The sequence below is a fragment of the Neltuma alba genome, unplaced genomic scaffold (assembly GCF_004799145.2).
Source record: "Neltuma alba isolate B1F8T4 unplaced genomic scaffold, ASM479914v2 tig00006209_pilon, whole genome shotgun sequence".
Classification (NCBI taxonomy): Eukaryota; Viridiplantae; Streptophyta; class Magnoliopsida; order Fabales; family Fabaceae; genus Neltuma; species Neltuma alba.
This window is the reverse complement of record NW_021634390.1, coordinates 1-72,089: the sequence shown is the minus strand read 5'-3', so window position 1 is coordinate 72,089 and position 72,089 is coordinate 1. Positions and strand designations below refer to the sequence as shown.

Sequence of the window (72,089 nt, the reverse complement as noted above, 5' to 3'; positions counted from 1 at the left end):
TCTCTTTTCTTCTATTCCAGCTAGCATAACACAAACTAAACATTTATAATCAAACAAACAAACAAATAAATAAATATCGACTTATCATTACAAATTGTTATGAATAGTAATTTCGGTAAGAATTAGTAAAATTGGTATTTAAAAAAATCACCGTTAATTGAATTTTAAGTTATTTTTTATACCGCGGCAGTGAACAAGATTCTTTAGTTTGGATAATTAATAATGGAAAGTCCTTCTCGTTCATCCATGAAAATAGAAATAGACATGTAATTGATGTTAATTTAATCATTAATTAATTATCAATAAAAATATAGAAAAGCCAATAAAATTAGTTCAATTAATAATAGAAAAATGGGGATTTAAATCCAGCTATTGATTTAAGAATCTTCTTTAGAGACAAATATTTTATTTTTAAGGACTAATCGTAAATATTCATTATCCTCTTGTAAATTTGTGTTGTTTGAGTGATGAATATTATTAGGCCAAAATACAAATAATTCCCCTCAACTTTAACTCTCTTGCATATAACCTTCCTCATCTTTAAATGTTTAAAAATCACACCTTTAACTTTCATTGTTTGATATTTAACCCCTTGCTGTTAAAATAACCGTTAAACTTAACAGAAAGGATGCCACATCATTTTATTTAAAATTATTTGAAAGATGACATATAATTTTTATTATTTTACTAATTTATCCTAACTTAAAAACTTATAATTACACTAAAGGATACTTTTGTAATTTTAATTAATAAAAATCCTAGTCCTATTCTCACCTAATCGTCCAGTTCTCCCAGCCTCCCCCAGTCGGTGGTCCTTGCCGTTTTGCAACATTTCATTCATCTCCTAATCATCATATTGATTCCAAAAATCATCTTCATCACATTCTTCCTTTAAATCTAGATTTTTTTGTTGTTGTGAAATTACATTGTTTTCTTTTATGATATTGTTACTCTTCCTGGTAAAGGTATTCTAATCAATATGATTTTTTATACCTCACTGTCATGTTGTATTAAAACTGTAAAAACAAGGCAAATTTTCTTCTTATTTTGTAGAAAAGAATACACCATTCAAGGCTCTCACTTGCCGATTAGAGTATGTTGTTTGCAATCTAGATTCTTTTAGATTAGAAATCCACCACCCCATGCCTTCCCACAAAGCAAATATTGATATTTTTAGAACCTCGATAGTTTTAGTTTTCTTCCATATCCCTTAATCTACTTTTTGGTACCTGAGATTAATTCTTCCTCATCTTTAAAATCAATGCTTGCATAGAGGGAGAGTGAATATCGCCATGCTTAAACCAGGACGTGGTGGGAATGGGAGCGGCCGAAAAAACAAAATGATTGGGCAACTGGCAAGACTAGAATTAGGGATCATTATCGGTAGAGTTACAAAAACACCATTTGTGTAGTTATGAGTTTTAATTTAGAAAAAATTAATAAAATAATAAAATTACATGTCATTTTCTAAATAATTTTAAATAATATGATGTGGCATCTGTTCCATTAAGTTTAACAATCATTTTAACGGTAAGGGGTTAAATATCAAACAATGAAAGTTGAGGGTGTGATTTTTAAACTTTTAAAGATGAGGGAGGTTGTATGCAAGAGAGCTAAAGTTAAGGGGAGTTATTTGTATTTTGGCCATATTATTACATATTTTTTTAGTTATAAATTTTGCGTTATTTAAATAATCAATATTCATAATCCTAGTGGGGAATTTATGTTACGTGAGCAATAAATTTAATAATACTTTTAGTAATTAATTTTTAGATTTGGTCTTTGGTATAATTATCTGCTTTTTTTTTTCACCAAATAGACGGTTTAAACATTTTTCCAAACATTTGTTTTAAAATATAGGGGGCACGAAATCAGTATAATTAATTAATACAATTATAAATAATGAATGGTATGACTTATCTAGACATTAAATAAGAATAACTATCATATAAATAAAATAAGAAAAATATAATAATACGGTTTTTATAATTAAGCCTACTGATACGGCACTGCAGAAGAACATTATCTACAAAACCCATATTAAGAGGAGGAATTTTTTTAAAAAGAAAATAATTAATATATATATTATCACCGAAAAAGCCCAAAAAAAAAGCCTATGGTTAGTTGCATTACAATTCATAATATTCCAAACCCAACTGTATCCTCTTCTCGTTTCCCTTTTTTTCTTCCTTCTTTGAAGTTCCTCGCCGTCTTCAATTTCTCTCCGAGATTCTCGCTTTCCCCTTTCAACCCGCTTTCTCTCTAATTTATTAATTATTAACCCCAAGCCAAAATTATACATAACTCACATGAACTTTAAATCATGAACATTTACGCTCTTATTTTTGAAATTTCTTAATGAATCCCTTAAATTTTTATATTTACGTAGATAACTCTTATATATATATAATTTCTTATATTAAATTTTTTGCCAGAATCTTATATGTTTATGATTTAGGAGAATTATTTACATATCAATTAAAGTTTAAGGGACTGTATGAGCACAAAAATAAAGTTTGATAGAGTATATAATCAATAGGCTAATAGTATTTTTACTTTCTGAAATTTTCTAATTTTGATTTTGGTTTATAAAATTTAAAATTAATGGTTTTGGTTCTTATAAACTTGTTTTAAAATAAAAATACTGTTTCAGAAACTAAAAATATTTAGACGGATCAAAATAAATTTAAATTTCAGTAATTAAAATTAAAATAAGTTCAAATTTTAGGAACTGAAAATAATATTAACTCTAATTTTTTTGGCCTGGCTATTAACTCTAATTAATAATTGGGGGGGCTCTCCGTATTCTGGACATGCTTAAAGGTTAAGGGGATTATTTGTATATCGACTAAATGTGGAGGAGTTTTTGTGTAATTTAGCTTAATAAAAATTATATTATAAAATTCTGTCTTAGAAATTAATAATAAATAATCAATTAACTAATTATTTAATTAATATTTCTAAAAAGCCCGTGAACGTGACGACGTGTCGATACTCCTCAAGTCTCCCTTGACGACAGTTTATTAGACTGTTTTTACCTTCAGAGACGACAAACACAGCGAAAGCAAAAGAGGAGAGAGGAGAGAGGAGAGAGGAGAGAGAGGAAGATAACGTAACAATGGCCGGTGGGGCTGCCAGCGCCGTTGCCGGAGATCGCACTCCGGAGCTCATTGGTCTAGTTCATGACATTGTTGGAATTTGCGGTGGAGTTGGGGGATCCTCTTCTGCTACTGCCATTGAAGCCGATGCTATGTTCAAGAAGGATTGCACCGATCTGGTTCGTCGGATCTCTTTACTTACTTATTTGTTCGAGGAGATTAGGGACTCGAAGAAGGCCGTTGTTGATTCTGGAAACTCGGATGCTTCTACTTCGTCCACTGGCTCTGCATCTTCCTGGTCCTCTGATCTGGTGCTCGCTCTCCACTCAGCCAAGCGCCTTATTTCTGTCGCTAGGAACTTCCGTTCTAATTCATCTTCTGTGAGTTGTTCGATCTGCCTTATTTTTCCAATTTCCTTTTTTTTAATTATTTGTAGCCTTTTTGTATTTCAAGCTTCTTTTCGTATTTGGTAGTGGTGATTATCGAATGATTAAACGAGAAAAATTCTTCGAAGCTGACATTGTACTTGGTGCATCATTTTGTTTCCTGAGATAGACTGCTTCAATGTGGAAGTGGATTCTCACAGTTCGATTTTCTTTTATGAATAATTTAGATTTTTTTGCGGAAGTAAAATCTCACATTTTGGTTCTTTTTTCGAATAATTTAGATTTGTTGTTGACCTAATTAGTATGCCATTGCAAAACTCTTGATCGTTTCGCCCCATCATAATTCTGCCGTGGAAATATGCTGTCTTCTATTTCCTTGTATGAAAGAACGTCAGATGCTGCAACTTCTCAAACCATGTGTGTTACTGCGAGAAAGAAGTATTGCATAGACGGGAATGACTCTATGATATGAGAAATCAGATCAAATATTTGCTTTAGTTAGTTATCTTTAGACGAGGGAAGCTAGCATGTCCCTTATGGGCTACCCGCTGTCTTAGATTCTATGATGGGTTTCATTGACAAGTTTTTTTCTTGTGTTGTGCTTTCCGATATATTGTTCTATTTGACTATGTAGAAAACTCGATTTCATTGGAATTTATTCCGGGTTAAAATGATTTTGCACTTCTCCAATTATTAAGTTTTGAATCTTACGACTGCTGAATTTCTGTGGGCATGTATCTATAAAAAGGATGTCTGGGTACATCTCTGAAATTTGCTCTATCTTGATTTAAGGATGGAGCTGCCAAGGCCATTGTATTCCAATTTCAATGTGTGACATGGAAATTGGAAAAGCTGTTAAGCGTCCTACCCTATGACGATCTAGACATATCAGAGGAAGTCAGGGAACAGGTAACACTTGGACATATTAGGGATCCCATCACTATCATTCTTTGAATTTTCCTGGCTTACTATTTTGGGTACCTTTTCACTTTCTAGGTGGAGTTGGTCAGAACACAACTGAGACGAGCCACTGAAAAATATGAATATATGATTTCCGAGCAGTCATCTTATGACTCATCTCAGCCAATGGCTCTGGAAATTAGTCAAAGTTTCCGTAGATCTGTGAATGGATTGCACAAACAGCATAGCTGTCCTGGTTCTTTATCAGATCTAGAAAGCATTCCTAGAAGCAGTGGATGGAACAGTGGTAGCACAAATCAGACAAGCCCTCGCTTGGAAAGAGCACAGAGCATCCCTGCATCGTCTGAGGTTTCAATATCTAATCTTGTTGATCCTGAAGGTCAAGAAAATTCTGTGAAAAAGACTCTTACTGAAGTGAAAAAGCCTGAGGCAATTCGTATTCCTGAAGATTTTCTTTGCCCTATATCCTTGGAACTAATGAGGGATCCTGTTATTGTGGCCACAGGTCAGGTATGGTTCAATTCATATATAAAATATAAAGCTCTTCTTGAGAATTCAACGCAAAGGTTCTTCTATATTTAAAGAATCCAAAAAAGACCCTTCCCTGTTTAACGGAGTTTTTTTTTTTCCCTCGCAGACATATGAGAGATCTTACATCCAGAGATGGATAGATGGGGGAAATACAACTTGTCCAAAAACTCAGCAGAAGCTCCAACATTTGACACTTACACCAAACTATGTGTTAAGGAGCCTTATAACTCAATGGTGTATGGAGCATAATATTGAGCAGCCAACAGGACTTACAAATGGGAAGATAAAAAAGAGTGATGGATCATTCAGAGATGTTACGGGTGACATGGCAGCCATCGGAACTCTTGTCCAGAAGCTTTCTAGCCAGAACATTGAAGAGCGTAGAGCAGCTGTTGCTGAAATTCGATCACTTTCCAAACGAAGCACAGATAACAGAATACTAATTGCTGAAGCAGGAGCAATCCCAATTCTTGTTAACCTTTTGACATCAGAAGATGTGTTGACTCAAGAAAATGCCGTTACTTCCATTCTCAACCTCTCTATCTACGAGAACAACAAAGGACTCATAATGCTTGCTGGTGCCATCCCGTCCATTGTCCAAATCCTAAGAGCTGGAAGCATGGAAGCAAGAGAAAACGCAGCAGCAACCCTCTTTAGCTTGTCACTTGCAGATGAGAACAAAATAATTATCGGTGCCTCTGGAGCTATCCTTGCTTTGGTAGAATTGCTCCAAAATGGGAGTCCTAGAGGGAAGAAGGACGCCGCAACAGCATTATTCAACTTATGCATATATCAAGGAAACAAGGGTAGGGCCATAAGAGCAGGGATCATTGCAGCATTGTTGAAGATGCTTACAGACTCAAGCAAGTCGATGGTCGATGAAGCGTTGACAATAATGTCGGTTCTTGCCAGCTACCAAGAAGCAAAGGTTGCCATTGTAAAGGCCAGCACTATACCTGTTCTTATTGATCTATTGAGGACTGGATTGCCTCGAAACAAAGAAAATGCAGCTTCCATTTTACTTGCCTTGTGTAAGAGGGATCCTGAAAATCTGGCTTGTATAAGCAGGCTTGGTGCTATCATACCTTTGACGGAACTTGCTCGGAATGGCACGGAGAGGGCTAAAAGGAAGGCTACTTCACTATTAGAGCATCTACGAAAGTTGCAACATATTTGAATGTTGGTGAAGTTGTGCAGATAATTCATAATTGGGCCATCTTTTTCTTTCCAATTATTTGGCATAATTTTCCAGTCTCTCTCTTGGATTTGCAAGCTGATCACGTGAGGGTGAAGATAAGAAAAAGCCTCATTGTTCAGTGCATTCTTTTCTTGTTTTGTTTTTCCCCCCCGATTAACCTCGTCTTCTATAAGCGTGTAAAGAAATCAATTGAATTATTGTTTCCTCACGAAATTGTTATTGGATTTGTCTTCCACTTCTCTTCTTTTAGCACTTCAAAAAGACGATTGATGAGCTTCCGGTCCTTTGCATTCTAGCAGAAAATAGAAGAATGTAGAGTCTTAGAAGTTCAGTCTCATGATTTTAAATACTATCTCCATTACTTAATGTAAAATCTAGTTTGTATTATGGACTAGAAGTAGTAATATGTTTTGTCAATGTAACAAAAAAATATTTTTCATAGGAAAAATATTTTGCCAAAGTTGGAATTAGGGAATTCATTATCCCACTGATCTTTGAGCATATTGTTAGCTTTGGTTGGCAAATCTAAGAGAGGGTGAATCGGGCTAAAATTTCTGTCCAAGATGAGTGATTGAATACAGCAAATAACTTAACAACATAAATGGACTGTTAAGCACGAGTGACGAATGTAAAGAATATAAGGATGAGAGTGCATACACAGCGAGTTATTTTGGTTCAGTACTTTAGCTCCTCAACCCGGACCCATATGTACTTTCTAAACTCTTCATTTGAGATTTTCAATCTATTACACCCTTCAAGTTCGATCTAAATGATTGAGAAGCTACATACAATCCTCTTGATAATCCCAGGTCTAATCACACTCCCTTTTCTTTTCTTTTACTTTGAGTAAGCAAGCTCTACGGGCAGGTATGGAACCCTGATTCCTAGTGCCGCAAGGGCACCATTTGCGCCACGAGGCCAACAGGCCTCAGGCTCTTCTTGGAGCAATCTAATCCCCTCAAGATTCTCAATCAGTTTTGAGTAAAACTCTTTCAAGACCGTTCATCAAGTGATCAACAAGATATTTTCTCTCAAAGTTTAGATGAGTATAATGAAGGTTAATGAACATCAGGTGGCTAACTCAGATCACAACTAATAGAGCCTTTGCACTAAATATGATTAAGGTTGTTTTTTCCCACTTAAATTCAACTTCTATATATAGATTTTCTGAGCAAAAAGACATTAGACACAAGATCTAGCTGTTATTCACTAAAATTAGCCATTAGATGAGAGTATTTAATGCATGTATCGAAGAAAAGTAATTACTCCAATGGTCGACTATGGCTCACTAGTCGAATAAAGCATAGACATGTCCTAATTTATATAGAAGCTCTCGATAGACGACCAGTGTGAAGTAAGTGAATAATTATTAGAGTAATTCAAAGTTTGAACAATTAAGCACAATCATAGCCACATACTTGAGACTAGATTTATCATCATATAATCTTCAAGTTTTTTCAGAGATTAAGAGTAGTCCAGTGGCACGTCATAGGTGTTTACTATATTTTCCCAAAAACATATTTTCATACAATAGTAGACAGCTAGTGTGTCACTAGACAATTAATTAATTCTTCCTGAAAATATCATTTTAAGATCAACAATGAGATAGTTGAAGAGCTCTGTACAGGCACCTATGAGTTTGAATTTTGTAATGTCTATATTATAGCCTCTTGTTATTTTCATGTTCAATTAAATAATCAACTCTCGACAAGCAGATTAATGAAACTATTCAAATCTAACTTTGTTTTAAGAACTAGATTTGTTGATATAATATTCACATTTTCGTTATGAAACTTTGTTTAATAAAACTGTACTGTGTAACCTTTTTTAGAGACATTATATTTATATATTTAAATGTACATAAGAAAGGAAGAAAGAAATAAAATAAGAATCAACCAAAAAAAAACAGAGATTGCATTTACCATTTTATTATATTTTAAAAGTTTTTTATTAATTTCTAAAAGACATATAATAATCTTTTTTATTTATACTATTAATTTATAACAAATATTCTATTTGTATGTATCATGAGTGAAACCTCAACTAGCTTTGAACCTATTCGACTTTCTTGATCCTTCACTCCCCTGAGTAGTATTAGAGCCTTGTTATCTAGACAGAAATGAGATATTATTAGTAATGGTAAGTAAAAAAATCATGAGTAAAACCTCAACTAGTCTTGAAGCTGTTTGACTTTCTTCATTGTTCACTCTCCCGAGTGGTACAAGAGGCTTGCTCTTTAGACAAAAGTGATATATTATTAGTGATAGTGAGTAAGAAGATTCCATTAAACAATAAGTGAAATCTCAACCAGCCTTGAACCTATTCGACTTTTTTCATCCTTCACTCCCCCAAGTGGTATTAAAGCCTTGCTATTTAGATAGAAGTGAGATATTATTAGTGACGATGAGTAAGGAGATTCCATTAAACCATAAGTGAGATCTCAACTAATTTTTTATTTTAAACAATATAGAAGAACATGGGGGTTCTAACTTTTTATTGTTCAATTGAAGAGGCCAAGAATTAGTTCTTATTATAAAGATTTATTAAGGATTAAAAATCTTATTGATTGGAGGAAGTTGTTCCCTTAATTAATTAAAATATTTCGAAACAAAAGACTTTTAATAAACAAATTAATGTTTCAAACAAAATATTTTATATTAAGGATTATAAGGAACGATTCCTATGATAAATATCAAATTGAGTATTAATATTAATAGTGTTAAGCATAGAATAATTTTTTTTTACAATTGTATATATTTCAATACTTTCTTTAATTCTTATTATAAGAACACTTCCTCATATGTTTAGTATGAAACCTTTCGTCCATGACATACAGCCTCTTGTGATTATGAAACTTCATTGAGAATAATAGGACCGTACATAAGTAGAGCAGGGCTGGGCAGAACCTCTACCTAATGCCCAGCTCAAAAGATGAATGAGATGCATTTTACAGCCCGCTGCTCGGTCTTGTCCAATGCAAACTCTATTAATTTTGGGTAGGGCAAGATAGGGCTAGGTAAGGTAGGGTGTGCTTCGTTATCTATATAGTAACACCTTCCTCATATAGTATATGAAGAAAAAAATTCAAATAGGATCTCTAGTAAATAATGTTGTAAACTTCAATTATATTCCATAATTTCTAACAACAAAAGTTAATGGTTTCTACGTAAAATTAAGGAAAAAAATCTATCTAACACTTCTAAAGTCATTCAAGATGCCTATATAACATCTATTTATAAGAGAACATTCAGTTAATAAGATAAGTAGGCTATAAATGCAAAAAAATGAGGTGAAAATATAGCCCCTATGTCTATGCCATTTTAAAAGTCACCTAAAATCAAACTAAGATATAAAGTAACATCAACAACTTTTGAGAGATATGAGCAATGAATGGGTATTTGAATACTTCAGCTCTTATAAATTCTAATCCAAAATTTATGCATGACACTCTAATAGCTTTCAAAATGTGCACCGTTACCTTCTGCGCTCCAATTTTTCCTTTTAAATTCATCATATTTGTGGCAACTGATTGCATAGTTGAGTTCTTGAAATTTTTTTGGTATTATTTAATTTTTCTTACCATCACATATTAATGTGTCCCAAAAAAAAAATAGAAATATATTATATATAATTTTATATAAAATAGAATAACATATTTATTGGGCAGGACAGCACACCTAGCCCAATACCTAGCCCTGCCCAGTACTTAGTCCAACCCCAACATGCCCAAATTATTTTCGGCTTAGTTTTTTTTTTTTTTTTTGAGTTGGGCTGAGAATTTTTTGTTCGGGCTCGAGCAGACAAACCGGGCTAGTAAATTACACGAACACTCCTAAAGAATAAATTTAAATTTTAGGAGCATCAACTAATTTTAATTGATTTTCTTAATAAATATAATTAATAAAGAGGGAGTACATGCAAAAATATATATACCAGTATGGATTGTTGGATCACACGAAAGAGGGGTCATAGAATCTCCATGATGACCACCGCTGGATTTTATGGGTATGTAATCGTCACAAGTGCTTGACTGATCTCAAAAATCGAACTGCTCGAGTGATCAATCTTTTGATTGTTAAACGACGGGTCACTAGCCCTAAAGTATCGGATTTCAATTTCCAATATCATTTGTTGGAAAAGAAAAACAGCTAGAGCTTCCTTGTATTTTTGTGTATTTGTTATGCGCCATTCTGGTTAGTTCACAAAAAAGAAGATCTGAATTCTAGAAGTCCCTTAGTATTCATCGTTGGCATTGGCAAAAGACGAATTAGCCCTGCCTTCCTGGCTTTGGATCACCAGGGTAACAGGGCCTGACACTTATATTCAAGGCCTTCTCCTCTATTTCTTCTATTATAACTTTCCCCCTCCCCATTCTGTAATCCTGTATATAATTTCCTTTCTCCTTCTACTGCTACAATACAAGATAATTTTATGACTTCAATCCTAAATATAAAACCCTTATACTAGTGATAGGAAGAATATTAATGTCATTTGGCCTTTTATCAAAAAAGAAAATAGAGGGAAGGAAAAGAAAAGACCACAATATCTCTCTCACAAACGCTGCTGCATGTATATGTCATGCCCCTCTAAATTGGCATCTAATGGCATTAATTGTCCAAATAAGCGTAACTCCGTCAACTTTATTTTTTTAATTTAAAGGAAAAATACTTGGCACTTGCAAAATCACATTTTGTATCTCGTTCTGCTTACAATTTTACATCCTAATTAACCAACTGCTGTCAGCAAAATCCAAACTCCAACTTCTTGACTACGAGTTCCTTGTTCCACTTCGGTCAAAAAAAAAAAATCCTTGTTGCAAGTACACTAGGTTGGTTTTCTTTCCAAATGAATCTACAAGTAAAATTTAAAAGAGCGTAAAATTTTAAGTTCATTCGTTCCCCTCACACTCACGTCATGATCAGTGAGAATGAATAGGCAGTTGGGAGCTCCAATATGGCAAAAGAAAAATTTTTAAGGGCAGTAGTGAGAACTAGAAGAACTGCTTTGGCTCTCTTTAGTAGAAGGAGACACTGTACAACAGCTTTCGCCGGTGTTGTCTCTCGAAAGTGGAAATAATGTCATCAATGGACTCCTCCCATGATTCAACAGCTTCAATCTGTGCACAGAGATATATCATAGGAAGTGAGCCGATAGAGTAGATATACTATAAGTACAATGAGAAAACATAAATTGCATGAATGAAACAGACATCCTGGCAAAGGTCTAAAGTAAGCCTTGCTCCAATGGCAGCCTCCTCGTGGTTATCCTTCACCTCCAAGTTTATAATCAACACAGTTTTCATCAGAACATGATCTCTGTTGTGGAGATCTGCACATTTTTACAGAACAGTCAGACTCAGATTTACGCTCTCTCAAGACCAAAGGACTTGATATGGTCTTCAATCATCATATCTCTAAGGAAGCTTTCTAATGATGGATAACAAATCCAGCTGCCACAACAACGTTTCCACAAGGGCTCAGCATTTGTGTAGAGTTAAGGTTGCACAATGATGAACAATAAGAATTTTTACCAAGGAAAGTAAATTCCAAAACATGTTTTAATTAAAAATCATTATCTCATGCTCATATGCAGGGAATAAGGACAGTGTATATAACTTAATAGCTCAGTGAAGCTACAAGACTAAAGCAGCAAAAATTAAAATCAACCAAAGAGTACATGAACTATGTACAACACAGGTAATCGGGAAGCCTATGACAATGGAATAATGCTATTCTTGCAACTATTGCGGTAAGAAACCATATTGAAGACAGAATCCCCCTTTGATGCATTGCAGTTCTGTTTTCAAGAAGAATAAATAAAAGGTGAAAGAGAAATTACATATGCAATCGCCTCGCAAATTCTTGGTTCCAAACAAAAATCATCATTGTTTTCAAATTGAACTACAAACTATACCTTATTAAAGACTAGAGGTAGTATTAAAGGAATGAGAGAATTATCATTTATCTTCCCTGCTTTATCTACAAAAGAGAGATGCCTTAGAGATGTTCAGCCATGCAATGCCATCTATATTAATAAACTTCTCAAATATGCCCTTTAAAAAAATTTAAATAAAAAAGTATCGAGAGATATTAAACAGAATAAGCAAAAATTGAGTGAACTACGTGTACCAGCATTATCGAGAGGACATCAAGCACAGAAGATGAATACACACATCTATGCACTTATATAAGTAGAAATACACAAAGGATGATTTCAAATTTTGTAGAACAACATTACTTACAGAACAAGAATTATTATCAATATGCCGTTTAGCTTTGAATCTATTTGAAATAAAACCAAAAATTAAACAGTACTTGTATAGCTGTCAATTGTCTACGGTCTCATCTTTAAGGTCACAGCGACAAACATGTTTTATGTTGCAATACTTTGCAAGAGATTACAGAAAGTAGCATGGCCTATACAGAAAGCAAGACACAACAACCTATACATGACACCTCAACGCTTTCTTCCTTCTGTTCTGAAACGTTTTCCATACTGAGTGCTTTCCAAAATGAAAATAACTCACATCTAGGCAGGGAAGGCGTTTCCTGTAAAATCAAAGTCCACCTAAAACCAATTTTTAGCTTCATTGTCATTTAACCCAATATAAAATTTAATCCCAGGATAACCCTTATTCTTCCAGGGAAGCAACCATATACATCATCTTTCAAATCGAAGTGGAGCAAAAAGAATGAAACATATCAAAATTACGAACCTTCAACAACCATATCAAAAACTTTTTCTTCAAACGTAAAAACGATGTCAAAGGATCCATCGGCAGCATTGTCCTGCCATCGTTGAGGTGCCAATTTCACTGTTGAATTCCTTTTAAGCATTGGCAAAATTCCATTTCGCTTGTAGCTGTACTCTCATTAAGGTCCAACCTTAATAGTACAACGAACAAGAATTGAAGTTCAGTGGATGCTAATGCAAGAATAATGAACAACAATGTGTGTTAATTCTGTAGTTGACACTATTCACATTTTAGACACTTTAAGACATAACGTGTAAGATAACCATATATCCATGTAAAGTTTACCGACAAATGCAGAAAAGCTCTAGCTCCACCAAAGTTATCCCTACATAGTATCACAGAAGCAGAACAGCTAGAGCTAGAAAAGGGAGAAAAATTCTTGTTTCCTGTTTGCTCGATAAATCACCCCGTATCAACACTTCACAATTTACGAATGAAATTAGAAGTGAATTCATTTTCTGAAAATCCGAACACATCAACCAATTTCAGTATACTGGCCCGAACACTGAGGTAGGCACAGGGTCGATTACAGCGTATTATAATTAACCAACAAGTTTCTGCTATCTTTTTCGCCAGAGAAAGAGGATAAAGTGAATGAAAAAAGAAAGACGAGTAGGAAAATGGTTGAAAAAGAAGGAGGATACAGTTCTTGGTCTTTTCTGCGAAGATCGTCGAACATCTGCTTGTAGGGAGTTCCAAAATCGTAGACATTGGGTTCTCTGAGGGAGGGCCCGGGGAGCTTAACGTGGGCACCAGTTCCATAAGAACACACATCGAAGCCCTGCCTTTTGAGGAGGGAGTGAGCCTCCATGCTTCGGTTCTGGTTCGAAGAACACACCATAGCGTACCGAAACTTCATGGTCACTGAATATGGCGATTCAAGGGATTGACCAGGAATTCACTTTCCTCGCTCCTATTGTGCGAATCGGATATTAGAATGGTGGAGTTTCCGGCCGCAATCAAGCCAGCACCACCGAAGCTAGATGAAGTGTTAGGGCATGTGCCTCCTTCAGCGGATCAATTGTGTCAATTCTCAGCTTCTAGTACTAACGGACGGATACTAACGTTGTGTTTGAGTCGACGGAAGGAAAAAGAGGAGAGAGATTTGGAATAAAAAGGGAGGATAGTTACAAAAAGAAAAAGAAAAACAGGAGGAGAGAGATAAAATCTCCTGTTTGAATTGATTAAAGAGAAGGAGGGAGAGAAATTTTAATAATACCTTATTTTTTTAATAAAAAATTGATTATTTTAACCTCATAAAATTTAAATGAATTTTCTCACTTTTTTATTTTGTTAAGATATAACTATATATATAATATAATTGACCAATTTTGATTTACAAGACACAGTTACACATTTATAGAATATTCAGATAAAAAGTCGTGAGTGATAAATTTCAATTAGAGAAAAGATCTTAAAGGTGAAAGAAAATACCGACCATCTCTTGGAATTAGAAGAAGAGAAAAAAAAAAGTTTACAAAGTCTCCCTAATTTTGGAGACAATTATCTTAATAACCTCTTGCTAGATGTTCAAAAGAATTCTTTTATGTAGAAATATTTACCACTGATTAGGGGTTAACAAATCGAAAAAATATATGAGGAATTAAAATATTATCTCTTATATCTCCTCCAAAAAACCCCACTTTTGAAAGGGAGGCTAGAAGGGAATGGGAGAGGAGAAGAATCCCCTCTTTAAAAAATATCTTAACCAAACGAGAGGACGGGAGTTGTTCCCCTCCTCTCCTAAAAACTTACACTAGCCAAATAAGGGGAGGGGGCAACTTCCCTTCCCTCCGCTTTAAAAACCCTGTACCAAATATAATGTAATAAGCGACCCCTTATTGGATATAAGTATAACTTCATAACTAATTTACAAAAATTAAAAAATTATTTAAATTACTTATTTATAATAAAAAGACCTGGTTTTTCTCAAAATATCTTTATTAATTATGTATATTTGAATTATTCTTTGATAGTAAATTGGTAACTCCTTAATATGTACAATTACCATAAGAATCACTTAAGGGCAAAATAGATAAATATTAAAAATAAAATGGGTCTGGGTATTATATTGATTACTTATGACCAAATTAAATTTTTGACCAACTCTTATATTAAGCACAAAAGGTAATATTAATGATTTTTTTTTTCACAGGCCATTGGATTATGGGGCAACACTAATATTAAATAAAATAAAAGTGTAACCAGCACTCTAATCTTATTATTCAAATACATCCAACACTATAATCTTTTGTGTAACACTCAATTTTCTAAGTCATTTAAAACACCATATGAAAACTAATTTGATCTTAAGGTCTCAATAATAAAGTTTACACTGAAAGACTCAGCCTGTTAACCACTACAAATAAACATAAACAATTAAACCCATAATATAATTCGAGCATAAATATCCAAGCTTGCAGTCTCAAAGTTTAACATAACATAAACCGTGGATAAAAATTGAAATAAAGCGCTAAAATCTATCCATTCAAGGAATTAACAAAATAATGATTTGATATTCTAGGGTCATGGCAAATAGTAAAGAATCAAATTAATTCAGCATGTACTTGAGAAGTGTAAGAGCTACTAGCTCACTCCTCTGGTACCTTCCCTTGCTCCCTATAAGGATTGTCACCTGGAAAATGTTAAATAATTGGGGTGAGTATAAACGTCTTAGTAACCCAGAGTTCAACTACGTAGATACAACTATTACCCAAACATCTTCATATTAGCTAGGCAAACAGATATTGCAACAGCTTAAATAATCATTAGCAAAATATGTAACTAATTTAATAATGTACCATGTTCATATGCAATGGATACTTCCTCCCTTATTGCTCCATCCAACCTTATTCCGTTGACTAGAACCATAGGCTTATACATGGTCTGGCCCACACACTGGACTGACCAAAGCTACTCCAGTACTTAGGATGTATCTGGCCAAAGATACAGAGCCCAAACCTAGACTATGGCTCCCCTCCTTAAAAGAACAAGGAGGTGTCACTGTCCCACGTTCCCCTCTACAAACCGGGCCAGGTAAGTATTAAGAAACGGGACCCTAAAAAGCCCAACCGCCTATGCATGTCATGAATATATAACAAATCCAGTTTATGCAAGCATGCTTGAAAGAAAACGAATTACCATAAATTTTTACGAAAATAACCAAGACGCATTCATGCTTAAAGGAGAACTCAAATAACATAGAAGATAATACAATTTTATTCTTTCACCTTTTTAGTCTTATCTATTTATTTGTAACAATTAAGTCGATAGAGTCAATGCAAATTTAATCATGATGGATAAAGATTGTATACACATAGAAAAACCCCAAGTTACCTGGTTTCTTCTAACTCTCCAACAATCACAATAATAATTCCAATCAAGAAGGCTCTTGGAGAGAGTCTACAAAGTCAACATAATGAAATATTAATTTACAATTTGAGACCAAAAAAAATTATATTCTATACTTATTTTAGTGTTACATGGCAGTTACTCTAAAATTTCAAAGTTATCCTAAAGCCCATAACACATCTTACTAATTTCTTCTAATTAACTTTCCATAAGTACTATTAAAATTTTACACTTCATAATAACTTATATGAAATCCTTACTGTATGTAAAGTTCAAGAATATATATATATATTTAGCCTTCATCCCACTAACCATTGTAAATTATTATATATATATGTTACCGAATGTATTATAGATATATACATGCCTATATATTTTTAGGGTGGAATGCCGAATGTCTTGTATATTTATGTATATACATTACCAAAAGTCTTATATATACATACTTGCCTACATATATATACATATACACACTTATAATTAGAAGGGAGAAGTACCGAACAGGGTGATGATATAAAGAGGTGTATATATATATTTATTCACATTTATAAGCTGATTGTAGACATTAGATTTGCAAAACCCCAAATCTTTTACAGCTTGTAAATTTATAAATCATGGTTTGGACTCATCATTTTTTATACACACACGTGCATGGGTTTAGGAGGCGGGATAACATTAAAATAATTTAATCAAAGGTACTGCAAATCCTGAAATCAGCGTGACATTTGAGTGCAAAAAGGATAGAAGAAGTGCCGTAACCTACTAGTGTCCAAAGTTAACATTAATATACAAGAATATTTTATTGTGTGTTTTTGTGGGCCTTATGACATCTGACAAGGACATAAAAAGTATACAAGAAGGATAAAGTAACGAACAGGAAGTGGAAATAGAGAAAGAATCAAATGGTAACCCATGTAAATATCTAAAGGTACTTTAATTCACAGTAGAATGTGATCTGGAGAAAGTTATATATATATATATATATATATATATAAGTTAAGACTACAATTGCAAAAAAAATTGAGAATTCAAAAGGTCAATATACCTGGAACACCTAGCCACATAAATTTCAAGAAAAGGAAAGGCAAAAAGAAAGAGAGCCAAGTAGCACTCTGCATAATATGATAAAAGGGGAGTTAATGAGAGGGAAGAGAAAAAGAAAAGAAAGAACAGAGAAGTAGAAGAGGTACCTGACGGCAAAAAAAGACTGGAAGAGAGGACCCTATGAAAAACTAGGTTTAGGCTACCTATATATATGAAAATAGAAAATTTAATAATTTTTTTTTCTAATTAGCTAGAATTCCACGGAAATCATTGAAACATATATATATATATATATATATGTAAATATACATATATCTTTAAAAAAAAAAAAGGAAAGCTTAGACGATATGACACATTTATATATTCCTACCAAAACTTTCGCCGTTATTATATATATATATATATCTATACTCTTAGTAAATTACTGTTATTTTCCTTAAAGATATTGTGTATATATATAATTATATAGGTATATTTGTGTTTATTTGATTTGATTTGATTCTCTTTTAAATATCTCATTTTCTTGAATTAATCATATGTATATAAAATTTTCTTTTATTTACCTTATCAAAGATTTAATCCAAACTTTTTATAAATAACTACTTATAAACCCAAATAAAATTTGGGATGCTACAGTTCTCCCCTCCTAAATGAAATTTTGTCCCCAAAATTTAGAGGTATTTAGACCAAAAAAACCAATTGCAACCAAAATAATACGTCAAACAAACAGAAGAAGCATATAAATTAAACACATACCTAAGTAAACAAGTGGGGATATTCTTATTTCATCTTTTCTTCGGTTTCCCAAGTAGCATCACCTGGGGTCATTCCCCTCCATACGACCTTAACAAGTCGGATGGTTTTGTTTCTTAACTGTTTATCTCTAACATCAATAATTCTTTCTGGTTTTGCTTTGTAGGTCATATTTTCTCGTAATTCAATCTCCTCTGGTTCAATGATATGGGACGGGTCTGGATGATACTTTTTCAACTTTGATACATGAAATACATTGTGGACATTGGCTAAAAGAGGAGGTAAGGCAACCCGGTAGGCTACCGACCCAACTCTTTCGAGAATCTCATAGGGACCCATAAATCTGGGAGTCAACTTCTTAGCTCTAATTGATCTTCTAATGCCTGTCATCAGCGTGACCCTTAAGAAAACATAGTCACCTACCATGAACTCCAACGGTCGTCTTCGCCCATCAGCATAGCTTTTCTGTCTACTCTGAGCTGTGCGTAGCTTCTGTTTAACTAACTCAATTTTTTGGGTGGTTTGATATACTAAGTCAGGTCCCAATATGCTTCTCTCACTCAACTCGGTCCAGCAAAGGGGAGATCTATATTTCCTTCCATATAGTGCTTCGTATAGTGTCATTTGGATGCTAGAATGAAAACTGTTGTCATATGCAAATTCTACAAGTCTAAGATGACTATCCTAGCTTCCTTTCAACTCAATTGCACAAGCTCGTAACATATCCTCAAGAGTTTGGATGGTTCTCTCTGACTGTCTATCAGTTTGAGGGTGATAAGTGGTGCTAAAATTCAGCCAAGTACCTAAATAGTGATGCAATGATTTCCATAACTGTGAAGTAAAACATGGGTCGCGATTCGACACAATACTCTCTGGCACCCCGTGCAACCTAACTATTTCATCCATATAAATCTAAGTGAGCTTCTTCAATGGGTAGTTAGCCTTGATAAGTAGAAAATGAGCTGATTTAGTTAAATGATCCACGACGACCCAAATGGCATCATGCCTCGATGGGGTTCTAGGTAAACCCATGATGAAATCCATAGTAATGCTATCCCATTTTCACTTCGGGATTCTTAAGTTCTGCAATGGTCCTGGAGGTTTTTGATGTACAATTTTGACCCGTTGACAAGTCAAGCAGCGAGTGACAAAATCAATTACATCCTTTTTCATTCCTGGCCACCACCAATCATTCTTCAAGTCATGATACATTTTAGTTGCCCCAGGATGGATGGTGTATTTACTCCTATGAGCCTCATCCAATATAAGTGTCTTCATCCTGTCATCATTAGGAAGGCATACTCTTCCTCTGTACCGTAAGAGCCCATCATTGCTAACTTCAAAGTCTTTACCCCTTCCTTCCTCAACTTCCTCTCTAACTCTTAATAGAAATTCATCCTCTAGTTGTGCAAACTTAACTTCTTTCCATGTTACCCTCTCGATTGTCAATGCTTCTATAGTAGCAAACAACCCGGAGATCTCAATAGGGACATTTTGGGCATCCTCTAATAATCTCTGCTTTTGAACCATCATTTGAGCTGCATGGATAGACTTTCTGCTTAGAGCATCTGCGACAACATTAGCTTTTCCGGGGTGGTACTTCAACTGATAATCATAGTGTTTCAAAATTCCATCCACCTTTTTTGTCTCATGTTGAGTTCCTTTTGGTCAAACAGATATTTCAAACTTTTATGATCACTGAAGACTTCAAACAGTATCCATAAAGATAGTGCCTCCATATCTTTAAAGCCAGTTCTAAGTCATGTGTAGGATAATTCTCCTCATATGGCCTTAGTTGTCTTGAGGCGTAAGCGATAACCTTACCATTTTGCATTAACACACACCCAAGACCCTTCTTTGAAGCATTTGTGTATAATGTGAATGTTGTGTGGGGTCAGGGATCACAAGCATAGGTGCTGTAGTCAATCTGGTCTTTAGTTCTTGGAATGCTGCCTCACACTTTTCAGTCTAAAGAAATACACAATTCTTCTTTGTCAACTTCGTTAAAGGCATGACTATTTGTGAGAATCCCTTAATGAATCTTCTATAGTAACCTGCCAATCCTAGAAAACTCCTAATCTCGGTCACACTTTGCGGCCTTTCCCAATTCAACATTGCCTCAACCTTATTAGGGTCTACGGACACCCCTTCTGCCGACACAACGTGTCGTAAAAACTTAACTTTCTTAAGCCAAAATTCACACTTGGATAGCTTTGCATAGAGCTTATGCTCCCTTAATACCTGCAGTATCATTCTAAGGTGCCCCTCATGCTCTTTCTCATCTTTAGAGTATATAAGGATATCATCAATGAAGACCACCACAAGTTTATCCAAATAGGGCCTAAAGATCCTGTTCATGTAATCCATGAAGACTACTGGGGCATTGGTCAACCCAAATGGCATGACTAGGAACTCATAGTGCCCATATCTAGTACAGAATGCAGTTTTTGAGATATCTTCAGCTTGCACTTGTAACTGGTGGTAACCTAATCTCAAGTCGATTTTGAAGAAAACAGCTGCTCCATTCAATTGGTCAAGGAAATCATCAATTCGTGGTAGATGATATTTATTCTTTATAGTTACCTTGTTCAGTTGGTGATAATCGATACATAATCTCATGCTTCCATCTTTCTTCTTCACAAAAAGTACTGGTGATCCCTAAGGGGAAACACTGGGCCTTATGAAACCCTTCTCCATTAATTCTTCAATCTGCTTCTGTAACTCTGCTAACTCTGCTGGAGCCATCCGATAAGGAGCTTTAGAGATGGGCTCCGTTCTAGGCACAAGGTCAATTGCAAATTCTACCTCTCTTTTTGGGGGCAAACCTGTGATATCCTTAGAAAACACTTCAGGAAATTCACTTACTATCGCTATATCTTCAACTCCCTCTTCCACTTCAGCTTGAATGGAGAAGAATACCATATAAGCCTCATACCCCTTTCGTATACATCTCCCAACCTGTGCAGATGACAGTAGTTGTGGTCTATTGGAAAGATTCAGAGCAACTGGTAGGGAAACAGTCTTCCTCTTACAATCAAGGATGGCATGGTTTGTGGATAACCAATCTATTCCCACTATGAGATTGATACCCCATAAGGGTAAACAAACTTGATCTATAGGTGAAATCTTACCATCAAACTCAAGCACACAATTTAATGCAGTCTGGGAAGTTCTTACTGAAGCTCCAGCCGGTGTAGAGACAATCATATCATAAGGCATTTTATAAACACAAAATTTCAATCGCAGCACACAATTATCAGATACAAATGAATGGGTTGCCCCGGAATCAAAAAGAGCTTCAATTTCAGAGCCTTGGAGTTTGAGAATACCTTTTATGAGATTTGGTACTCCATTCGCCTCTTGTTAGGTTATTGCAAACACCCTGCCTGGAACAATGTTTCGATTCTCATGAGCTCCTAATGAGTTAGTCTCACAAAATCTAGCAACATGGCCTGGCTTTCCGCACCTAAAGCATATTAAACACCTGCTTCCCGAATGCATCCTCCCACACTTGCCACACCTTTGGCTATTTGCTGTAGTGGTGGCAGGAGCAAAAGAACCCTTGGCAGAATTTTGTCCTCTGATAAACTAGCTCCTTGAAGGTCCGCTATACTGATTCCTTGGAGGTCCATTGAACTGGTTTCTTAGAGGCCCACTGAACTGGCTCCTTGGAGGTTGTTGGGGCCGCTTACTTGATCTTCCAGCACTATAACTGTTCCTCTTACTAACACCCCCAGTAGGTCTCATGAAAGAGGCATACTAGCCTTGGGATTCCTTCCTCTTTTCTGCTTCTTCTTCCCTCATCCTTCTAGCAGTGATGCACAACTTAGTGCATAACTTTTCAAAGTCCTCTGTCTCAAATGGTGCCAATGTTGTCCTCAATTCTGGCCTAGCCTTCTCCAGCAATTGCTCACACATTCATTTTGGATTATGGTGCTCCTGAAGGTAAGTGCTATATTTAGACAGTTCCAAAGAGCGAGCAATGAACTCATCTTCATGTAGATTCTCTTGTTTAAAAGCATAAAATGCAGCCTCTCTCTCGGCTCTAATAGCTAGAGGGAAATAATATTGCATGAATTTATCTTTCAATTCTTCCCAAGTAATGAATGCATCATCATCAGGTTTCATACTATCCTACTACTGCTGGGCTACTTTTTGTAACAACTGCTCAGCTAGTCGCACCTTTTGATGGGAGGTGTATTGGACAATCCTGAAGATCTTTTCCACTCGCTTCACCCATTCCTCAGCTTCAGTTGGATTGAGTTTTCCTTCAAATATTGGAGGGTTAAACTTTCGGACACTCCCAAATTTGAGTGATCTTAGCAAGTTTAGGTTGGGAGAGCTTGCTAGTACTGTTGCTAGACTTATGCTTGGAGCCCCCCGCAAAATGGCGATCACTGGGTTCATCGATAAGAGTGCTTTTTCCCTTGGCAGGGCTATTATTCTGTTCTTTCATTGCAGCTAGTTGTTCTTCATGCCTGTTCAATATCTATCCTATGTTTTAGACTGCGTCTCTTAATTCCCTCAAAATGACATCATTGCCCTGCGAATGATTTTGGGGAGGTGATGAAGGTGGGTTTGTGTTGGTTAGTCGTGTAGTTTGTCTAGTGTTCACCATTCTTCTCCCCTCCTATGTAAGGCCACCATAAAAGTTAAAGTTAGCCAAAGGAAGAGAAATAATTAAAGTAATAGGATATACAAGGGGAAGGGAAGGGCACATGCTGATATCTACTTGCCATGACCTCTAACTAGATCTTAGTGGGAAATAGCAATGAAAATAAAAATAGAAAAGGCCACGGAACGTTGTGGCTCTGATACAAAAAATGTAACACCCAATTTTCTAAGCCATTTAAAACACCATGTAAAAACTAATTTGATCTTAAGGTCTCAATAATAAAGTTTACACTGAAAGACTCAGCCTGTTAACCACTACAAATAAACATGAGCAATTAAACCCATAATATAATTCGAGTATAAATATTCAAGCCTGTAGTCTCAAAGTCTAACATAACATAAACCATGGATAAAACTTGAAATAAAGCGCTAAAATCTATCTATTCAAGGAATTAACAAAATAATGATTTGATGTTCTAGGGTCATGACAAATAGTAAAGAATCAAATTAATTCAGCATGTACTTGAGAAGTGTAAGAGCTACTAGCTCACTCCTCTGGTACCTTCCCTTGCTCCCTATAAAAATCGTCACCTGGAAAATGTTAAATAATTGGGATGAGCACAAATGTCTCAGTAACCCAGAGTTCAACTACGTAGATACAACTATTACCCAAACATTTTCATATTAGCTAGGCAAACAGATATTGCAATAGCTTAAATAATCATTAGCAAAATATGTAACTAATTTAATAATGTACCATGTTCATATGCAATGGATGCTTCCTCCTTATTGCTCCATCCAACCTTATTTCACTGACTAGAACTATAGGCTTATATACAGTCGGCCCACACACTGGACTGGCCAAAGCTACTCCAGTACTTAGGATGTATCTGGCCAAAGATACAGAGCCCAAGCTTAGATTATGGCTCCCCTCCTTAAAAGAACCAGGAGGTGTCACTGTCCCATGTTCCCCCTCTACAAATCGGGCCAGGTAAGTATTAAGGAACGGGGCCCTAAAAAGCCCAACCACTTTGCGCTAAGTGGGGGCAAACCACGTGGTCACAATTTGTCACATATATCAATATCATAACTCCCAAGTCCAACCGCCTATGCATGTCATGAATATATAACAAATCCAATTTATACGAGCATGCTTGAAAGAAAACGGATTACCATAAATTTTCACGAAATAACCAAGATGCATTCATGCTTAAAGGAGAACTCAAAAAACATAGAAGATAATACAATGTTATTCTTTCACCTTTTTAGTCTTATCTATTTATTTGTAACAATTAAGTCATAGAGTCAATGCAAATTTAATCATGATGGATAAAGATTGCATACACATAGAAAAACCCCAAGTTACCTGGTTTCTTCTAGCTCTCCAACAATCACAATAATAATTCCAATCAAGAAGGCTCTTGGAGAGAGTCTACAAAGTCAACATAAGGAAACATTAATTTACAATTTGAGACCAAAAAAAATTATATTCTATACTTATTTTAGTGTTACATGGCAGTTACTCTAAAATTTCAAAGTTATCCTAAAGCCCACAACACATCTTACTAATTTCTTCTAATTAACTTTCCATAAGTACTATTAAAATTTTACATTCCATAATAACTTATATGAAATCCTTACTGTATGTAAAGTTCAAGAATATATATATATATATATATATTTAGCCTTCATCCCACTAACCATTGTAAATTATTATATATATATGTTACCGAATGTATTATAGATATATACATGCCTATATATTTTTAGGGTGGAGTGCCGAATGTCTTGTATATTTATGTATATACATTACCGAAAGTCTTATATATACATACTTGCCTACATATATATACATATACACACTTATAATTAGAAGGGAGAAGTACCGAACAGGGTGATGATATAAAGATGTGTATATATATATTTATTCACATTTATAAGCTGATTGTAAACATTAGATTTGCAAAACCCCAAATCTTTTACAGCTTGTAAATTTATAAATCATGGTTTGGACTTATCATTTTACACACACCCACTCTTGTGCGTGTGTGGGTTTAGGAGGCGGGATAACATTAAAATGATTTAATCAAAGGTACTGCAAATCCTAAAATCAACGTGACATTTGAATGCAAAAAGGATAGAAGAAGTGCCTTAACCTACTAGTGTTCAAAGTTAACATTAATATACAAGAATATTTTATTGTGTGTGTTTTTATGGGCCTTATGACATCTGACAAGGAAAGAAAAAGTGTACAAGAAGGATAAAGTAACGAAGAGGAAGTGGAAATAGAGAAAGAATCAAATGGTAACCCATGTAAATATCTAAAGGTACTTTAATTCACAGTAGAATGTGATCTGGAGAAAGTTATATATATATATATATATATATATATATAAGTTAAGACTACAATTGCAAAAAAAATTGAGAATTCAAAAGGTCAATATACCTGGAACACCTAGCCACATAAATTTCAAGAAAAGGAAAGGCAAAAAGAAAGAGAGCCAAGTAGCACTCTGCGTAATATGATAAAAGGGGAGTTAATGAGAGGGAAGAGAAAAAGAAAAGAAAGAACAGAGAAGTAGAAGAGGTACCTGACGGCAAAAAAAGACTGGAAGAGAGGACCCTATGAAAAACTAGGTTTAGGCTACCATATATATGAAAATAGAAAATTTAATAATTTTTTTTTTCTGATTAGCTAGAATTCCACGGAAATCATTGAAGCATATATATAGATATAAATATGTAAATATACATATATCTTTTTTTAAAAAAGGAAAGCTTAGACGATATGACACATTTATATTCCCACCAAAACTTTTGCCTTTTTATTATATGTATCTATACTCTTAGTAAATTACTGTTATTTTCCTTAAAGATATTGTGTATATATATAATTATATAGGTATATTTGTGTTTATTTGATTTGATTATCTTTCAAATATCTCATTTTCTTGAATTAATCATATGTATATAAAATTTTCTTTTATTTACCTTATCAAATATTTAATCTAAACTTTTTATAAATAACTACTTACAAACCCAAATAAAATTTGGGATGTTACATTTTGCCTCCCTGGTCTCATTTTTCTCATGCATTCAATACCTTCATGTTATTTTTTAGCTACATTTAGCACCCTAATTAGGTGCTAGATGCACTAAAAATATAATTAAAGTACTAAATGCATTATAAAAAAGATCATGATACCAAATATACTTGAAAAATAATATGAGGATGCTAAACGTAGTTTTACCCTATTAAAAACAATAATTTGTTGGGTTAAGTATTTCTTTTTGGTTAAAAGATCAATTATATATTAAAAAAAGGCCTAATATAATTTTTAATCCTTTAAATTTATCTTTATTTTGGTTTTGGTTCTTTAAGCTTCAAATTATAGGTTTTGATTTCTCAAGTTTCGTTTCATTCAAAAAAAATTGGTCCATGCAATTCAATAAATATTTGGACCATTTTACCTCTAGCGGAACCAAAAACTATAGTTTAAAATTTAAGAAATTAAAACCAAGATAAGGGCATTTGAGGAATAAAAAAAATTATAAAAGCAAATCTAGGGATGGCAAAACACAATTTTGTTCCTCTTACATTTTTGCAAAAATATTTTCCAACTGTCTTGGTCTTCATTACCAGATTGGGCCGGAAAACAAAAGAGTTTTGTTGGATGAACCAAAACAGCATTCTTGGGCTCTTGGCTGAAAAGGAACATAGCATTAAGAATTAAGAATCTCACCAATAACAAGATGAGGATCAGTGGCTCTTCCTTGGCGTAATGACATCTTTTCCTTCATCCAAATAAAATTTATTAGAATAATTATACCATTTAGCATTAGAGCCTTTCCATCATTTGTTAATTGCATAAGAGTGCACCCCAATCATTGAAATCATAATCCAGAAGCTGAATGGAAAAACTGCCAAACTAGATAGTTCTAAAGTAAGAACAAGAGATAAAAATGTATGCTAGAAATTCTTCACAGCCACATCCAAATAAACAGACTCCATTGATCTTCAAGCGGGGTTCCCAGAGAATCTCACATTCTAGAAGTAATTTTTTAATCATATTTATAAGCCATTTCTAATATATTTTATATTGATTAAGAAAAATCTCAAATTTCATTAACTCTCTTAAAATTTAATAATTTTTCAACTTTATTTCTATTTAATATATATTATACAGATAAGAATGAATTCAATACAATGATAAATAAGAGGTAAAATTATATATTTATAAGAAAGTTTTCTCTTTCTACACTATAAATAGGATTGAAGAGTACATTAGGAAGCAATCTTGATATCATTAACAAGTATTTATTTGAAAGTGCAATCGAACATAGAAATTTTAAAAGGGGTCTTGCTGTTATGAATCTGAGCTCCACATTAGTCTAAACTAATTTGCAGTACATTAAATATCCTAAAATATATTTTCAGTTATACCCAATATTTTAAAATAATTTTTATTGCAATTTTATTTTTAAAGCATTTTTCTCAGTAACGACAAACATCCTAAGTTGAGTATACTGATTATTATTGGAAAAATACTTCAGAGTATTTAATACATCAAAAATTAATTTATGGTAGCAGGTGTTATTAGAATACTTTAAAATATTAGATGCACAAAAAATCAGTTTGAAATACTAAGTGTCGCTGAAAAAATATTTTAAGATACTGAATAATACTTGTCTATCATATTTATACATTTTTTCCTAGGATAATCCCTCTAATAATACTACCTCCAGTCCTAATTATAAGACCCAGTTGACTAATTTGAGGAGATTAAGAAAGTAAGTTAAGTTAGTTATTTGTAATAAATAAGTGTTGTCATTCCTAAAATATCCTTGCTAATTAAGTGTATTGGCTAAAAATATCATTATTAGAAGGACTATTTTGGAAAAAAAAACATAAATATGAGAGACAAAATGGATTGGGGTCTTATAATTAGGACCAAACAAAAAGTCAAATGGGGTATTATATTAAGGACCGGAGGTAGTAGTAGTTTTAGCTAATAAACTTGATTAACAAAGATATTTTAAGAAAGATAACATCTATTTATTACAAATAACTAACTTAACTTATTTTTTTTAATCTCCTCAAATTAGTTAACTAGCTCTTATAATTAGGATTGGAGGTAATACTTAACTCTATTTTTTTGTTGGGTAAAATACTTACCCAATATGTTATCTAAACAATTTTCATCATTGTCATCAAGATTCGTAACCGTTATGTGATTCATAAAAACTGGTTTTAAAATAAATTTGATCAAGAATGCTTTTGTTGAAGGGCAATTTTCATGCTCATTTGAAAACCTTAATATAAGAGCTAGTTAATTAATTTGAGTAGGTTAAAAAAATTTGTTAAGTTAATTATTTGTAATAAGTAGAAATTGTCTTTCCTAAAATATTTTTACTAATTATATGTGTTAGTTATAACTACTATTTAATGAATATTTAACATGTACAACTATTACAAAAACTACTTTAAATAAATAAATAAATATGAGATATAAAATATATTAGGATTTTATATTTATGACTAAATTAAAATTTAAACTAGTTCTTATATTAAAAATAAAAAGTAGTAACGGTAATTGTTGGTTGGTGATGAAATTGACCACCCAATTGTAGCTTGTTATGTCTATCGTCTTTGATTTGATTGAGATGTCTTCGGGCGGAAGATTTAAGGATGATTCGCATTGGCTGATTGGTTCCATTGGGAACTGTTTTGTTTTAGATGATGCAATTTCCTCGGGTAATTTTGCTTTAAGCAATTTCCTGCTATTATTTTGCGCTCACGGAATCATAATAGAATTTTTTATTTTATTATTTATCCAATAAAAAATACAATGAGTATTATTTTATTTTTGGTCAACAGGAAAATACCTTCTTTAATAATATCACTAAAATTAAAAAAATAAATTGAAAATTAGAAAGGACAATTTGTTCATAATAAAATAGAAACCACAAGATGGAGTGGCAGAAATTCGGCTGAGATTTGGACACGTAAACGGAATAAGAAGAAAGAAAGTAATCTAGGAAAAATCCCCTGCTGTTACGCGGCAGGCCAATTGGTCGTGAGTGGCCAATTGGTCACCACGCTTCCAAATTTCATACGGACACATTTAAAAATCTAACATTTTTTCCGTTACTGTTTATATTACTTTTATCTGAGAAAATTAGAAAAACTAATTAAATTAATTATTTATAATAAATATATGTTTTTTTAAAAATATTTTTACTAATTAAATGTATTAGCTAGAACTACTATTATTATAAGCTTAAAAAAAATAGATAAATATGAGAAATAAAATGAATTGAGGCCTTATATTTAGAACAGAATAAAAATCAAATGAACTTTTATATTAAAGATAAAAAGTAGTATTATTTTCATTAAAAAGTCATTTATAATTTAAAATCAATTTTTCATTTAAAAATAATTATAATAATAAGTCCTTAAAACTTGAACCGCCCTGGGTCCCGGTTTCCAATCTGGAGGTCTCCCGAATTTATTTTGAAGTCTATCTCCTTTTCGTGCCCATACAAAAATCTCCTCTTCCCAATTTACCTATTTGCCTCTCTCCCTACCACTTATTTGTCCCTAGTTTTTGCAGGCTCGGGTCATCCGAATCAGTATAAATGGCTGTTGGCCAAAAAAAAAAAAACAAAAAAATATAAATGGCTAGCTCGAAAACATGTTACTTAAATGTAATTAATACTTAGTTATCGATTTTTCTCTATATTTGATATTTAAATTTAATTCTTCTTATTTTTTTCCTTAACAGTCTTATTTAATAGAGATAAAGTTAAAAAAAATTAAATTTAAGCCATTTAATAATTTACAATTTTTTTTGATATTAATGAATTAGTTAAATGACTTATATTATGGACTAACTTGTTGATATTAGTCACTCTTAATAATTTGCATGAAATTCTAAAAACAAGTATATTATTTATAATTTACAAATAGGTTAGTATAATTTTTAATTCCTAAAATTTGGGTTTATTTTAATTTTGATCTCTCAAATTTTAAGCATGTGGTTCTTGTGTTTCTTTAAATAGTATTTTTGGTCTCTGAATCAAAATTAAAATGAGGTCAAATTTAAAAAAAATTGATATTAATCCTTAATAATATATTAGTAATTTTAAGAAATATTATGTTTTCATGTACAATTTAGTTAAGATGCAATTCGATCCATCTATAAAGTCAGGGCCTGTGCGGAGTTTTTATTGAGGGGCAAATGTGTCATTTAGTACATTTGTCGACTTCTTTCGGTCCGCCCCGTTGACGCAAGATCACGTTTGGCATAAATAAACGGGATCACGCGCTTGCAGAGTTGCAGGATTCTTCCCACCGGCCGCCAACGGTATACATTGCATATCCCCAGAGCCCATCCTTCGTTACATTCTTCTACGATTTGGTCGTACCCCTTTAATTTTCTCTCTCAAAGTCTCTCTCTTTAGGGTTTTTGGGTTTCATACTATCGGATCCCTGCTAATATTGCCTTACAGGTACGATTCGTTTTGATTCATAATTGGTTCTGTTTGCTTGGCTAGTATTGGATTCTGCCCCTGTTAACTCAACATTTGCGGGCCTTGCAGAGCTTCAAATGGAAGCGGCGGCAGTAAATGTCGTCCGATCATCGGCTGCTCCGTCGAAGCCGATGATTTGCCTTGGAAGATCGAGCTTATTGGCTCCTGACGGGCCCGCCTTCGCGCGGTTTGCTTCCAGTTTTCAGCTCTCCAGTAAGGTATAAAATCGGTTTTCTACCTCTTTTGGGGGTTTAATTTTGAATTTCGGTGTAGGGTTCTGGGTCTTCTGGTTATGTATGAAGTATGAACTGCTGGAAGGTTTTGTCTGCTGTTCTTTATGCTTGGTTATTAGCATAATTGTGGACTGCTGTTGAGGTCGTTTATGGTTATTGATATAGCTATCAATTTCTGGTTTTGGCTTTGCGCTTAAAGATGGGGTTGAGGATGGAGTTGATAATTTATTGTTTAAGGCGATTAAATGGCTTCCCAGTCAAACCTGTAGGTAGGGGAAAATCCGCGATTGATCTCCATTATGAAAGCTGCCCAAAATAGAATTGGAAACATATTTCCTTGACTATTGGGATTGACAGTCCAACTCTATTACCTTGAAATATAGATGCTAACCGTTATTCAAATGGGTTTTCTGCTTGATTTGTTCTTTTATATGTAATGTTGCTTTTATACAGAATTTGCTTGAATAATTGGCATACATCTCTTTTTGGATGTTGTATGACCAATATTTTAAACATATTTATTTTCCCCTGATTGTTCTTGATGTTTGTCAGCTATGCAGTTCTGTATCTATCCCCAAGCAAGGTCGTAAGAGACTGGGTGTTGGAAGTAGAAGAGGTTTAGTAGTTAAAGCTTCATCTCTATCTCCAGAATCATCAGGGTCGAACAACAAAATTGCTCCTCTTCAGCTGGAGTCTCCAATCGGGCAGTTTCTTTCTGAGATACTGATTAGTCATCCGCATCTTGTGCCTGCTGCAGTAGAGCAACAGCTTGAGCAGCTCCAAACTGACCGTGATGCTGATAAACAAAATGGGGAAGAGCCCTCTGCCTCAGGCACTGACTTAGTTTTGTATAGGTTTGTTCAATACTTGATGATCCTGCTATTTTGTGCTTTATCTTCGCATCTTTTCCTCTGTAGTCAATTAATCTAAAAATTAAATTCTTGCTTATTGATTAATCATGATTTCATTGGTCATATTTGGAGGTCTTACTGATCCATAATTCAAATGAGCATAAAATTTAGTTATGCATGAGTGTTGATAAGTCTGCTGAGGGAATTTTTTATGTTTCCTTAAAACTATCTCATGGCTAGATTGGGCTTGATTTGCATTCTAGAAGTGGTTAAATTATTCATAAGCAATTTCCATACTCCACCTTCCATAGAAATTGATTTTAGTAATAAATAATAGTGTTCGATTGTATTGAATGACTTGTATGAAATTTGAAATGATTATTCTTTATCACATAAAAAACGACAATACTAAGTGACATGCTTATTTTCATTGAGTTGTAGTTCCAGAGGAGGATTTTTTTTTATTTTTCTATTAAAAAAAGGAGGCCCCAAATTATGGAGTTTGTTGACCAATTTATTGTCTTTACAACTTCTTCAGAAGAATTGCCGAGGTTAAGGCTAATGAAAGAAGGAAAGCTCTAGAAGAGATTTTGTATGCATTGGTGGTGCAGAAATTCATGGATGCCAATGTTTCTCTGATACCCTCCGTAACTCCAGATTCTTCTGGCCAAGTTGATTCATGGCCAAGTGAAGATGGGAAACTTGAGCGGCTTCACTCACCTGAGGCCTATGAGATGATCAGAAACCATTTAGCTCTCATTTTGGGCAACCGAATTGATGATGCAAGTGCTGTGGCTCAGATCAGCAAACTAAGGGTTGGACAGGTTTATGCTGCATCAGTGATGTATGGATACTTTCTTAAGCGGGTTGACCAAAGGTTCCAGCTGGAGAAGACAATGAAAGTTCTTCCTACGACAGCAGATGAGAATAGTGAACGGCAAATTGTCATGGACGATAGAAGACCAGGTAATGGAGAAGATCCTTCTCAAGCTATGCCCCATCCTGAAGTGTCTGCCTGGCCTGGTGGTGGTGTCAGTTCTGAGGGGTTTAGCTATGTCATAAAGCCATCCAGGTTGCGTACCTATGTGATGTCCTTTGATGGTGAGACCCTTCAGAGATATGCAACAATAAGATCAAAAGAGGCTGTCAGCATCATTGAGAAGCACACAGAGGCATTGTTTGGAAGACCTGAAATTGTGATAACACCAGATGGGACAATTGATTCTTCGAAAGATGAGAACATAAAAATTAGTTTTGGTTGTCTGAAGAGCCTTGTGTTGGAGGCTGTGACTTTTGGTTCTTTTCTCTGGGATGTTGAGAGCTTTGTGGACTCGAGGTACCACTTTGTCTTGAACTGAGTTCTGCCAAGTTGGTACTGGACTCCTCACTGGTATTATGACAAAGATCCAAATATTGTTACACTAATTGATAATATATGTATAGCGATTTTTTTTTTTTTTAAATCCACCATTTACTGATGAATGGAATGGAAGGTTGTCTTCAAATTAGCATTTACTTATCTATGTATGGGTTCAGCGTCTGGGTTTGTGCTTTTGTATAATTTGGGTGTGTTGCCCTTTTCGAACCAGCCTTCTTGCATTGACTGCTAGATTGTGTTTACTTATGGGCGTAGATCCTCGCGCCAAATCGTCCCTCCAATCACCTAGTCCTTGGGCTCTCGCCAACGTTGTGTTCTGTTCATTTATTGTGTGCAACTTTTCTTGTGAAAATAACTAGAAAAAATACCTGTTAGATTTCAAAATAACAAATAAATAATTTTAGCATGTCAAAACTTCACAAGAATAGGCAGCACCATCTATTTATTATTTAGAAACACAGTAGGTATTTTATAGCCATTTTTTCTAAATAAAATTAATTTTTGTTTATGCAATAAAAATAAAAATTTGTAACTTAATTTTTAAGGAAAAAAATTTAAGTCGAGTTTCTTACAGTCATTATGTTAAAGTTCTGTAATCATATATATTTATGTGTTATTTTTTGTTTTATGTGGATTTATAACTAAATGTTGGTAAATACTACTATTACCTTTGGTTTTAAATATAAAAGCTAATTAATTAGTTTGAATAGATTAATAAAATAAGTTAAATTAATTATTTGTAATAAATAAGTGTTTTTTTAAATATTCTAACTAATCAAGTGTATTAGCTAGAACTATTATTATTAAAAATATTATTTTGAAAAAAAAAACATAAATATGAGAGACAAAATGGATCGGGATCTTATATTTATGATTGAAATAAAAGTTAAATGAGGTTTTATATTATAGACCGGAGGTGGTAATATTTTAAAAATAGGGTACATGGTGATGTGTGATTGGAGAAATATTGTCCAATTTTTAAATAACTTAACTAACATGATACTACATCCGATCCTAATTATAAGAGTTTTTTTTAATAATTTACAAATAAGATTTTATAATTAGGGTCTGTTAAGCAATGTTAAAGTTTGATTCTATTCAACTATTTGAATGAGTTTTTTAAAGTTATTTTTGCATTTTACAAAAATCTTAGAATTAGAAATTCAGCTCACAAGTTCATGCGAAAATAGAGGCCAGGGAAGGCAGATCACAGATGCGGTTCATTTTGCTGCGTGAATTCATCTTTCCGAGTTTGGACTTCCTCCTCAAAAGGCCGCCTCTCGCTGAAATCTCATTTTGCTGTGTGAAGATGTTGCTCTCTCAAGCTACGAGGTATGCCTTCCGTCAATTTCCTCGCTTTCTTCCATCATCGTCTTCTCGCTTGCTTAACTCTTTACCTCATTCCTTTTGTCTCAACTTCTTCCTTCATTGTCATTCTCCAAATCCAAACGACATCACAGATGTGGTTGATTCGTTCAATCGCATGCTTCGTGAACGTCCCCCTCCCTCCGTTTTTAAAATTAGCAAAGCTTTGGGAGCCATTGCTAAAATGAAGCATTATCCCACCGTTATTTCTCTTTGTTCTCAGGTGCAGTTGAAGGGTTTCACTCCGTCTGTAGCTTTTCTAGCTATTTTGATCAACTGTTACGGCCACGTGGGTCAGATGAATTGTGCTTTCTCCGTATTGGGGAAGATTTTTAAGATGGGTTTTCAAGCGAATACTATAACTTTAACTTCACTATTGAAGGGACTCTGTATCAACAACATGATTGGGGAAGCATTGGGTTTCCATGATGAGGTGATTGCAAAAGGATATTTTTTGGATTAAGTTAGTTACGGCACAATAATTAATGGGTTATGTAAGGTGGGGAAAATCAGATATGCTATCAAATTACTCCAGAAGTTGCATAGACTTGCAATGAAGGCTGATGTAGTTATGTACAGCACAGTCATGGATGGGCTTTGTAAAGAGGGATTTGTAAGAGAGGCACTTGATTTGTTCTCAGAAATGATTGACAATGGAATATTTCCCGATACTATCACATACACCACTCTCATTGATGGATTCTGCAAAATCCAGCAATGGGAAGAAGTTACTGAATTGCTCAATGATATGTTTCGAAGAGGTATCAACGTGGATGTGACCACCCTTGCTACATTCGTGGATGCATTTTGTAAAGAAGGAAGGATCATAGAAAGTCAAGTCATGTTTGCCAAAATCATGAAGTATGGTCATAAGCCTAATGTCATTTCCTATAACAGCTTAATGAGTGGATATTGTAAGGTCAATAATGTAAAGGAAGCAATTGAAGTATTTAATAAAATGATTAAAAGTGGTTTGAGGCCAAATGTGTTGAATTATAACGTTTTGATTGATGGGTGTTGTAAGAATAAAAGATTGGATGATGCCGTGTGTCTCTTTAAGAAAATGCGTTCAAGAAATTTGGTTCCCGACACAGCAAGTTATAATTGTCTGATTGACGGCTTTTGCAAAGCAGGAAGAATCTCATTTGCTCGTGATCTTCTTCATGAGATGCATCACAGAGGTCATCCTCCTAATATAATCACTTATAATATCTTGACACATGCGTTATGTAAAAGGCAGGATATTGATCGAGCAATTGCATTATTTCAACATATTGTCGAAAAGAAAATTCAATCTACAGTTCGCACTTACAATATTCTCATGGATGGCTTGTGCACTAGTGGAAGATTAAATAAGGCAAGAGAGATTTTTCAATATCTTTTGATGGAAGGTCGGCATCTAAATGCTCTGTCCTATGCTATTATGATCAAAGGACTTTGTAAAGAGGGTTTGTTTGACGAGGCAAAGGCCCTCCTTGATAATAAAATGGAAGACACTGACTACATCCTAGACACGACAACTTTTACAGTTAATATTGGACATCTTCTTGATAAAAATGAGGATGATGAGGCAGAGAAGCTTCTTCATAAGATGATTTCTAAGGGCCGTTAAAATGAAACAAGGTGAGACCCTCTACTGTTTGTTTGTTATTGAAGTTGTTGTATATTACTATTGTTGATGGTCTGTTTAAGCCATATGTTTAGCTAATTTTATTTTGACTCTGTTCCATTATCATTGTGAAATTTTTGTCTTAACATGGCGTTCTTGTTTCTTTCTTAATGGCCCAATTCTAATTTGTTTTATGTTGAAAGCTTTTTTTTTTCCAGTAAACTTATTTTTCTTTGTTCAATTACCCTATATAATCTAGTTTAGGGTCTCTGTTTTATGTTTAAAGTTATTTTCTTATGATTGAATTGCAAAATTTAATCCGGCTCATCATGACTAGCTACAAAACTGAATTCCCTTTTTCCCATCTGTGAAATATCCATCCTTTGATTTAAAATTTGCTATTAATTAGCTATGACGCATTGTGGTTTACTAACTTTTACCTATGACTGAAGAGTTTTTAGTGGAAAATTTGCACTTCCATCAGCCAATATATTTTGCTGTGACATTTCAAGATTTTTGTTTAAATTGAGCCCTTGCTATTGTTTAATTTCTACGAGCCAAGCAATGAGTTATTTCAAATATACATGCAAGTTCAAATGAGATTGTCTACTTCCATTGGCATTAAGTTTCTCTTGCTTTTGATCTTAACTTCATGTGTATCAAATCCCAATATTTTATTTGGCATTAACTTTCTAGCTTCATGTTGGAGATTGCTGAGTTTTAGATTAGATAAATGCTTGGTCATACATTATTAGCATAGTCACTTAAGTGATATCAGGTTCAGATTTTTTTTAAAAAAAATAATTTTGGCAATGTACAATCTGAAATTAACAAGTTTAGGCATTGGTTTTTTTTGTTCTTTTTTGATTGATGACATGTATTTTTTTATTGAAAGTAATTCTATTTAAAATATAGCTGCGTATTAAATATGAATACATTTCTTAGTAAGGATTCAAATATTAGTTTGTTATGTTATTAGGGACTAGTTCCTACTACTTACAACGTGACCAACTAAATGTAATTTTTCCTAAAGAAAAAATTGTCTGGAGGCTTTTGAATCCTAATTGTTAGTAAGTTCTTTAAAAGAGAAACAATTTTTTTTTCCTTTTTTGCTGTTTGAAATTGATCAGTGAACACCCAATATATTTCCATCAATGGATGTATCAAAGGGTGTTGTAAACTTGTGAAACTGCGCAAGAAACATGAATTTTTCATCGACATGTTATGAAGTCCAAATTAAAATCAAGATATTATTATATTATCCCACTTTATCAATAACTAATTATGTGAGTTTCAAAGATTGAATCTATATTCAGCATCCCCAAGGTTTATATTTAGAAAAAAAATATAATATTAATTAATAATTAATAGTATTAATACGTTATTAGAAATGACAATTAATTATAGCAATATCTGGTATGACCATTCAACAAAAAATTTGATACAGGCATGATCAATAATGAATGAGGTGGATTTGCAAAATCTGAATTTATAATAATATCTCATAATTTATATCTGAAAACTAAATATTAATCAATAATTAATAATTTTATTGTATCGTGGCAATAAATTAATAATATCAATAATTGATATAGTTATTCATTAAAAGATAATAATTGATGCACAAACAAAACCTATATTTAGTATAAGTGATTATATAACTATGAGCAATGCAAAATTTTCAGCTTAGTTCAAATCTGTACTAAATTTGATGGATTTGTTTTATTAATATTTTGCTTCATATAACACTCTTACGATTTGTTGGGAAAAAAACACTCTTAAATTCTATTTATAAGCCTTATCAATTGGTTGGTAATGAAAAGGACTGTTATAAAAGTTTAATAAAGGAAGCATTTATAATTAATTTTTAAAATGTCATTATCTCTCTATAATGGCTTTTTCCATTCTCTCCTCTTCATGAACTATATCAGTGAATCAGTCATGAGCCGCTCAACCTTTTCTTTTAAATTCCTTGACAAAATAATAACTAATTTTAAAAATATTTACTACAAAAATTATTAAATAATAATTATTTTTGAAATCATCAAAATTACTTTCTCAAACACTCACAACCATTGATCTATTAAAGTCATTATGTTATATAATGCAACAACTTATATGTGTAATAAACAGAGCTCCCTAAGTTTGATGGAAAACATTACAATTGTTCTTTTTTCTTATACACAAAAGTACAATTGTTCATCTAAATAAAAATTCACAAGTTATGATTTACATTAACAACTAATAAAAAAATTTACAAGTATTAATAGATGAATTTATAAATGTATATATGCATTTAATAATATGATTAACGTTTTCTTACGTGTAGAATAATTAAGTTATGAGTTGGAGGGATGATGATTTTTTTTAATAAAAAATTTGATAACATAAAAACTTAATTTTAAACGAGTCAAAAATTTAAGAAACCAAATTATAAAAACTAAAATTTAATTGAATTTTTCAAAGTCATGCTTAAGAAACCAAGTTAGAAATGACTAAATAAGTTAAAAATTGAAGTAACATAAGATTAATTTTTTCAAAATTCTATTGTATCCAAATTCAAATAGGATTGGAATAGTGAGAATCAAGGAAAAATATTAATATATATATATATAATGAAAAACAACTAAAAAACTAATTAGAATAGATTTTTCAGTTTAAAAAATAATCAATTACTTAACATAAATTACAAAGCACAGGAAAGTAATATAAATAGATAAAAAGAAAAACGACAAAAAATTCGTTGTTGAATTTCAAAATAAAAAATAAATAATTTTGACATTTAAAACTCTACAAGAATAATTAACATCACCTATTTATTACTATCTCATATTTGTTATGAATAAAGAAGAAATAGAGAAGAATCATATAGAAGAAGAGAGGATCAACAAGAGAGAATATTTCTCATTCCATTCAAGAGTACTCAATATATTATATATGGCCTCTATTTATAAGCACAGCTTTACACCTTTGATAGAATCTGCAGATTATATAATAATAAGAGATAATTGGGGGATATAGAGATAATGGGAGATATTAGAGATTATAGGAAATATAGGAGATAATAGGAGATATATGGACATCCACAAAGATATTATTATATTCATAACACTCCCCCTTGGATGTCCAATATATATGAATGTGCCTCCTTAAAAAACTTCAACTAGGAAAAACCCTGTGGGATAAAAACCTAGCGAAAGAAAAAGAGTACATCATTCATTGATATACTATGCAATGCTGCCTACCTTGCTAGGAAAACCCAATGGGACAAAACCATAGACAAGGAAAAAAAAGTACAGCGTGTATCAACTCCTCCTCTTGGCAACATCAGTTGATATCTTGGAGCCTGTAAAGTCTAATATAACGAACAACCCTTCCAAATATTATAATGAGATAAAAACGTTAAATATGAATTTCATAATCTTCTAAAAATTATGAGACAAATAGTCCTTTTATGATTTACCCACACGTAGATTATACTATGATCTCTTGACATAAGGATCAAACAAAAATATTTTATTTATATAGCCATTAATATTAGTCTTGGGTACCTTCAAATAAAATAATATTACCTCCATGGCACCCTTAAAGTAACGAAGAATATTTTTAATTTCATTCCAACATCTTCATGTTGATAAAAAAACCTATATCATGCTAATTAGCAAATGATATATCAGATTCTATATGGCTAGATATATAAATGCTTCAGTGATACTAAAATATGGTACTTCTGGACCAAGTGTTTATTTATTACGTTCTAGAGGTCTAAATCGATCTTTAGTCCATATCTAAAGATCTTGCAACTAGTGAAACATATAATAGATGTTGCTCATCCACGTAATAGATGTGACTTATTTATATGTATTATTCTGAAATGTTTCATTTCAAATTTTTTCCTTTAAGTAATTTACAACTATTGAAAACTCATCAGAAATTCTGATATTATCATTATAAATAGTACTGATAATAGATTCATTTTGAATCTTGTCACAAACAAACAAGTTGGAATAAGTTTACATCATTCCTTCAGTTGATATTAATCACATATATCTCATATAGAGACTTACTTCAATGGTGTTCTTGAGAACATAATTGTATGCTTCTAGAAAGTTAAATCCTTCGAAGATTTTCATACATTATGATCCATATCTATTCATGTATTGGATCGTTTATATTTATACAAGGATTTGAATCCTTCTGGGATTCACATATAATTTCACTACATAGTGAGTAATTGTATTTTCTAGACGCATATGAGATATTTTTATAAATTATCAAACTGCCAGATTGGTAAGATACATAAAAATTTTAATTCACCACAAGATTGTATTTCTCTTTTCTTGTACAAATGCCCATTACACTTCAGGTGCTTGGGTTAAAGATACACAAATCTCCTGTTATAATGTTGCGTCTTTTCTTTTCTGTTGGCTAATCATTTTTCTATCTGTATCTCATAACAGATTTATATATAAGATCCTCATTTGATCATGTGATATCATCAATCAAATTGTTGTCGACAATTTTATTCCTTTACCGGTCCCATTTTCTTTTATGACATAATATATCGAGATCTCTTTATTGCTTTCAGACATTTAAACCTTTTCAGGGGTCAAAGAGTTATGTCTTAACCTCTTTTGCAATCCATGCCTCCTTAGTATGATCATCATGATCATTTGCTCCCTTTTCTTTTCTTTTGGAACCAATCATAATCTCATGCTTTTAACATGTCTTTAAGAATAGGAGCATTTTTAGCTGGAATATAAGAATTAAGAATTCTCATTTGGGTCAGTAATTGCATCTAGCAGATATTAGTAATGTTTTACGAATGCAACACTTTATGAACTTCTAGTTCATACTACTATATTTGAGGATCTACATTTGATAGTGAAAATGCATTCTATGTGTTTTCTTTTCCAGCTACACATTTTCTCTCCCTCATATTGGGAACATGTAATGTAGGTCTCCCAAATCCATAAATCTCTTTTAGAAACATTATTTTGTTTCATTTAGAGACAAACAAGAATAAGGAGATTTTTATCCAACATTGATCCCAACTTACTTTTAATATCCATCTATGTGCATTATTACGGTGGAATAATAGATATTGCACATTCTAAGATGAAAAATGTCTGGCTCCTGACCAAAAGCCAATTATAATGGGAGAATTCATAATACATTGTTGGCTTGATGCATTTATGTGCAAAAATATATAAAATCAATCATCCCAACACTCAAATAGGAATTCTGTTCTCATAAACTCTGATCTAACTACTTATAGAGGCTATTACTAAGCATATAATTATCAGCAACGTGAGGAACAATCACTAGCAATTTCAATGAGAATCATATTGATTTCATAATCAAGAACTTATGTACTCCATGTAATTATCTAAACATATTTGCAAACTTCAGGTTGCAAGTTGATCATAAACACATGTGACTATTTATAGGTACATCTTTCACTTATAGGGTATTACTTTGGTCCACATGGTGTCTAAATAGGCCCATATATAAAATTGATACATTATAAATCTGCACGGATCTGATTTTGAGCATAGCTAGTGATATTCTCTTATTTAGTTCTTTTGAGAACAAACAACACATAAAAATTCTTGAATCATATATCATTTTTAAAGAATCTTCCGGTTCTTTAATAAATGACAATACACATTTTTCATGATATTTTGCATCATTATGATCTGGGATGATCTGACCGGTCATGCCAAACTATGAATGTATAAACTTCTGGTTTATTGTAAAATTATTTTCTATTATTGGTAAACTTCTTGTTACCATGTTATATTATTTATTTTTCTCCTTAATATTTTATAAGGAATATGTTATCAATTATGAATTTTATCTCCAGGATAATAAAACATAATATAATTCTTCTAGAGCGTTATTTTACATCTTTTACCCAATGGTAGAAACTTGTGCACTCATAGAAGGTTAAGCTATTGACTCTTCTGAAGCTTTTTTTCAAAAAGAATATGAGATATAAGGAATGACATTAATATTAATAATAACAAATTCCATCCAACATAATTCACACTTGTATTTCAATAATCTCCCCCTCAAGTGTGAGTCATATAAATATATTTTTCTTATTTTTATATTTCAAATAGAGTGAATAGCATATAATAAGCTAATAACATATCTTTAACTTGAAAATCCAAATGCTTCTTAATTCAGATATAATAATAAATTTCAATCCAATTGTGCTATTACCTTAAGACCTTTTGATAAACAAATATTCTAATATATATGTTTGTGAGTCATAATTTCATTCTCAATTGCTAGTTCTTCAGAAACTATATCAATCTTTTGTTATTAGTTCTTGTAGAACTATATCAATTTTTTTGATTATATATAGTTCTTCAAAAAATGCTATATACAGTTGTTTAGGAATTAACATATATTGTTTTTTTTTCACTATATGATATACTTTACTTCTTGTTATACTTTTATTTTTTTTCAAAATATGAAGTATTTTTTTTGAACAAAATATATACATTTTCTCGATATTTTGTTATTCAAAAACTTTATTTCTTTGTATACATTATGTAATGCTTCAAAACTTATTCATAAATTTATAAATTCAACAAAAAAAAAATCTATAAGGACTAAAATCAAACTATATAGTTAGAAAAATTTGAATCATAAGCCTTCAGGACTATTTATAAGTCATTAGTCTTCAAGAATCTATATTGGAAATTATATATTTTTAAAGATCATTTGTGTCACTTCATATTTAAATCATAAGCCTTCAGGGCTTTAAAAACATCATAATTTATTATTTTCATGTCATTCAATAATATGAGTGTAATGACTGCTGGCTATTTAGTAATAAGAAAATTATAATATTAATAAATATCAAATTGAATGTCGAAAATATATGAGAATAAGATAAAAGTAAAACTTGAATTTCAAATTAATTAAATGTAACATGAAATAAAGAGAAAAGATAAACTCTTTTACCAATACATCATTCATTATATAGTCATTAGTTTTCTAGGCTACATTATTTATAATTCTAATTGTCATAATTTTTCTTTTATAAACAAACCATATAATGATCCTTCTCATAATCAAAACTATATGGCTTCAGGCCATTTAATAAAGAAAATAAAGATACATGGCATCTAGCTATTTAATTTCAAAATAAAAAAATTAAAGATGTATGGTTTCTGACTATAAGATAAAACTTTGATGTTATATGGCTTCAAGCCAATTAATAAAATAAAAAATTAAATATTTATGACTTCTTGTCATAAGATAGAAAATCAAAATTATATGAATGCGAACCATTTAATAAGATAAAAGAAAAATTAAATATATATAAATGGCTTCTGGCTATAAAATAGAAAATTCAACATGATACATATAAATAAAGAAAAATTAAATATATATATGGCTTCTGGCCATAAAATAGAAAATACAAATTATATGGCTTCTAGCCTTTTAATGAGATAAAAAAAATTCAAATATCTATGGCTTCTGGTCGTAGGATAGAAAATCAAATTTATATGGCCACTAGCCATTTAATAAGATAAAACAAAATTATATATATGGCTTCTGCCCATAAAATAGAAAATTCAAATTACATGGCTTCTAGCCATTTAATAAGATAACAGTAATCAAATATATATGGCTTCTAGCCATAAGATGGAAAATTTATACCTAAATACTTCTAGTTATTTAATAAGATAAAATATCAAATATATATGGCTTCAAGTCATTTAAAAAAATAGAGAATTAACCCCATATATATATATATATATATATATATATGGCTTCTAGCCACAAGATAAAAACTCAAAGTTGTATAGCTTCTGGCTATAATATGAAAAATCAAAATCATATGGCTTTTAGCCATTTAATTTGAAAAGAATAAAAAATATGAGTTATATGGCTTCTGGCCATTTAATTAAAATGAGATGAAAACTTAGAATTATATGGTTTCTGGCCATTTAACTTTAGATGGTAAATCTTTACAGATACTGCTAGTATCTATTGGAAGTTCGGGTTCCATCAAAATAGTGACATCAGGTTAATAAGAAATAAGGGGGGGGGGAATCTCCAATCATAGCCATGGAACCTGATGTTTAAAACAACGGTAGATAATCTTTTTAATTCCATATAATGACTTAGATTATCCTACATAAATTGAATAGGAATACAGATACTCTAAAACACCATATATATGATGCTCGAGGTATTTTTATTTGAACAGAGCAAATGATACTCTAGAAAAATAATAAAGATGATGCTCTAAAATTATGATGGGATAGAAAAGTATATCATACACACCTTGTTAGAACTTCGTGATGATAACGTGTTATGAATAAAGAAGAAATAGAGAAGAATTATATAGAGGAAGAGAGGATCAACAAGAGAGAATATTTCTCATTCCGTTCAAGAGTACTCAATATATTATACATGGCCTCTATTTATAGGCACAGCTTTACTCCTCTGATAGAATCTACAGATTACATAATAATAGGAGATAATTGTGGGATATAGAGATAATGGGAGATATTAGAGATTATAGGAAATATAGGAGATAATAGGAGATATATGGACATTCACAAAGATATTATTATATTCATAACAATATTTTAATTATAAGATCTCATTTGTAGTTTATAAACAAAGTTTTATAATTGGGATTGCAGGTAGTTTTTTTTCCTTCAAAACCTTATTTATCATTGAGAAAAGTAACAGGTATTTTGTGGTATTTTTTAAATAAAATTAATTTTTTATTTATGTAATAAAAATAAAAATTTGTATCTTAATTTTTAAATTTACAAACAAGGTTTTATAATTAGGATTGAAGTTAGTATTTTTTTTAAGAACCTTATTTATCATTGAGAAAAATAACAATTATTTTATGGTTTTTTTAAATAAAATTAATTTTTATTTATGTAATAAAAATAAATTTTATATCTTAATTTTTAAATAGCTTAACAAAGATTATATCAGTTAAACAATATTCAATGCATGATTCCATTAAATTGTTTGAATCAGCTTTTAAAAATATTTTTTCATTTTACAAAAATTTTGGAATTAGAAATTCAACTCACAAGTTCAGGTGAAAAAAAGAAAGGGAGAATTTCACTGAAGGACCGCAGAATACAATTAATGTCAAAGAGCCTCCAAAACTTTCTGAAACCTTACTGTAGGACCAAGGGGCCAATCTGATATTAATTCCACAAACGAAATGATGCCACTGCCCCTAGTAAAAACTTATTTCCCTCCGAAAATGAGACATATTATCAGCGGGTGTAAAAGACGGAAGAAAGACGAAAAGGGGGGGAGATGGCATTATTTCCTACCTTTCCCATGCAACGCACCGGTGCGGAAGGGAGATAGCTGACAACCATGAGCTGAGAAAACGCAGTGGCGGAGCTTCACTTTTGAGGTCCGTCCCTCTGCCGTCTTTCGGACTCTAAGCTAGAGTTGGTACTAGAGAGAGAAATCGCAAGTGTGCCCTATAGTGTTGCGTCTTCTCTGGAAGTAGCGTCAGGCTGATGTGGGAGGTAAGATTTTGTTGTCAAAATTTTGGTTTTGTTGGTGTGATTTGGTTAGCACAGGTGGGTTGTGATGGGTGAATGAGGAAGAAATGAGTATTTAAGTGCATGGGTATGTAGGTTGGGAGTGAGTTACAAATCTGACGGTGTTTATGGTTTAAGAAATTCATGCTCATGCTGTTTTAAGTTGTTAAAGATGTGGTGTTTGTGATGTTTTGAAAAGTGGGTGCATATTGAATATAATGCGCTGCTGAAGGAACTTAGGTAGGCGGAAATGAAAGGGAAATGGGTGTGTGGGCTGGAATGGGTTATATGACAGGTAGATGCGCAGATGAATGGTGAAAATATATAGTACGATGGTAAATTTGCTAATTCTAGTTGTGTACGAGAAAAAGCAATATAATGTTGCGAAAATACTAATTCTTGTTGTCAATTGTCAAATTGCTGATGTAAATGTACACTGTGTCATACTTGAATGATGTGCAGCAGCAGAGGATAAATGGCTAGCAGTAGTGGGAAACAAGTATTTTGCATCTTTCATGTTGGAGGGCACTTTGTAAAGACCTCAGAAGGGAAATTCATTTATGAAGGGGGCATCATTATTGGAAGATTGATTAGAGAAGGGATGACATATGAAGAACTACAATGCATGGTAGCTCATGATGCGTGACCAGGGGCTTATGAATATAAAATGAAGCACATAGTTAGCTTTGACCGGGACACATTCTTGGATCTTGTTGATGATATTGGTGTTGGACAAGTAATTGAGTACAACAATAGTAGTGGCCATGTTTATGTTTGTGAGAATGAGAAAGACTTCACACAAGTGTCACAGCTGGACAGTGTACAAGAGTAAGTTGTTTTCAACTGGTTTTATTAAGATTGTGTGTAGGATAAGAAATCTGTCCAATTTTGATAAATTGAACCGTAATACTCAATAGCTGTATTTGTTTATGCAGGTTAGATGATTTGGTTGGCCCTTGTGGAATGTCAGTATCTCCAATTGAATTGGATCTAGACACAGACAACATAAACATATCTCCTATACAAGATGTGCCAACACTGATATGAAGTGTAGGTATGGAAATGTTGCCAACCCCAATAGCAGTAATGAATTTATCAAAGTGGGCAAATTTGTTGATGTCAAAAGGGCAAACCTCTGTTAGTGCTGAACATTTTAGAGAGGCATTATATAAGTATAGCCTTACACACAACTTTGGTTACCGGTATGTAAAGAATAATAGGCATAAGATGATTGTGAAGTGCTGTGTAGATGGTTGTCCCTGGGAAATTTCAGCATATGGTGTAGATGAGAAGAATGGATTCCTAGTTGTGAGAAGATTTAATAGTGAACACTTGCATTATGCACAAGACAACTTAGTTGTCCCTCAGAGAAAGAGGTGGAAACTTGCTTCAGTAGTCATAATGGATGAGTTGATTTCTTGCATGCACAAAGCTCCAAATGACATTAGACGGGATTTGGAAAGAGAGTATGGATTGAGCCTCAACTACCAACAAGCATATAGGGCGAAAGAGAAAGCATTGGCAAAAATTCATGGTTGTCCGCAGGAGTCTTATATGCTAATCCCTTGGATATGTGAAAGGCTAAAAGAAAGTGATCCAGAAACGGTAGCAAAGTGGGTTGCATCATCAGATAATAGATTTCAAGCCGTATTTCTTGCATATGGTTGCTGTGTAGAAGGGTTTTTGAAAGGTGGTAGACCTATATTATATGTAGATAGATGCCACTTGAGTAGTCCGTACAAAGGTACGTTATTGAGAGCACAAGTGTATGACATGGATAATGAATTATTCCCACTTGCATATGTGATTATTGGAGGTGAGACGCTTGATGATTGTGCATGGTTTCTTGGTAACATAAAGGATATTACGGGATCATTAGAAGTGACAATAGTATCAGATAGACACAACTCAATAAAAGGTGCAGTGCAAGCCGTGTTTAGAAGAGATCGACATGCTTTTTGCTACCCTTATGTGAAGGAGAATTACAGTGCTAAGTTCTTAAAGATAACCAGGGGAAAGAGGAGGACCAGACAAAGGAAGTTGCACTAAAATTACTTGATTCTATTGCATACGCAAGACTTGATGGAGACTTTGATCGCAGTATGAAAAAGCTAATGGGATTTTGTCCAGAATTGGGACAATGGCTTCAAACAAATGGAGATATTGAGTGTTGGGCACAAAGAAAATTTTCTTACAAGAGGTGGGACAATATCACAACAAATCTAGCTGAATCCTTTAATGCTTGGCTTGTTGGTGAGAGGAAGCACAACATAGTTGTCTTGATACATGAGCACAGGGAAAAATTGGCAAACAAGATGTACCACAGCAAAGAAGCCATGAAGAATTAGACCAGTGGTGTGGGACCTAATATATAGGAAAAGTTGATGGATCATGTGGTCAGATCAGAAAGAATGGATGTGCAAGATTATGGAATGAACAATTTTAGGGTCAGATGGGGAAACCTAGATGTGCGGGTAAATCTTGTGTTACGTGAATGCACCTGTAAAGGTTGGCAAATGTGCTGCAATCAAGAAGGTATATGGTAATATATATGCATATGTCGAGGATTGCTTTTTACTCTCAGCCTAAAAGAAACTTTATGGCAGACTCATGATTCCAATTGAGACTCATGACATCCTTAAGCCAGATTCCCTTCGATATGAAGATTACTCGTCCACCATCTTCCTACAACCACCATTGACAGCTTGTCGTATTGGAAGACCCAGAGTTAGGAGGATTGAATCACAATTGCAACAGAAGAAACTGTATCAATGCTCAGGATGTGGTGAAGTTGGTCACACTAGAAAGACTTGCAGAAACCCGAACCCTAAGTGACTTTGTTGCTGAAAATAGTCTTTTATTTTTTTGGTTCAATACACAGCTACTTTTGTACATAAATGAGCCCCACTATGTAGCTATGACAACCCATTTTGATTTTTTTGTGGTGGGTTGGATTATATTTTGTATAGTGCTGTCAATAGTTGAAAAATTTTATGACAGTAGGTGACTATAGCTATCCCAGGTTATGTTAGGCTGTAATCTGTCCACATGCAAATGGACTATTTTTAGTTGTAAATATATGTATGTTGCAAATTGTGTAATGTCACTTGCAAACGGGCTCTCTCCTACTTGTCCACTGACAAATAGTTTCTTCATCAGGTAAAGGTTGTCATATGTAAATGGACTGATTACGGTTGTGAATATATGTATGTATGTTGCCAATTGTCTAATGTCACTTGCAAATGGTATAAGGAACCACACTTGGACACCTTCTCCAGGTGAATCAGTCTACCTGAAAATAGATTATTTTTAGTTGTAAATATATGTCGGTGTGTTGCAAATTGTGTAATGTCACTTGCAAACGAGCTCTCCCCTACCTATCCACTAACGGATAGCTTCTTCAAGTGAGGGGCCATCACATGTAAATGGACTGATTACAATTGTGAATATATGTATGTGTGTTGCTAATTGTCTAATGTCACTTGCAAATGGTATATGGAACCACACTTGGACACCTTCTCTAGGTGAATCAGTCCACATGCAAATGGACTATTTTTAGTTGTAAATATATGTAGGTGTGTTGCGAATTGTGTAATGTCACTTGCAAACGGGCTCTCTCCTACCTATCCACTGACAGAGAGCTTCTTCAGGTGAGAGTCGTCACATGTAAATGGATTGATTACAGTTGTGAATATATGTATGTGTATTGCCAATTGTCTAATGTCACTTGCAAATGGTATACGAAACCACACTTGGACACCTTCTCCAGGTAAATCAGTCCACATGCAAATGGACTATTTTTAGTTGTAAATATATGCAGGTGTGTTGCGAATTGTGTAATGTCACTTGCAAACGAGCTCTCTCCTACCTGTCCACTGACGGACAGCTTCTTCAGGTGAGGGTCGTCACATGTAAATGGACTGATTACAGTTGTGAATATATGTATGTGTGTTGCCAATTGTCTAATGTCACTTGCAAATGGTATACGAAACCACACTTAGATACCTTCTCCAGGTAAATCAGTCCACATGCAAATAGACTATTTTTAGTTGTAACTATATGTACCTATGTTGCAAATTGTCTAGTGTCATTTGCAAATAGGCCCTCGCACACCTGTTCACTCACGAACACCTCCTTCAGTACGAGTAGGTCACATGCAAATGGACTATTTTATAGTTGTGAAAATATGCATGTATGGTGCGAATTGTCTAGTCCCACTTGCAAATGGGCTCTCCCACAGTTAAGTCGGACACATGCATCAGGTGAATCAGTCCACATCTGAAGCCAGGTATGTGTCTTGCAAATTAGCTAGTCCCCCTTGCAAATGTGAATGGACTGATTCCACGTGTGAATATAGGTATGTCTGTTACAAATTGGCTAGTTCCCCTTGCACATGTGCTCTCCCCCACTTGTTCCATCACGGACACATGTTTCAGCTGAACCAGTCCACATGTGAATGGACTGATTCCACATGTGAAGCCAATTATGTGTCTTGCAAATTGGCTAGTCCCCCTTGCAACCAGACACCCTGTTCAGGTCAAGGATGGCACATGTAAATGGATTGATTCCAGTTGTGAATATATTTATCGGAGTTGCAAATTCCCTAGTTCCACATGGAAATGGACACCTTATTCAGGTGAAGGAGGGCACTTGTATATTTAAGAGGACACGTTATTCAGCTGATGAACGACACTTGTGAATGGTCTAATTGTTGTTGTTAACTTATTTGTCTCTCTTACAAATTGTCTAATCGTTCGTGCAAAGGTCTAATCCTTAATGTAGGTTGTTCAGTTGGAAATGGACGAACATTTGGTGTTAATTCCTGTTTTGTTGTTGCAAATTCCCTAATTTCTGTTGTCAACCGTACATCTAATGAAAGTAAACAAGTAGTGATAATATGAATCCATCAAAACAGACTTTATTAACTTCTTTTGTATGCACAACATTTAAGTCCACATAAAGTGTTCACAACAACAATTACAGTGCTTATCAACAAAAACTACAAGGTAGGAATTTGATCAGTTATCGCTTTCTCTTGCGTTGTTTGTTAATTTGGTCAAGGTGTTTGGCAACAGCATCTAACTTGATATTTCTTTTATGAGTCACGAGCTACCACAACAGCTCACACCGTATAGATGTGTATTGATCCTATGGGACAACAATAACTGTTCTCAGTAAGTTGATACAAATGCATGATGTCATTAACATATAATTCAACACCTACTGCTGTATAATAAGGCATGGTGAATAGAACTCCATCCTTCTCTTGTGGGTCGGGCCATTCTCTTAGATATGTGATGACATGAACCCCACAATCATCACTGAAAAAATGAACACATCATTATGTTGGCTTATTTATGTAAATTATAATTTATGACAAATAACTTACAGTGAATAAAAGACTCACGTATTGTCTTGAACATGAACCGTGGGATACAACATGTCATTGTTTGAATTTGGGTTGGCCAAAGCCTCCAGCTCAAGCTTCACTCTCTGTAGTATTTCAATGAAATGTGCCCTCTACACAATTACAAATGATTATCACACAGGGGATACTATGGTTGTCCACAAAAGTAGCAGAATAATCACAACACTTACAAAAGTTTGCGCCATCATTTGCTGCCCTTTTAATGCTGGATCAGACTTATTCTTCTTCTTTTGGTGCTTCATTGTATCCTCACTACCACGTAGAGAGTCCAGCACATAAAACTTTATTGTGCTCGATTCAAACACAAAGTAAAACCAATACAGTGCAAACACAACAGGTGCAAATATGTATTCACATTTAGCCAAATTGTATCCTAGGTGTTGGGGGAGTAGTTCTTTCAGATGTTTGTCCACTTGCCATGCTATGTGTTGCTACACCATCCTTGCCTATCACAACAGCAAATTGCACAGCAATACAAATTGTCAGTGAAGAAACTGTACTGATAACTTGATTGCACAATTTAAAGCATTGATCCATTAACAGGGGATAACACTAACCGTGAAATTTGCATCAAATATGTGTCTTTTAACCGCAGAGGCACTCTCCTGTTGGTCAGCATTCAAGGTGTGGGCAATCAGAGTCATGATTTGCAGAATAAAGGAGTAGGAAAATTAAATTAAAAATGTGGCACATTCCATATATGGCCACTTTGATGTAAATTGAACAGGTGCACGTACCCTGTTGCTTATCCACCTTCTAGGACCCAGTGCTTGTAGGTTTGCTCGTATTGCCAAATGCCCAAACATATCTACCATGACCCTACAACAAATATGAAAGTGAAAATAAGTAGTCAGTGTTGCATAGTAGTATTATTTACAGGCTGTCTTTTCTATAATAACTGACTATACTTACTCTTGAGCCTCATCTAGTTGACACCACTCAGTACACACAGCATAAAATGCATCCCTGTCACTCATTTTCACCTTTCTGCCATAAGTAGACATGTAAGGAGATTTAACTATTGGGAGTTTACGTCTACTTGACCTCCTTATGGGTAGTTGCACTACTTTGCCCACCATTTTCCCTTCTTCAGTTTCAGTTGCCTGTTCATCTTCAGTATCCTTTTCTACAGCTTCATCTTCTCTCACATTGTCATTCTCGTCTTCATCTTCCTCTTCTTCTTCTTGCTATTCATCATCATGCGATTTGTCACTACTTTCATGTGTTTCTCCACCCTTTACAATCATAACTTTATCAAGTTATGGCCGCTCATTTTCATCCTCCTCAGTGTGGTATTCTTTTCCTTCTTCTTCATTGCCTCCTCGGTTAAGAATTTTTTTTTTGCAGCTTGACTAATTCATCACAAACAAAGTTTTGAATTTGGGCCATCTCATTGTTCAATGTGTTGTTGAAATTGACCCAAAACTCCTTAATGTCCTGCACATTGTAAATGTATGTCATCAAACAGATATTAAGTCTGACCAACAGACATTACCACATTGGCATTACTCACTGGATGATGGAAACTTCTGTTGCTCCCCGGTTGTGTTGACTCATTCACTTCAGCAGTGGGTGGATTGTAGAAAATGCCATGTCAAATCTCCTTTTCCGCGTCAATTCTACTCTTCATAGCCTTATCATCCCAATGTCTGACGGCGTCTTTGTCTTTTGGTTCACCTCCCTGCAGAGGGAACCTGTGTAGGAAGTACAGCTATAGAGAAAGAAAAAATATGACTCAAAAATCAAATTACATAATACATTAACAGTTTAATGGTCAAACCATATCCAACAAGGCATATTTTGTAAGGAAATATGTAAGTACCAATAAAAAGTAGATGCACCCTCCAACAATTCTGGCACTCTCGGTCTGTCCTTCCTTATTGCTCCTATTGTACCGTTTAATTTCTTCACTGAGCTCGTCAAGCACAAAGGAAGCCCAGTCAAAATTTTGCCAGTTATTTGCTGTGTAGGCCATTACTTTTAGCACCTTCTCACTCACACTTGCACTTCCCGTGAGACAAAGAAGAGTGCCCACTGTGAAAAGAACAAAATAGAATTTAAAGTTTCCATCTTCTTCATCACTCTTTATCTTCTCCGCAATTTGAGAATATGTCAGTGGAGTATAGTCCTTCTTCAGCTCATTTACTTCATCCTTGAAGCCATCCAACTTCACTTTGGAGCCCTTATCTGGTAACCCAAGAACCCTCCTAACATCTGTACCAGTTACCTTCTTTGTCTTCCCCCTTATGGTGATTTGTTTATTTGGGGGGTCATATGCATGAATCAACTCCAGACATAAATCTCTAGGCAGCTTATTCAAAGTAATACCAAGAAGATGACCAAACCCCTTTTCTTCTACCTTGCGCTTTAAATTTTCTTTACCATTTATAAAGTTTGCTACTTCCTTGAATTTTGTGGGGGAGCACCGAGTAGAAAATGGGGACACATATTTCTCCTTCTTCTTCTTCTTCTTCTTCTCTTCTATCAGTTGTTGCTCCTTCTTCCTGTACGGCTCCCTGTCAGCATCACTCATCTCCTTCCAAATTGCTGAAGCCACATCTGTGATTGCTTTCATATTTCCATGCATCTCCTGCTTCTTTTGCTCCCAATATTCTCCCTTGAATACTTTCCAGCCGGTAACTTGTGCATCCTTTTTTTCCCATCTTATTCCTTTATCCAATAATCACAAAGTCATTAGTTAGTAGATTAAACAGCACTTCAAAATTCATACCATCCAACATTTCTTGTTACATAAACCCGAAAATTGTATACACACTAATTGTTATTGTTAAATCCTTAACTTTACTTGTCATACGATAGGATATCAAATTGTTACATGCAGGTTAACTAGATAATGACACCATTCTTCATGTAAATTAGCTAACATTCATTGTCAGGCCGTAAAAGATCAGATTCCAACTAACACGAAATTATGCAACAGAGGTGGTTAATTAACTACTTTTTCATGCCAATTTCCTAACTTTCACACTCCAACACAGATCAAACAATTATACCGAAGAATAGTGGAAATTCAGCTAATTACTCGTGTCAATTGCCTAATTTTCTCTGTAAGGCCACTGCAAACCAGATTCCCACAAACATGCAATTATGCAACAGAGGTGGTTAATTAACTAATTGTTGAGGTAAATTTCCTAACTTTCAGAGTCCAACACGCATCAAACAGTTACACATAAGCTAAGTGGAAATTCAGCTCACTAGTGGTGTCAATGGCCTAATTTTCCCTATGAGGCAACTACACACCAAATTCCCACAAACTTAGTGGGTAATTTACTGATTCTCCATGCAAATTGCCTAACTTGATAGATTCCACGAAATATGAAACCGTTAGACAGGAGCTAGGCGGATAATCCCCTAAATCCTTGTGTCAATTGACTAATTTCTCCTGTGAGGCCCACTACGGATCACATGCCAACAAACATGAAATTTTGAATTGCAAGTTGTTACTTTATTGATTGTTCATGTAAATTTTCTAACTTCCAGAGTCCAACACACATCAAGCAGTTACACAGAAGTTAAGTGGAAATTCAGCAAATTGCTCGTGTCAATTGCCTAATTTTCCCTGTGAGGCCACTGCAAACCAGATTCCCACAAACATGCAATTATGCAACAGAGGTGGTTAATTAACTAATTATTGAGGTAAATTTCCTAACTTTCAGAGTCCAACACGCATCAAACAGTTACACATAAGCTAAGTGGAAATTCAGCTTACTGGTGGTGTCAATTGCCTAATTTTCCCTTTGAGGTAACTGCACACCAAATTCCCACAAACTTAGTGGTAATTTACTAATTCTCCATGCAAATTGCCTAACTTGACAGATTCTACGAAATATGAAACCGTTAGACAGGAGCTAGCTGATAATCCCCTAAATCCTCGTGCCAATTGACTAATTTCTCCTGTGAGGCCCACTACGGATCACATGCCAACAAACATGAAATTTTGAATTGCAAGTTGTTACTTTACTGATTGTTCATGTAAATTTCCCAACTTCCAGAGTCCAACACACATCAAGCAGTTACACAGAAGCTAAGTGGAAATTCAGCTAATTGCTCATGTCAATTGCCTAATTTTCCTTGTGAGGCCACTGCAAACCAGATTCCCACAAACATAGTGGGTAATTTATTGATTCTCCATGTAAATTGCCTAACTTGACAGATTCCCGGAAACATGAAACCGTTTGACAGAAGCTAACTGGATAAACCCCTAATTCCTCATGTCAATTGCCTAATTTTCCTTGTGAGGCCACTACAGATCAGATTCCAACAAACATAGCTAGTAATTTATTGATTCTTCATGTAAATTGCCTAACTTGACAGGTATATGCAAACATGAGGTTGTCACATGCAACTGGTTAGTCAACTAATTCTTCACGTCAATTGACTAACTCCTATTGTTAGCCCACAAAATCTCACATTCCAACAATCAACAGGATAAACCAAACAAAACAAACTCATTTGCCTAATCCATACGACAACATTTGCCCCTCCCAATTCTTTTCTTAATTCCTGCAAAATGCCTACAAACACTATAGCAATAAAGTTAACTACCAACACTAATTTTTCCCTAAATAATTAATAACTTTCTTACTTAGCTCCCACACAAACTCTTCATGTTACACTCACAAGCCTTCGCTCACTAAATCAGGAGCATTTGCTAAAGGGCAGTAGGGGTGACGACCGAACACTATGTGACACATTGGTAATCATTCCTAGGTTAGAACCTAAATGTCGTTACCAAACACACCCACCATTCAGTGGGTCATTCCTCCTTAACCTACCATGAAAACAGAATCGAAGAAATCTACTGCATTTAATGGGGACCGCGAAGCTTACCAAAGGAAATCAGTGACTTCTTCTCGCCCTGCTTCTTCCTTCTTTGTCGATAGCCTTGTGAGTTTCCTATTTTGTCGGCCTCTTCTTATTCTCCTTCAGCTTCTAGTGACTACCACGAACCCGCAGATTGAAGCTAATGGAATTTTTGGGAGCCACGTCGAACACTTTTCACAGATTGCGAGAGGCAAGAATCTTCCCACAGAGGTAGCACGTTCGCAGTCGGGAGAGGGCAGATTTTTCGCAGAGTGGTAGCACGTCCGCAGACCGGGAGACGCTACAGTTTTCCCAGAGTGGTTGCACGTTCGCAAATCAGGAGAGGGAAGAGTTTTCGCACAGTGGGATCACGTTCGCATAGAGAGAGAGCGGGAGGACTTTTGACCGTCGCTTTTTTGCCTCATTTTCAAATTTCAGAGGAAGTAAAATGAGGGGCAATGGCATCATTTCGTTTGTGAAATTAATATCAGATTGGCCCCTTGGTCCTGCAGTGAGGTTTTAGAAAGTTCTGGGGCTTTTTGACATTAATTGTATTCTGCGGTCCTTCAGTGAAATTCTCCCAAAAAGAAAAGGGCGCCCTAGATTCATCCTCCCGAGTTCAGACTTCCCCCTCAAAAGGCCGTCTCTCGCTGAAATCTCATTTTGCTATGTGAAGATGTTGCTCTCTCAAGCTACAAGGTACGCCTTCCTTCAGTTTCCTCTCTTTCTTCCATCATCTTCTTCTCGCTTCCTTATCCATTTACCTCATACCTTTTGTCTCAACTTCCTCCTACATTCCCATTCTTCAAATTTTAATGACATCACAGATGTGGTTGATTCATTCAATCGGACGCTTTGTAAGCGTCCCCCTCCCTTCATCTTTGAAATTAACAAAATGTTGGGGGCCATTGCCAAAATGAAGCGTTATCCCACCGTTATTTCTCTTTGTTCTCAGGTGCAGTTGAAGGGTTTCACTCCGTCTTTAGCTTTTCTAGCTATTTTGATCAACTGTTACGGCCACGTGGGTCAGATGAATTGTGCTTTCTCCGTATTGGGGAAGATTTTTAAGATGGGTTTTCAACCGAATACTATAACTTTAACTACACTATTGAAGGGACTCTGTATCAACAACATGATTGGGGAAGCATTGGATTTCCACGATGAGGTAATTGCAAAAGGATATTTTTTGGATGAAGTTAGTTACGGCACAATAATCAATGGATTATGTAAGGTGGGGAAAACCAGATGTGCTGTCAAATTACTCCAGAAGCTGCGTGGACTTGGAATGAAGGCTGACGTAGTTATGTACAGCACAGTCATGGATGGTCTTTGTAAAGAGGGATTTGTGAGAGAGGCACTTGATTTGTTCTCAGAAATGATTGACAATGGAATATTTCCCGATACTATTGCATACACCACTCTCGTGGATGGATTCTGCAAAATCCAGCAATGGGAAGAAGTTACTGAATTGCTCAATGATATGTTTCGAGGAGGTATCAACATGGATCTGACCACCCTTACTACATTCGTGGATGCATTTTGTAAAGAAGGAAGGATCATAGAAAGTCAAGTTATGTTTGCCAAAATCATGAAGTATGGTCATAAGCCTAATGTCATTTCCTATAACAGCTTAATGAGTGGATATTTTAAGGTCAATAATGTAAAGGAAGCAATTGAAGTATTTAATAAAATGATTAAAAGTGGTTTGAGGCCAAATGTGTTGAGTTATAACGTTTTGATTGATGGGTGTTGTAAGAATAAAAGATTGGATGAGGCCATGTATCTCTTTAAGAAAATGCGTTCAAGAAATTTGGTTCCCAGCACAGCAAGTTATAATTGTCTGATTGACGGCTTTTGCAAAGCAGGAAGAATCTCATTTGCTCGTGATCGTCTTGTTGAGATGCATCACAGAGGTCATCCTCCTAAAATAATCACTTATAATATCTTGATACATGCATTATGTAAAAGGCAGGATATTGATCGAGGAATTGCATTATTTCAACATATTGTCGAAAAGAATATTCAACCTACGGTTCGCACTTACAATATTCTCATGGATGGTTTGTGCACTAGTGGAAGATTAAATAAGGCAAGAGAGATTTTTCAATATCTTTTGATGGAAGGTCGGCATCTAGATGCTCTGTCCTATGCTATTATGATCAAAGGACTTTGTAAAGAGGGTTTGTTTGACGAGGCAAAGGCCCTCCTTGATAAAAAAATGGAAGACATCGACTGCATCCTAGACACGCCAACTTTTACAGTTATTATTGGACATCTTATTGATAAAAATGAGGATGATGAGGCAGAGAAGCTTCTTCATAAGATGATTTCTAAGGGTCGTTAAAATGAAACAAGGTGAGACCCTCTAATGTTTGTTTGTTATTGAAGTTGTTGTATCTTACTACTGTTGATGTTCTGTTTAAGCCATATGTTTAGCTAATTTATTTTGACTCTGTTCCATTATCATTGTGAAGTTTTTGTCTTAACATGGCGTTCTTCTTTCTTCCTTAATGGCCCAATTCTAATTTTTTTTATGTTGAAAGCTATTTTTGTCAGCAAACTTATTTTCTCTTTGTTCAATTACCCTATATAATCTAGTTGAGGGTCTCTGTTTTATGTTTAAAGTTAATTTCTTATGATTGAATTGCAAAATTTAATCCGGCTCATCATGACTAGCTACAAAACTGAATTCCCTCTTTCCCGTCTGTGAAATATCCATCCTTTGATTTAAATTTTGCTATTAATTAGCTATGACGCATTGTGGTTTAATAACTTTTACCTTGACTGAAGAGTTTTTAGTGGAAAATTTGCACTTCCATCAGCCAATATATTTTGCTATGACATTTTAAGATTGTTGTTTAAATTGAGAGCCCTTGCTATTGTTTAATTTCTACGAGCCAAGTAATGAATTCTTTCAAACGAAACTATCTGTATAATTGCCGTTCTGATGTACAAGTTTTTAATTATATCTTGCATCAATCTATGTACTCCTAACCAGAAGCTTAAAGGTTGATTGTTCCAAGTGCAAAATCTTATCCTTTTGTTTCCCTTATGAAGGACTTTAGCAAGCAAATTTCTTTTGCATATGTTCTTTAAGGTTCACTAAGTTGCACGAACACACTTGAGTTCCGGAATTCTCTATAATATACATGCAAGTTCAAATGAGATTGTCTACTTCCATTGGCATGAAGTTTCTCTTGCTTTTGATCTTAACTTCATGTGTATCAAATCCCGATATTTTATTTGGCATTAACTTTCTAGCTTCATGTTGGAGATTGCTGAGTTTTAGATTAGATAAATGCTTGGTCATACATTATTAGCATAGTCACTTAACTGATATTAGGTTCAGATTTTTTTTTTAAAAAAAATAATTTTGGCAATGTACAATCTGAAATTAACAAGTTTAGGCATTGGTTTTTTGTTTTTCCTTTTTGATTGATGACATGTATTCTTTTCAAAATAATTATATTTAAGATATAGTTGCGCATTAAATATGAACATATTTCTTAGTAGGGATTCAAATATTAGTTTGTTATATTTTTTTTTTTAATGAAACATCAGGGTATCCACCGGCGGACCCGGTAACTAATCCCTTCGCTGGCTTGTAGGCACCTCAATGGGTGGGACAGTTGGCCCGGGGTTAGTTTGTTATGTTATTAGGGACTAGTTCTTTCTACTTACAACATGACCAACTAAATGTAATTTTTTTTTTTAGAAAAAATTGTTTGCAGGTTTTTGAATCCTAATTGTTAGTAAGTTCTTTAAAAGAAAAACAATTTTTTTTTTTTCGTTTTTGCTGTTTGAAATTGATCAGTGAACACCCAATATATTTCCATCAATGGGTGTATCAAAGGGTGTTGTAAACTTGTGAAACTGCGCAAGGAACATGAATTTTTCATCGACATATTATGAAGTCCAAATTAAAATCAAGATATTATTATGTTATCCCACTTTATAAATAACTAATTATGCAACTTTCAAAGATTGAATCTATATTCAGCATCCCCAAGGTTTATATTTAGAAAAAAATAATATTAATTAATAATTGATAGTATTAATACGTTATTAGAAATGACAATTAATTATAGCAATATATGGTATGACCATTCAACAAAAAATTTGATACAGGCATGATCAATAATGAATGAGGTGGATTTGCAAAATCTGAATTTATAATAATATCTCATAATTTATATCTGAAAACTAAATATTAATCAATAATTAATAATTTTATTGTATCGTGGCAATAAATTAATAATATCAATAATTGATATAGTTATTCATTAAAAGATAATAATTGATGCACAAACAAAACCTATATTTAGTATAAGTGATTATATAACTATGAGCAATGCAAAATTTTCAGCTTAGTTCAAATCTGTAGTAAATTTGATGGATTTGTTTTATTAATATTTTGCTTCATATAACACTCTTACGATTTGTTGGAGGAAAAAACACTCTTAAATTCTATTTGTAAGCCTTATCAATTGGTTGTTAATGAACAGGACTGTTATAAAAGTTTAATAAAGGAAGCATTTATAATTAATTTTTAAAATGTCATTATCTATCTATAATGGCCTTTTCCATTCTCTCCTCTTCATGAACTATATCAGCGAATCAGTCATGAGCCGCTCAACCTTTTCTTTTAAATTCCTTGACAAAATAATAACTAATTTTAAAAATATTTACTACAAAAATTATTAAATAATAATTATTTGTGAAATCATCAAAATTAATTTCTCAAACACTCACAACCATTGATCTATTAAAGTCATTATGTTATATAATGCAACAACTTATATGTGTAATAAACAGAGCTCCCTAAGTTTGATGGAAAACATTACAATTGTTCTTTTTTCTTATACACCAAATTACAATTGTTCATCTAAATAAAAATTCACAAGTTATGATTTACATTAACAACTAATAAAAAAATTTACAAGTATTAATAGATGAATTTATAAATGTATATATGCATTTAATAATATTATTAAAGTTTTTTTACGTGTAGAATAATTAAGTTATGAGTTGGAGGGATGATGATTTTTTTAATAAAAAATTTGATAACATAAAAACTTAATTTTAAACGAGTCAAAAATTTAAGAAACCAAATTATAAAAGCTAAAATTTAATTGAATTTTTCAAAGTCATACTTAAGAAACCAAGTTATAAATGACTAAATAAGTTAAAAATTGAAGTAACATAAGAATAATTTTTTCAAAATTCTATTGCATCCAAATTCAAATGGGATTGGAATAGTGAGAATCAAGGAAAAATATTAAAAATATATACAATGAAAAACAACTAAAAAACTAATTAGAATAGATATTTCAGTTTAAAAAATAATCAATTACTTAACATAAATTACAAAGCACAAGAAAGTAATATAAATAGATAAAAAGAAAAACGACAGAAAATTCTTGTTGAATTTCAAAATAACAAATAAATAATTTTGACATTTAAAACTCTACAAGAATAATTAGCACCACCTATTTATTAATACCTCAGATTTTAATTATAAGATCTTGTTTGTAATTTACAAACGCGGTCTTATAATTGGGACTGTAGGTAGTTTTTTTTTCAAAACCTTATTTATCATTGAGAAAAATAACAGGTATTTTGTGGTATTTTTTTAAATAAAATTAATTTTTATTTATGTAATAAAAATAAAAATTTGTATCTTAATTTTTAAATTTACGAACAAGGTTTTATAATTAGGATTGGAGGTAGTATTTTTTTAAGAACCTTATTTATCATTGAGAAAAATAACAATTATTTTATGGTTTTTTAAATAAAATTAATTTTTATTTATGTATAAAAATAAATTTTATATCTTAATTTTTAAATAGCTTAACGAAGATTATATCAGTTAAACAATATTCAATGCATGATTTCATTAAATTGTTTGAATCAGCTTTTAAAAATGTTTTTTCATTTTACAAAAATTTTGAAATTAGAAATTCAACTCATAAGTTCAGGTTGAAAAAAAGAAAAGGGCGCCCTAGACCGCGTATGGCTTCTCTCCGCTGCGTCCTTTTCTCCGCTGCCCTCCTATACCTAAAACCACGACGTTTGGGTGGAAAATAGGGTTCAACGCTTCTTCCTTTCTTTTCTAATTAAGATTCATTGTCTTAAAATATTTTTAAAAAACACTCAATATTTTAAAATAATTTTTTGATATACTCAGAACCATAAAATATCTTTTCAATAACACTCAGTATTTCAAAAATACATTCAGCAGTTAGTGTTATTGGAACCCAAAATTATTTTAGGATACTAGTATACTACTGAAAAATGTACTAGGGTGCTTATTGTACTAAAAAAATTATTTTGAAACTCTGAATGCTCCTGAAAAAAACCTTTTGAGGGTGTTGAGTATATTTTTAGGATACTGAATGAATGTTATTAAAAAAAAAAAGTTTATGGGACTGCCAAAAATTATTTTAAGATATTAAAAGAATAATTTAGGATGCCAAAAAACGCCCCAAAGAAACGAAACACTTCAAAGCTAACCCATGTGCTTTTTTCTCCCACGTGTTTTTTAGCAATATCGTAAATTATTTTTTCAAGAACACCCCATATCCTAAAATAATTTTTTCAGTAATACTCGGTATCCTAAAAATATGCTCAACACTTTCAAATATTTTTTTCTAGGAGCATTTAGAGTTTTAAAATAATTTTTGTTATAATAAGCACCTTAAAATATTTTTTCAGTGGTATCCTAAATAATTTTGGGTTCCAATAACACTGAGTGCTAAGGGTATTTTTGAAATACTGAGTGTTATTGAAAAAATATTTTACGGTGCTGAGTATATAAAAAAATTATTTTAGAATATTAAGTGTTTTTTAAAAATATTTTAAGATAATGAATCTTTTTTAAAAAAAAAAAAAAAAGGAAAAAGAGGCATTGAACGCTATTTTCCACCCAAAACGTTGCAGGTTTAGGTATAGGAGGGCAGCGGAGAAAAGGACGCAGCGGAGAGAAGTCATACGCAGACCCCTGGATTCATCCTCCCGAGTTCGGACTTTACCCTCAAAAGGCCGTCTCTCGCTGAAATCTCATTTTGCTGTGTGAAGATGTTGCTCTCTCAAGCTACAAGGTACGCCTTCCTTCAGTTTCCTCTCTTTCTTCCATCATCTTCTTCTCGCTTCCTTATCCATTTACCTCATACCTTTTGTCTCGACTTCCTCCTACATTCCCATTCTTCAAATTCTAACGACATCACAGATGTGGTTGATTCATTCAATCGGACGCTTTGTAAGCGTCCCCCTCCCTCCATCTTTGCAATTGACAAAATGTTGGGGGCCATTGCCAAAATGAAGCATTATCCCACCGTTATTTCTCTTTGTTCTCAGGTGCAGTTGAAGGGTTTCACTCCGTCTTTAGCTTTTCTAGCTATTTTGATCAACTGTTACGGCCACGTGGGTCAGATGAATTGTGCTTTCTCCGTATTGGGGAAGATTTTTAAGATGGGTTTTCAACCGAATACTATAACTTTAACTACACTATTGAAGGGACTCTGTATCAACAACATGATTGGGGAAGCATTGGATTTCCATGATGAGGTAATTGCAAAAGGATATTTTTTGGATGAAATTAGTTACGGCATAATAATCAATGGATTATGTAAGGTGGGGAAAACCAGATGTGCTGTCAAATTACTCCAGAAGCTGCGTGGACTTGGAATGAAGGCTGACGTAGTTATGTACAGCACAGTCATGGATGGTCTTTGTAAAGAGGGATTTGTGAGAGAGGCACTTGATTTGTTCTCAGAAATGATTGACAATGGAATATTTCCCGATACTATCACATACACCACTCTCGTGGATGGATTCTGCAAAATCCAGCAATGGGAAGAAGTTACTGAATTGCTCAATGATATGTTTCGAAGAGGTATCAACATGGATGTGACCACCCTTACTACATTCGTGGATGCATTTTGTAAAGAAGGAAGGATCATAGAAAGTCAAGTTATGTTTGCCAAAATCATGAAGTATGGTCATAAGCCTGATGTCATTTCCTACAACAGCTTAATGAGTGGATATTGTAAGGTCAACTATGTAAAGGAAGCAATTGAAGTATTTAATAAAATGACTAAAAATGGTTTGAGACCAGATGTGTTGAGTTATAACATTTTGATTGATGGGTGTTGTAAGAATAAAAGATTGGATGAGGCCATGTATCTCTTTAAGAAAATGCGTTCAAGAAATTTGGTTCCCAGCACAGCAAGTTATAATTGTCTGATTGACGGCTTGTGCAAAGCAGGAAGAATCTCATTTGCTCGTGATCTTCTTGATGAGATGCATCACAGAGGTCATCCTCCTAACATAATCACTTATAATACCTTGATACATGCATTATGTAAAAGGCAGGATATTGATCGAGGAATTGCATTATTTCAACATCTTGTCGAAAAGAATATTCAACCTACGGTTCGCACTTACAATATTCTCATGGATGGCTTGTGCAGTAGTGGAAGATTAAATAAGGCAAGAGAGATTTTTCAATATCTTTTGATGGAAGGTCGGCATCTAAATGCTGTGTCCTATACTATTATGATCAAAGGACTTTGTAAAGAGGGTTTGTTTGACGAGGCAAAGGCCCTCCTTGACAATAAAATGGAAGACACCGACTACGTCCTAGACACGACAACTTTTACAGTTATTATTGGACATCTTCTTGATAAAAATGAGGATGATGAGGCAGAGAAGCTTCTTCGTAAGATGATTTCTAAGGGTCGTTAAAATGAAACAGGGTGAGACCCTCTATTGTTTGTTTGTTATTGAAGTTGTGTATCTTACTATTGTTGATGTTCTGTTTAAGCCATGTGTTTAGCTAATTATTTTGACTCTGTTCCATTATCATTGTGAAATTTTTGTCTTAACATGGCGTTCTTCTTTCTTCCTTAATGGCCCAATTCTAATTTGTTTTATGTTGAAAGCTATTTTTGTCAGCAAACTTAGTTTCTCTTTGTTCAATTACCCAATATAATCTAGTTGAGGGTCTCTGTTTTATGTTTAAAGTTACTTTCTTATGATTGAATTGCAAAATTTAATCCGGCTCATCATGACTAGCTACAAAACTGAATTCCCTCTTTCCCGTCTGTGAAATATCCATCCTTTGATTTAAATTTTGCTATTAATTAGCTATGACGCATTGTGGTTATTTTTAGTGTAATATTTGCACTTCCATTAGCCAATATATTTTGTTGTGACATATTAAGATTTTTGTTTAAATTGAGCCCTTGCTATTGTTTAATTTCTATGAGCCAAGCAATGAATTCTTTCAGATGAAACTAACCGTAAGATTGCCTTTCTGATGTGCAAGTTTTTAATTATATCTTGCATCATTCTATTTACTCCTAACCAGAAGCTGAAAGGGTTGATTGTTCCCAGTGCAAAATCTTATCCTTTTGATTCCCTTATGAAGGACTATAGCAAGCTTCTTTTGCATCTGTTCTTTTAGGTGCAACAGGTTGCACAAACGTACTTGAGTTTCTGAATTCTCTGTGGTATACATGCAAGTTCAAATAATACATACTTGAGAATTTCAAACCTACTTTATTAAGCCTTTAGAGAGCTATTAGTGGAACATGTATCATTCTCGTGATATTTTTTTGTGCTTCAAATTTATTGGAGGAATGACATTCGTAAACATCGATTAGACAGTTACAAATAGGAATCTCATTTATAAGCTGAGAGTTACTTTTCAAATTTGAATGTCTTGATTTTAATTAAAACTTCTAAATTTACAGTTTGAATTATTATCTGCAACTGTGTTTTTTTTGCCCCCTTTTTTGCGGGTTGTGATTGATCAGTGAACACCCAATATTTTTCCATCAATGGGTGTTATAAACTGGTGAAATTGTGCATCGGAACATGATTTTTTCATCAACATAGCACCGAGTCCAAATTATAATCAAGATGTTATTAGATTATTGCATTATAAATAATTAATGATAGGCTAAATTATACATTTAGTTATTTAACGCTATACAATATTTTAATTTAGTCTCTTTAATTTAAAAAATACATTCTTAGTCATTTAACCCGGAAATTATTAATAAAAAAAATGATAGCATTGATATAACATCTACTATAACCATACCAAAATGGTTAATTAATTAGCTGTTGAACCACTGAGTAAAGTTTGGTCCTAAGAAAGAAGAATACTTTCATCAAATTACTTTTTAATATTTTTCTCAAACACAGGGTATGATCTTGTATCAAAGATGAAATTTCTAAAAAAAACTTTCAAACTTTATAAAACAATTTGCAGAATGATCTGTTCAGTGATTTAGATATTTAATTAATTTCTTGGCTCAAATATTAAAGAGCAACTTTGAACTAGACAGTTAATATTGAATTCACAATAATAACTAAACATCCATCTATAATCATACAATCATCTGAGCTGATGGCACTTGCCTACTAGCTACAAAAACTATTACTTCCCTCTTTATGGAGGTTTATATAGCTCATAAGTACTTCACATAGTTACATATAATTATATACATATCTTTAGCCACACAGGGCTACCAAAACATAACTAAAATATCAAAATAAGACTTGATGACCAACTGTCTCATCACTTCAGCTACCAACATGTTAAACTCCTTCAATAACTACTCCCTTGCCTTTAGAGCCTTTTGCCCTCCCTGTGTATCATAGAAGAAAGATGTGAGATTCTAGGAATCTCAGTAGTAACCGTTATCCATCATACAATTATACAAAGTTTAGAAATGCATACAAAACAAGTCATATTAACAGCACTTGCAACCAAGCATAAACAACGATGCTTAAACATTATAAGCTTTGCAAACAGATATAATTAATGATGCTCATGCATCCCACACTTTGCAATGCACATGGCTATGACAATTAAATCAACACCAAAAAAAGTCACATACTCATGATTGAGTATAGCTCTGCGAGTTCAATGTAAAGCAAATTTCACATACTCACTTATAAGTACGGCTTTACAAGCTCAACGCAAAGCAAATTTCACATACCTATACTTGAGTATAGCTCTACGAGCTAGCAATTGTTTATCACAAAACATATTCACCATATATTCATTATAGCATATAGGCACTATGGCAAGAATAGGCATGCAGAATTATTGCATAATTATATGAGAGGAAAAGAGTCAATACCTGAAGTCCCTTCTTTCGGTTTACCTTTTCTGGATTTCTTCTTTACTTGCTTTCTTAGCAGGCTCAGACAGATATCAAAACCTATAATATAGCTTCATATATAAATGGTTTAATACTTAGTTCATTTAACTTTTGTTGTCAAAATATAACTTCTCTTGGCCCACTAATAAACTCTATTTGTTTTTATTTAATAGTTGGTCATCCTGAAAAAAAAAAATTATATTCATTAATTTATTTAAAGACATTAAAAATTTTCTTTCCCCCTCTTAATCCCAATTCTCTAAGTTTCTCCTTTTTTAATAACTAGTCATCTTGGTCAAAAAAAATTGTATTTGACTTTCACTTGTAAGAACAATCCCCTTAGTTAATATTTGAAAGCACCTATTTAATATTTGAGAGCAACCAGCATATTCACTTATTCATCCTCTAATTGCTAATAAACATAGTTGACAACTTAATACATTTAATCCAAGACTTCCAAGTTCAAGAATAATTCCTACTTATTATTTAACCATCTAAAATCATTGTACAGCTCTTGAGAACATGAAATACTCATTTTGGAATCAGTTCCAGCTTCCTCAATATGAACCTCATGGCCTTTACACGATATATATATATATATATATATATATATTTACTCACACACACACGTATATCCATTAATGAACCTTTCTTCCACTTCGGCAACGCGAGCATATGTGTGTGTACACACACACACACACACATCATTGCCAGGTTTCTATACATATATACGTATTTATACTCTCTAAGCCCCCACAGACACACACATTCATGCTCTTCATTTTCTCATTAAACCCAAGTCATCTCTTTGAACCATTACCCCTGTTTCGGGGACTAATAACCAGAGAAGAAGAGCAATAAAATTATCTTCACAGATCAGTCACGAGTTACACAAAAAATTGAAGGAGAAAGTGACATGCAAACCCCTGTATAATCTATTTGGACTCCAATCTACCTCCTTCAATTCGGCAAACTTCACCCATTTAAATTTCATAGACTTTGGTTGGCCAAAAAACAAAAAAAATCCATAGAGTCTGGCGCCATATAGCAGAACAGCGGCTGGAAGATTAGCGGCGTGTTTGTTTTTGTTGTTTGTTTTCTTGTTCTCAAAACAATTTTATAAAATTGTTTCTTAAAACAAGTTTTGAAAACAAAAAACAAAAGAATTTGTTTGGACAATAATTTTAAAAATCATGTTTGAAAAAAAAATCATAGAAAATCACACTTAGTAGGTGATAATTATCACTAGTAATGATAAGTAGTGGATAGTAACGGAAAAGAAAAGAAAATTTTTCAAAACAAAAAATAAAAAACACAAAAATAAAAACAAGAAAACATGTGTAAATTGTTTTAGTTTTTTAGTTTTTAAAAACATATTACTGTTTTTTGTTTTTTAAAACAAGTACCTAAAAACAAATTACCCAACAAATTTTTTTATTTTTATGTTTTTGAAAACAAAAAATTGTTTTAAAAAAAAAAATCAAACAGGCTCATAGAGATTTTATTCCTCCAAGGTCTCACGAAATGTCAAAATTACTAGCAGATCCCAAGGGACCTTAGAGTATTATATTCTAATTGTAAAATGACACCACTGCTCCTCAGATTCTCAATTCATATTTTCTCTGCTATTGCTATTGACAACCTCAATAATGACTATTAACAACCCAATGAGAACGTGTTGAAAATCTAAGCAGTATCAGTTGACAACTTACTTTATAGAATCATATAACCTCTACATAAAAATAAATTATAACCAAATAGTATAATACAACAACTTTAATACTGAAATGGGAAGCTTTTCGAAATCATTAAGAACTTTAACTAAACCTAATAGGACTATAGCAAAATTTTAATGCGGAGATGCATTAATAACCTCAACGGTGAGTATTAATAACCGAAGAAGAGTTATTGACAACCTAGATAGTGTCTGTTAATAACTGATTTTATAGGATAATATAACCTCTAACAACTATAACGAATTAAATTATAACTAAATGGGGTTAAAGTTCATCTTATGTAGTTGTTATGTTATACTATTTAGTTATAATTTGATCTTATGTAGATGTTATATTATCCTATAAAGTCAGTTGTTAACAGACACTATCTAGGTTGTCGACAGCTCTCCTTGTGTTATTAATACTCACCGTTGAGGTTGTCAATGGATCTCCATATTAAAATTTTACTATAGTCCTATTAGGTTTAGTTAAAGTTCCTAATAGTTTCGAAAAGCTTCTCATTTTAGTATTAAAGTTATTATATTATACTATTTGGTTATAATTTACTCTTATATGGAGGTTATGTGATCCTATGAAATAAGTTATCAACGGATACTATTTAGGTTGTCAATACCTTCTCATTAGGTTGTTAATAGTCACTGCTGAGGTTGTTAATTGTAATGGCAGAGAAAATGTGAATTGGAAATCTGAGGGGTAATGATGTCATTTTACAATTAGAATAAAATACTCTAAGGTCCTTTGGGACCTGCTAATAATTTTGACATTTTGTGAGACCTTAAATAAATAAAGTCTCTTTCTTAGGACTTCTGCACGATTTTCCCATTTTTAATCTATCATCATTTCCTTCGAGACACAGAAAAGGAAAGAAATAAGGTAGGAGAGTGTTAATCGATCTTACCTCAATTAGAAAATACTATTGCATGCAAACTTCTCCCCTCTGATCACCACTTCACCGCTCAGTCTCTCTAATTTCCAGAGCAGGGAAAACGGGCCAAGCTTGTCGAGCCGGCCCGTTTAGGCCCTGAAATTATGAGGGCTGGGCTTGATATTTTTCCCTCAAATGGGAAATAAGCCTTGAAGGGCCGAGGGCTTAAAAGGGCCAGCCCTAGAGGGCTGCGGGCCTGCCCTTTTAAGCCCTTTTATAATTTTTTTGTTTTTTAAATTTTTTTATATAATTCTAATGTTATTAATTTTTTACATTGTTAATAATATTTCAAATATTTAGTTATTATTATCATTTTAAAATTAAATTTAGTGTTAGACAATAATTTATCCAATTAAATTTTTAAAAAATGGGTTAATTTGGACTTTAATAATGATTTGATTTATATTATATGCGTTGATATTTTTAAACTATATATATATATTTGATAATAGAGTATTTTTATACTCATATAACTTGTGATTTTATAATTTGAATTAGAAATTTATGAGTTTCAACACAATAATGTTTCTCACATTAAAGTAAAATAATAGGTAGATTGTAAAATTTAAAAAGTAAAATTCCTATAAAGAAGAAAAACTTGATATTTTTGTTACGAAAGAAAAGCATACTTATGAAGAAGAGTAATTAATTATAGTGATGATGAAATTTCAAAAGATTAATGATAGTATTTATTTATTGCACAATTGCATAAACTTTTGGATGTTGTTATCTTGTTAATGAATGTTTTAGATGTTCTTGGATGTTGATGAATATTTATATATGATGATATTTTATATTTGTGACTTAATTTTATTTATATTTATGTCTTCTTTTAATAATTTCATTGGTTTATTTTTATTGTTTTATAAAAAAATATGATAAATATAAAAAATAATATTTTTTTTTAAACGGGCCAAAAACCCGCAGGCCGGCCATGAGTCCTATAGTTTAAGGACCGGGCCTAGCAAATTAGGGTATTTTTGAAATTTCAGTCCATAGAGGGCTGGCCCTTTTAAGCTCGTCAGCCCTGAAGGGCCGACCCTGATTCCCACCTCTAAATTTCCTCTTGATTTTTTACGGATGAAGAATGAGAAGGGAGAAGGTGCGTTGGCCGTTTATAAGGGTGAGGGGTGTTAAAAAGACCATTTTGCCCTTCTAAGTTTTCTTTCTTTTCCAGTTCGTCCTTCCTCTTTTTTTTTTTTTTGAAATGAAGAATGAATCCAGAAATTATTCCATCCTTTTTTATAAAGAATTTCTTCTTCCATTAGCTTCTCTAACCCATAAAATAATTTCTCTAAAAAGTTTGGGCCAAAAATCAATTCCTAACTATTTTTCTTGAATTTTTCAAAAAAAGAGATGTCCTAAACTTCCAAAATTATCTTTATATTATCTGGGATATATTTTGATGGTTTTAAATCTTAGAAATTTTTCCAAATCATTTCCTCTATCATGCCTTAACTAAATTCATAAAATTTGGGATATTACAATTGATATTTTAAATATTGATAAAACATTCTCAAATGCTAACATATTAAGTTTATTTTTTAAAACAACCATAATTGTCACAAAAAATTATCATTTAAGCTTAACGATTTTTGGGTTAAAGGATTAAAAAATATTTTTAAAAATTATGGGGCCAAATGTATACTTTAACCTGAATGATATGAATTTCACCTATTTTGTTGGCCAAAATATGAATTTCAAACATTGAATTTATATTCAACATCCCAAGGTTTATATTTAGAAAAATAATATAATATTAATTACTAATTAATAGTATAAATATAATTACAAATGACAATTAATTATAGCAATATCTGGTATGACCATTCAACAAAAAATTTGATCCCAGAGTGATAAGGACTTTTCAACTTAGTTCAAATCTGTATTAAATTTGATGGATTTTTTTTATTAATATTTTGCCTTCATTTAACACTCTTAAATTCTATTTATAAGCCTTATCAATTATTCAATTGGTTGTTAATGTACGGGACCTATTGTAAACTTAATTAAAGGAAACATTTATGCGGTTATGAGCCGCTTCTTCTAAGTTCCTTGAGAAAATAAAACTAATTTTGAAAATACTTACTACAAAAATTAATAAATAATACTTAATTTTGAAATCATCAAAATTAATTTCTCAAAAATTTTCGGAGCCAACAGCAATAATAACTATAAAAGAATAAATAAAATTTAAAAAGTAGACCAAAATGTCTCTAAAATTTATATATAGAGAAGTGGGGTTGAGAAATAATCCATCCTTTACACTTATATTCAAGGGGGGAAAATCCTTCACTAGAATGTGCAATCAATAAAATCAAGGAAATATAACTTTTAGTTTTTGAGCTTTCTTTTCATTATAGATTGAATCATGAACTTTGACTTAGAATAATTCAATCTTTATAATTTATTCAAAAAAAGAATTACATTGGTTACAAGTAAAAAAACATAACGACTAATTTGTTTAAAGTAAATAAACTATAAAGATTGAAATGTTGAGTCAAAGTTCAGAAATTTGTTTAATAATAAAGCAGAAGTTTATGAATTAAAAGTTACACTTCTCTTAGAAGTTATTTTCAACTCCTACATATTGTCTCTTTGGATTGGTAGTTTAAAAAGTAACTTATTTTTAATTTGATTTTGAATAAGTTAAATTCAGTAAAATTTAGATTGGATAATATCATTTATGTTTGGGTTAGTTTTTGTCAATAAATCAGTTTTGTAAGTGGAGTTGTTTGGATTATTATTTAAAAAGTAAGTTTGCTGTAAAATAAACAAAAAGACATGATATTTGTCGCACCTTACTATCGTATCCATTTGGATTTA

The 72,089-nt window shown here is 33.2% G+C and overlaps 7 protein-coding genes across 9 annotated transcripts in view; 6 read left to right on the top strand and 1 right to left on the bottom strand.

Moving 5' to 3' along the window:
* LOC114749872 (U-box domain-containing protein 10) overlaps positions 1-7,359 on the top strand; it is a 25,319-nt gene extending 17,960 nt beyond the window's left edge. Inside the window, exons 1-5 of one of the 3 annotated variants that reach the window (XM_028938412.1) lie at positions 3,064-3,478; positions 4,277-4,393; positions 4,481-4,915; positions 5,043-6,148; positions 7,220-7,359. In XM_028938412.1, coding sequence (XP_028794245.1) covers positions 3,119-3,478; positions 4,277-4,393; positions 4,481-4,915; positions 5,043-6,113 — 1,983 coding nt within the window. In that variant the 5' untranslated portion in view covers positions 3,064-3,118 and the 3' untranslated portion in view covers positions 6,114-6,148; positions 7,220-7,359. Of the gene's footprint in view, positions 1-3,063; positions 3,479-4,276; positions 4,394-4,480; positions 4,916-5,042; positions 6,466-7,219 lie in introns of those variants that run through there. The other 2 variants (XM_028938413.1, XM_028938411.1) reach the window with 2 other exon arrangements.
* Positions 7,360-10,963: 3,604 nt separating this feature from the next.
* On the bottom strand, positions 10,964-13,931 carry LOC114749873 (RNA polymerase II subunit A C-terminal domain phosphatase SSU72). The gene is made up of 4 exons (XM_028938414.1): positions 13,533-13,931; positions 12,850-12,995; positions 11,344-11,462; positions 10,964-11,250 (listed from the first exon to the last, which is right to left on the bottom strand). Exons 1-4 carry the CDS (start codon positions 13,745-13,747, stop codon positions 11,149-11,151), a joined length of 582 nt encoding a protein of 193 aa, XP_028794247.1. The 5' UTR covers positions 13,748-13,931; the 3' UTR covers positions 10,964-11,148.
* A 16,099-nt stretch (positions 13,932-30,030) lies between these two features.
* On the top strand, positions 30,031-32,914 carry LOC114749874 (UV-B-induced protein At3g17800, chloroplastic-like). The gene is made up of 4 exons (XM_028938415.1): positions 30,031-30,162; positions 30,253-30,401; positions 30,969-31,270; positions 31,806-32,914. Exons 2-4 carry the CDS (start codon positions 30,261-30,263, stop codon positions 32,623-32,625), a joined length of 1,263 nt encoding a protein of 420 aa, XP_028794248.1. The 5' UTR covers positions 30,031-30,162; positions 30,253-30,260; the 3' UTR covers positions 32,626-32,914.
* Positions 32,915-34,563: 1,649 nt separating this feature from the next.
* On the top strand, positions 34,564-35,622 carry LOC114749877 (pentatricopeptide repeat-containing protein At1g12300, mitochondrial-like). The gene has a single exon (XM_028938418.1). It carries the CDS (start codon positions 34,564-34,566, stop codon positions 35,620-35,622), a length of 1,059 nt encoding a protein of 352 aa, XP_028794251.1.
* Positions 35,623-46,259: 10,637 nt separating this feature from the next.
* On the top strand, positions 46,260-47,222 carry LOC114749876 (uncharacterized). Its single transcript, XM_028938417.1, has one exon. The coding sequence runs from the start codon at positions 46,260-46,262 to the stop codon at positions 47,220-47,222; it is 963 nt and encodes a 320-aa protein (XP_028794250.1).
* Positions 47,223-56,320: 9,098 nt separating this feature from the next.
* Positions 56,321-57,769, top strand: LOC114749875 (pentatricopeptide repeat-containing protein At1g12300, mitochondrial-like). The gene has a single exon (XM_028938416.1). The coding sequence runs from the start codon at positions 56,321-56,323 to the stop codon at positions 57,767-57,769; it is 1,449 nt and encodes a 482-aa protein (XP_028794249.1).
* Positions 57,770-62,502: 4,733 nt separating this feature from the next.
* On the top strand, positions 62,503-64,255 carry LOC114749871 (pentatricopeptide repeat-containing protein At1g12775, mitochondrial-like). The gene is made up of 2 exons (XM_028938410.1): positions 62,503-63,739; positions 63,897-64,255. Exons 1-2 carry the CDS (start codon positions 62,503-62,505, stop codon positions 63,908-63,910), a joined length of 1,251 nt encoding a protein of 416 aa, XP_028794243.1. The 3' UTR covers positions 63,911-64,255.
* Positions 64,256-72,089: the final 7,834 nt, after the last annotated feature.

Coding starts and splice junctions, on each gene's coding strand:
- LOC114749877 (XM_028938418.1), top strand. CDS start 34,564: ATGAAGGCTGATGTAGTTATGTACAGCACAGTCATGGATGGGCTTTGT.
- LOC114749874 (XM_028938415.1), top strand. CDS start 30,261: ATGGAAGCGGCGGCAGTAAATGTCGTCCGATCATCGGCTGCTCCGTCG. Junction 30,402..30,968: donor GTTTTCAGCTCTCCAGTAAG/GTATAAAATCGG, acceptor GATGTTTGTCAG/CTATGCAGTTCTGTATCTAT. Junction 31,271..31,805: donor ACTGACTTAGTTTTGTATAG/GTTTGTTCAATA, acceptor CAACTTCTTCAG/AAGAATTGCCGAGGTTAAGG.
- LOC114749875 (XM_028938416.1), top strand. CDS start 56,321: ATGTTGGGGGCCATTGCCAAAATGAAGCGTTATCCCACCGTTATTTCT.
- LOC114749876 (XM_028938417.1), top strand. CDS start 46,260: ATGAATTTATCAAAGTGGGCAAATTTGTTGATGTCAAAAGGGCAAACC.
- LOC114749871 (XM_028938410.1), top strand. CDS start 62,503: ATGTTGCTCTCTCAAGCTACAAGGTACGCCTTCCTTCAGTTTCCTCTC.
- LOC114749873 (XM_028938414.1), bottom strand. CDS start 13,747: ATGAAGTTTCGGTACGCTATGGTGTGTTCTTCGAACCAGAACCGAAGC. Junction 12,996..13,532: donor CGCAGAAAAGACCAAGAACT/GTATCCTCCTTC, acceptor ATGAGAGTACAG/CTACAAGCGAAATGGAATTT. Junction 11,463..12,849: donor TTTTGATATGGTTGTTGAAG/GTTCGTAATTTT, acceptor AAAAATGTGCAG/ATCTCCACAACAGAGATCAT.